The sequence below is a fragment of the Sinohyriopsis cumingii genome, chromosome 1 (assembly GCF_028554795.1).
Source record: "Sinohyriopsis cumingii isolate HCF-2022 chromosome 1, ASM2855479v2, whole genome shotgun sequence".
In the NCBI taxonomy this organism is placed as follows: domain Eukaryota; kingdom Metazoa; phylum Mollusca; class Bivalvia; order Unionida; family Unionidae; genus Sinohyriopsis; species Sinohyriopsis cumingii.
The window spans coordinates 145,372,600-145,444,688 of record NC_142961.1 but is presented as its reverse complement, the minus strand read 5'-3'; the positions used below and the strand labels follow the sequence as shown (position 1 = coordinate 145,444,688).

The following is a 72,089-nucleotide window of genomic DNA, read 5'->3' as shown; positions in this document are numbered from 1 at the left end:
TGGATTTTTTCTTAAAGATCGGGGATTAGGGAGATAGGTCCTAAAATCGGGATTCTCTCGATTTTTTCAGTAGGTTTGGCAGGTCTGAGCCATGGTTTTGATGTCTAAACATTGCCGCAGGCTAGAGTTAATCTCTTACGCAAGGTTACCCTGACCAGAGAGAAGACTCGGTATCTTGGATCGGCACATGCGTTAGATTGAGCGACTTCCCACCTATGTGTTACAGCGTAGTCCTAAGATCAGATGAATCCGCGAGGGAACGGGGCGTGTTCTATATCCGTCCTCACGTGGACAGCGAGAGGACATTGTCCGCTAAGTTTGATTGGATCGGGTAAAAGCGACACCCAATCGGAATTGTGATAACAATTTCGATCCGAATTATGACTTCTAACTAGCAAGCGAAAATTTAGTCTTGCCTTGGAAGATTTCTGAGCAATATAAGGTTACTCCGAGGAAGCCACTCGTATTTTGGAGGTCAAACTTAGAGGAGATTCTAAGGAAAGAAAAAGCTTCATAAGGGTCAGTAAGTTATTTGCTCGGTTTTTGAAGAATATTACGGATTTGTAATTGTAATTATGTGTAGTTAATATACTTAATTAATATGATCGTTTAGTACGTAGAATTACATTTGTAGTGTTTAATTTACACGCGTATTTGAGAAATGAGCTTGAGTATTATGTAGATTGTTAGCTTGTGGTCAGAATAAATTTTGTAACTCGCTACTAGGTTACTTCGTAGTAAACTAGTGCATTTATTCATGTGATATGTTAGAATTTACACCTGCCTGAGTTGTGAATTTGGAAAATGGTTTAAGTGTGTAAAATTAATTAATATTATAGATGCATAGATATTTGAATATTTGTGTACATTGCATGAATTGTAATGTAAAGAAATGTGTCTGATTGTTGTGATATTGTTTAGTATAATGGGAATAGGAATATGTACTGATGTGACGCAATTTATTGATGTATGTATGAGAAGTAACTGATATGGTGCTATTATTACGACGTTGTTGTACCATACAAGAACGTATTTTTGTTGTTGAGTTTAATTATAGTGGCGTGCGCACGATTGTGCATGTGCGACTTTTTTCTGACTGCACCGCAGCCTGCTAGTTGTTCCTGGAGAAGGGAATGGTGCCACCTCCCCCAGGCTTTGATGGGTTCAAGGAACCCTGATAGTTTGGCATCAATCTATGGGTCCATAAAGGTCACTTACAGTTGAATGGTTGGCTGTCATTAGTGGGAAGGAGAGCTCGGGAACGGTCCTGGTTGCTTCGCATCGCTGGTTTCTTGTTACATTTGTATGGTGTTTTTTCTTCTTTTTTTTTTTCTTCTTCAGAATGTTCTAAAAAGGGGGTGGGGTGGGGTGGTCTATGCTGTTTATTAAGGTTGTTAGTAGAAAGCATGTATGAAGAGAGATTTTCAAGGTTATTATAGTATTACTAGTCGAGGTGTTTAGAGTGTGCTTCATACGTTATGTTATTTATAAGTTTTTAGATATTGCCTCTTTAAGTTTATTATTTATTAATGTTTTTAGAGATTGAATGTTAGCCGATTACACGGTTCGTTAAGGACATCTAGGACATCCGATTTTGCGGTTTCCTTAGTTTTTGATAGGTGCTTCGTAAGTGAATTATTTATTAATATTTTTATAAAATTGAATGATATGTTATGGGTTTTTATGTGGCGGGCTTCTAAATTTATTTAGCTAGTTACTGGGTCTTTTGGTTTTGTGGGGATAGTAATTATATTTTGTTCCTAAGTCCTGCTGAATCTATGAATTTATTTATATTTTTATATGCTGATTGTTTATTTTTATTAGAGTCCATAAGTAACTCTGGGTATGTGTGTGGTGATCCAATCTCTTTTTGGTTTTTGATAAATATTTTCCTAGCGGGTTGATATTTTGGGCATATATTGAATACGTGGTGTAGATCATCGGTGGTGTGGCAGTTAAAGCAGTTAATGGTTGCTGGTTTGGGTTCTATAAACCTTCCAAAACTGCTTGCTAGTTTAGTTTTTCCAGTTATTATCCTGCAAGAACGTACGAGTATTTCGATGTTAATGAATGCGTGACCGAATAAATTTAATAGCCGTTATGAGAGGGCCAAGGAAAATATTGTACCGTCCTTGTGTTTTCACAGGAAGCTTTTTGGGGGACAGAACTTTCGGTTCATTTGAGTCCCGAGTCTCTAAGAGGGGAGACGGAAGTGAGACTAGCAGAGCAGTCTGATTCGACAAGTCTAGTCGCTGGAGAGGGTCTAGGGAGGAGGAAAAGGAGTCGAGGAGGAGAAAGTGGAGAAGGAAGAGCATAAAGAAGTCGAGGATGTGAAGGAATTTGGAGAAAGTCGAGAGAAAGAGAAGGAATTGGATGAAAGGGAGAGAAGAATACACAGATGAGTAGAATACAAGGACAGGTGGTCACACTACTAATCAAATCATGCAATAAGCTATCACAGGGTCGAGCGGAAGGAGAGTACTTGGATAATTTGAAGCACTTGACTATTGAATTGTTATTAAATTGTTATTCGTGAATTTCACTTTTTTGTATATTCAATCATTTAACCGTCTGCATTGCTGACTGGGGACTCGGAGCTTTACATCCATCTTTCACTAATTTAACCTCCAACCAAAATCGAGGCTGGGTGGGACTTCTATAAATAGAATATAGGGAGCACATGATCTCAACCATAAAACACCTACCACAACCCGTCACACCACAGCAACATCAAAGTAAAAATCAAATTGCTATTTAGCTTGAAAAATTCATATCAATGCATCAGAGAGGCCCAAAAGATGCTATAAAATATTTCGAACACGTATTCTGAACGTCTTAATAAATTAACCTGGCTACGGATCATGTTGGAGCAAGCATGACGAAACCTTGGTGAAGAATACAATAGAACGTCAGAAAAGTTACTATATGATATTGTACAAGAGAAAAAAAAGAGTTACCGTTGCGAGTGAGTTTAACCGTTGACGAGCTTGAAGACTGAGAAACACCAAGTAAAGGTAATAACATATTCAATGAAGACGGCGAAAATACTGACGGCGACAAAGCAGCTAAGCTCCTTGTGATCACCGTCAAGGGTAAATCAGTTTGACGTATTTGATGTTTAATAAATAGAAAAACACAAGCGGTACCTACACCTATTTATGACAATACAATAATTTACAGTGACAAAGTGTATTCGGAAATGATACGCACATACAAATGCGAGCTAACCATCGTAGATCTTGCCAGCAGGATCCAGCTTTTACGCACGCATGACGGTATCAAAAAAAGCCCCAAGGAGCATGTCTGTACGCCAATACAGACCGTGGCAGTCATCGAGAATTCGACAGTGTTTAGACCAGACGTTGTTCGTGTGCGCGTCGTCGTCGGCGGAAATGCCTTTGCGGAATGGAAGGTCTCAATTGGTGGCAACTGATTTTCAGAACATTTGTCCCAGTTGCTCATGTGTTCATACCTGTAAATTCATTTGCTTGTAAGCAACTTGAATCTCAGGTACAGAGTCACCCTATCGATGAGTAATCATAACGTGACGATCGCTTCCCTCTGCTAGGTTGATGTAAAGTTTATCCAAGATGGAATTCAGAAACCTCAGCGAGTGAATGAACTGCAACTGACCTAGCGTGTACTTTTGCATGTTGATAGGATTAATTACGAAATATGAATGGCTCCAAAGCTAACTCCATGAACCAAATGCATGGGTGTTATTTAAGTATTTCCTTCTGAGCCAATCATTTTCGCCATTAATGTGCGAGTCGCATATTCGGGATGTTTTGAAAATGAGTGTAATGTGTTATCGATATGTGTTGCCTTCAGATGACAAATGTATAATTCTTCTATGAAAGAGGATTCCTAAAGTTAATCGAGTTAATGGTAGGAACTTACGTATGCATCTACCACTGTTCTCAAATTAATGAAGGAATGTATCGAAGGGTCGCAAACACCGTAACACAGTAAATGGAGCTCGTTGAACAAGAGCTTAAGTTTATCCCGGCAGGCAAAATTTGCGCAATTCCTAAGTTTCGGAGCCGGTATCTTTAAGTTTGGTGCAACGCAAAAAGGTCAATGATGGCTTGATGAATAAAAAAATATCTCAGAAGTAAAACAATCCAAAGATTGTGGTCGTGTCTAAAAGACGGAATAACAGAAGGAGATCGAGGGTCAAGCGTGAAAATACGTTTTTGGAAGTTATTTACCTGGTCTCTTTTATATTATGATAGACATGGTTCTATGTCAGAACGGGTAATGGGGGTAATATTAGGTAATTTGGTAACTCTGAATTATCTTTTTCCTTCGGATTATTGATTTATTTTCCACATTAATCTCGCGTCAAGCACCTGTGATTCAAGTCAATATAAATCCCATGGACCCAATCTTACAGGTTGAAAGACAAGTTCGAGCATATGGGGGAACTTGCGCCCACTGGAAGGACGCAAAATTACTAACCTATCAGCTCTGTCATTGCTTGCTGTACCAAATAATGCACCTTTAACACATTAACCCCTAGCGACGACTTAACGGGGCAGGAGGTAGTAGCCTACTGCCGAGCTCTGTAGCGTCATGGTCATGCATCATACACTAAATTGGGTGGTTTTATAGAAAGGTAGACAGATATTGCCCTACAATGATACCAAATAATCTGGATTATCTAGTTGCACTACAAAATACTGATAAAAAACCTCATTTTTTGGACCGGACTTTTTTTTAACCCAAAATTCGCCCGTGGTCGGAATCCGATTTTGTGTCCGGATTTTAGACTTTTTGGTCTCAACTTTTACCCTTCTGCTCATGCGCTCATTAAATAGCCAATGAAAAACGATGTTTCTAACACAACTAGGCAGTATGTTATTGAAAGATGACCGGGGATTCGGTGTTTTCGAGTCTATTCAGAAATAGTTTTCAAAATGTGTTTCCTACTCGATCTTCAGGCGAAAATGACAAAAGGCTCTAAGGGTTAATGTGTTAATTAAAGTTCACAGTGAAAGCTAAAATCTGCTCCACCTGTCTGTGGCTATTGTTTACCCTGGATTGAGAAACAGTTGTTCACAAGATGTACTGAAGACAAACATAAAAAAGAGATAGCTTTATTGTTGATGATTCAATAATAATGTTGACTGCTACTTATCTTTTTAAAGAGCCAACATCTTTTTCAAAATTGAGCAAGATGATATTTCTTCTTTAAGAATACACCTACTGCCAAATAATTAAATTGGATCTTATTTTGGTAATTTAGTACTTTAAGTAAATTGTTATTATTATAAAATTTCTGCAGCCACATCACAATATGTAATATTGAAATATATGTTATAGCATGCTTTCACTGCATCATAAGACCTGTGTATATACAGAAGAATAAGCTTTGTTTGTTTACACATCTCAACAGGGGAAGTAACTTTTGAGCACTCACGACAAAAAAGACAATGGAAGGAGAGTTTTTAATCTTCATCATCATACTGCCAATCATTAACAATTTAACCTGCATATAATAATAATAATAATAATAATAATAATACATTTAAATATGTGTACAATAAATATTGATTCCAATACAAATAAATACCCACATATATTTGTGTTCATGATATTTAAACATTCCTTCATACAACATGCACACTATTTAATCGGACAGGTCTGTGTGCATCTGTTTCACATTCACACTTGTATTCGTATTTTAATACAACTATTCAACAGCATTACAGATCTTTTTGTTTTTCTTATTAGACTTGAAATACTCTTCCATAAAAATACAGATTTCCTAATTTGTTCTCAAAAAGTATTCTGATGCACTACTTAACCGACAGCTTATACCCAAATAGAATAAACTGATCTTCGAAGTCTGAAATTTATAAAGCTTATCAATCTAAGATAGAAATAAATTTTTTATTGGCCAACTTTATCCATCAAAATATAAAATAACTTGCATAGTCACCTGTTGAAGTACAGTGTCTGTACTATGAAAGAATTTAAAATTAACTATTTCTTAGCTGAAACACATTATTTCTAATTAAGGATATGTTTTTAATCCATGGTATAAACAGGTGTGACATAAATATTACTTTCACTGTCATAATTTAATTAGTAAATAAATAAGTGTTGAAGCATTAGCAAGAAAATGTATATGAAAAAATAACATTTCCTGTGTTAACACCTAAATGTCACAACATACAAAACACAAATACAACAAAAAATGAAGCAGATTTCTTTTTTTATACAGGACTTGCATTGAGTGATAACCATACATAATACAGTTTTGCTTCTATAATTTTTAAAAAGAGAGCCAACTTCCTCATCTCTTTCCAAAAGTAGGCCAATTCTAAATTAAACTGGGCAAATTTAGCCCTCTTCCTTTAGAAAATTTCAAGTGATAATAGCATCCTTGAAAGATGCAAGTAAAAGGTTATTGTGTGATTTATTGTATCTAATGTTTTTATTTACTGTATCAAAGCATTGTTTATTAAGCTTGTATACATGATCTACAATTTAAAAAATATTTATCAACTGCAAATGTGTTCCATTTTGACATACAAGAAGAAAGACATATTCAGCACGTCACTACTGCAAAAGGATAATGAAAAACTACCTGTATCATGTGTTATTAGATCCGTGCAATTTTGTTCCATTTTATTTACTTATTCATTTTCTGAAAAATACATTAAAAAAATTCTGAATGTAAGAAGTGATATATTTGAATAAGTTTTAATTTTTGTATTCTCTCAGAAATTTTTTGAGCTTTGGGGAAAATATAAGTACATTTCATGGCTAACACCAACTTTATTTAACGTAGGGAGTTTTTAAGGCAACCCCTAAATTCAAGAATTTTTTAAATTTTGTATTAACCATGCATGTGTGCACACATGTAAATATAACTTGACATTAGTTTGTATTTTGGGTATAACACCATTTTTCAGCACACGACAGGTTATACATGATGGCATGTATAACCGGTTGAGGAAGAACCTAGTAAAACCCCTGACCTATTAGAAGCTATCAGCAAACTTTCTCACGTGCACATATTGACAAAACCATAAACCTGAACCCAAGCGGACAGATGTGAGATGGCAGTGATCAGTAAAGGTGAACACTTTAGACCACCTGGCCACCAATGGACCTTAATTGTTATGTTACATGAGGGAATGAAGAACCTTATTTGGGTGATTTTGAATGTAACTGAATCTCCTTTGAATGTAATGATGTTAAGATGATTCAACACAACCAAGAAAGATATTTACAAAAGTGTAAGAGTCTGATATAAAGGTCTATTACATAAGAAAATGCCAAATGACTAGAGTAATGCCATTATATTGACTGGACCTTCTACATGCCATTACCGACAATCGTGGCATATATGCGGAATCAATACAAATATTTCAGATTCTTTACATCACTGAATATTTACTAGTCTCTTATTTGGAATGTTTTAAAAAAATATCACTTTAAGAATACAAGTTTTGGTATAAAGAGCAATGATTATGAAGATCAAAATCGGCAACAAGAGTTAAAATGTAAGAGTAATATGTTTATATGTGTATTAAAATATATATCAACAGCTAAGCATTTTTGCAGCACCCTCTGTTGTCATACAATTGATTTGTGGGGTTTAATGCCATCTCTCAGCACATGACAGGATATAAATGGTGGCCATTATCTTTGGTGGAGTGGGAACTCGGGAAGACCCAGGAGAGAACCACCAACTCGTGGTAAACTACTGGTAAGCTTTCATATATACTGCATTAATCAACCCAAGACTGGAACTCACGGTGACAGAGATGAGATGTGTGAGAGATCTGTAAAGGTAAGCCCCTTACACCACCTGTTCACCCACCCAGGGACCCAGCTATTACACCACCTGGTCATCCAGGGACCCCGCTATTACACCACCTGGTTGACCCCGCTATTACACCACCTGGTCATCCAGGGACCCTGCTATTACACCAGCTAGTAGCCCTGCTGTTACACCACTTGGTCACCCAGGGACCCTGCTATTACACCACCTGGTTGATCCCGCTATTACACCACCTGGTCATCCAGGGACCCTGCTATTACACCACCTGGTTGACCCCGCTATTACACCACTTGGTCATCCAGGGACCCCGCTATTACACCACCTGGTCACCCAGGGAGCCTGCTATTACACCACCTGGTCGACCCCGCTATTACACCACCTGGTCATACTGGGACCCTGCTATTACACCACTTGGTCACCCAGGGACCCCGCTATTACACCACCTGGTTGACCCCACTATTACACCACCTGGTCACCCAGGGACCCTGCTATTACACCACCTGGTCGACCCCGCTATTACACCACTTGGTCACCAAGGGACCCCGCTATTATACATGTATATGGAAGGCTTTATCTTCGAATTTTTGTGCAACTAATTTTACATTGTTTTAACTTGACCTTTTGTATGCACTACACTGCCACTTCTGTGCTGAGGTGCTATAACCTGACCTTTTATAGGTACTAAAAAGCCACTTTTGCACAGAGGTGCCATAAAATATCACAATATACATACATACTTTTCTATTTAGCACAAAAATCTGAGCACTTTAATTACAAGATCATGTTTACATGTAAATAAACAATTTCTATGTCATAATTGTTTCTGTGCATGAAAGATATGTATGCTGTTCTTGAAATAAATTGAAATGCATTCATTACAGTATAATGCAGGCAAATAATTCTGACAAAAGACTATTACATTTTTGTTGAAAAACAAACAGCATCAGGTATAATCTTCATATTGCCATTTAATGTCAATGAATAGCAAATAACTGAACATGATGTCAAGTTGTGAGGCCAAAAATTATAATTACATTTACAGGCAACACATTTACCTATTTACACACAAGAGCTTGCAAATGAAAATGATGTAACAGTTTGCTGAAAGAACTTCCAGTGCATACTAGAATTTTTAATGCAAGTCTTGAATATTAATGTTCTAAGACTATACGTTCTCAATAAATAGCCCAAGACCATTCATTTTCATAAACACTAAACCCTGATGATATAAATTTTAAGCCAAAATAGGAATAAAAATTAACTGAAAAGAATTCAAAATAAGAATTCTTGTATTTACAGAAGCGAAGATAAAAATTAATACAAGTCTCTTGAAGGGACTGACACTCTACTGGGAGAAAACAATTTTCAGGTATTCAAGATAACACCATTTCTTCCATTTAACTGCAGTGTAGAAACCATTTATGATACTGTCCAGTAATAACAAGATTTTTAAATTAGCTGCTGTTGTGGATGTATTTGATCTCAACATTGGCACCATTCTCATTTAAGACTAAGTAGACATCATTAGATGTCTTCTGGTGAAAACCCTATGTCACTATTAGCATCCATTCAGTGGGTTTGGTTTTGTTGGTTTCAATACCATTTTACAGCACAGGATTGGCTATACATGGTGGCCAGTATATTTGGCGGAGGAAGAACCCACGAAGAGCCACAGGCCCGCAGGAAGCTGTTAGCAAAGCTTTCTCACATATCCTAATTGGTCCCTTTAGGGAGAAGCAACAAGAAGATTAAAAGACAGCCATACTAAATGTATGACTGGCACCATTTTCATTCAGGACCATCAGACATAACTCTATTGGTGAAAACACCATGTTGACATAACCATCGATTTTGGAGGAGTAGAAATAACAATATTTTGCGCTATTGTCATTTAGGGTCAACCAGACACCATAAGAAATGTTCTAATGAAACCTCATGTCCAAATGACTTTTCATTTAAGAACAACTAGACACAATAAGAACTGTTCTAACGAAAACCTCATGTCCAAATGGCTTTCCATTTAGGTTCCACTAGACACCATAAGAGATGTTCTAACAGAAACCTCATGTCCAAATGACTTTTCATTTAGGAACAAATAGACACCCTAAGAACTGTTCTAACAGAAACCTCATGTCCAAATGACTTTTCATTTAGGAACAACTAGACACCCTAAGAACTGTTCTAACAGAAATCTATGTCCAAATGACTTTTCGTCTAGGAACAACTAGACACCATAAGAACTGTTCTAACGAAACCTCATGTCCAAATGACTTTTCATTTAAGAGGAGTAACAATAAGATTCTTAAGCACTTTAATGGAGGAGATGAAATAACAAACTTGTGCTAATGGATGAACTCTGGATGGCTTCGGATGATAGTCCATCCATTGCATAAGTTTATCTGGTATTCTATCAGTAGGAGAAAGAACTTAAAATAGAAAATGCACAGAGAAATAATACACGGGTGATCTATATGAATTGCACCACATACAACTGTACACAATATTGACACTATACATTTATTACATAATCTACTAATTCCCAGTCAGGCTATGCTGTATTTGTTAATAGATCTTCTCACAACATAGGTTATTTTCTGCCCAAGCTTTGACTACTTGCATTATGTTGAACTTCACATCATGGATAGATCCAAAACAACATCACAAGCATTAATTATAACCTTTCTAATCTTGCATCAAAGGAGTCTTTTTCTGGCCAATGACAGCAGCAAAACAAACGGGATTTACTCTGTTAGTATTGAGGTGAAGGTGGGTGGAGTTAACATTTTGCATTAACCAATTATGGCAAATTTCTCATTTACCATCCTAGACTTTGTTTTCATAGATCAGACACCGGAGTTAAAAGCTTCCTCAAATCTCATAGAACTGACAAGCCATCAAATGGAGTGGAAAGAAATAAAGCTTAAAATTTATACTAAAACTACAAAAATTAACTTGCAAGTCATTTTATCAAATGATGAACTTAAATTTTTAAATGATTACTGTAATTTATTAAAACACATAAAATTACGAATGCATGAAACATCAAATGATTCAAACAATAATGAAATTAATTATGCAAGCATGATCCAAAAGTGCTGAATGGTAAAAAAAATGCAATATATATTTAATATCAAACAGCCAAGAAAAAACAAGTGGATAATACATGATCCAACAATATGCATGGTCTATGTACCACTGGAGACCTGGCTTTGAAACCAGAGAACCTTGGAGCATGTTACTTTGCTTTGACCAAATCAATTAATTTATGGTTGTCTGTTCCACACAAGTATTCATGCTACACTGTTAAGCTGATGGTGTTGATAGTGTACTGAGGTTATTTGCTGACCCCATCAAGCTTGGAATGATATCCACAATTACCATGACTGACAATATGATGCACTTGCTTCCTCTCGGATTTTTTTCTGAAAGTACACAAAGTAAACACTAAATGCTTGTAATAATTTTCATTTTCTGTAAAGTCATTTTCGTAAAGTCTAAAAACTAAGTTAAACAAAATAGATTTGTAAATCTATATGGATAAATAAAGTTTTGTTAATGTGGACTTTAAAATCGACATATTGGTATCAATATATTCCATTGATATTTGAACAGATTTATTGATGCTGCAATCAAAACTTAAGGGCTAAGGACAAAGGGGTCATCAGTATCTTTTGTGTGCCAGTGGATTTTTATTTAAAAGCAGCACATAATGAGCATCTACTCTACATGCAAAGCAAATTTAATTTTTTTCTAAGTTTAAAACATGAGGACAAAGTGGTCACGATACTGCTCACATGGCTACCATATGCCTAATAACAGAATGCTAAAGTAGTTAGATCACGTGGCTAACATCTGCCTAATAACAAAATGCTAAGTAGTTAGATCACATGGCTGACATCTGCCTAATAACAAAATGCTAAAGTAGTTAGATCACATGGCCAATATCAGCCTAATAACAAAATGCTAAGTAGTTAGATCACATGGCTGACATCTGCCTAATAACAAAATGCTAAGTAGTTAGATCACATGGCTGACATCTGCCTAATAACAAAATGCTAAGTAGTTAGATCACAAGGCTGACATCTGCCTAATAACAAAATGCTAAGTAGTTAGATCACATGGCTAACATATGCCTAATAACAAAATGCTAAGTAGTTAGATCACATGGCTGACATCTGCCTAATAACAAAATGCTAAAGTAGTTAGATCACATGGCTAACATATGCCTAATATAAAAATGCTAAGTAGTTAGATCACATGGCTGACATCTGCCTAATAACAAAATGCTAAGTAGTTAGATCACATGGCTGACATCTGCCTAATAACAAAATGCTAAGTAGTTAGATCACATGGCTGACATCTGCCTAACAACAAAATGCTAAGTAGTTAGATCACATGGCTGACATCTGCCTAATAACAAAATGCTAAGTAGTTAGATCACATGGCTAACATATGCCTAATAACAAAATGCTAAAGTAGTTAGATCACGTGGCTAACATCCGTGTAATAACAAAATGCTAAGTAGAGTAGTTAGATCACGTGGCTAACATCTGCCTAATAACAAAATGCTAAGTAGCTAGATCACGTGGCTAACATCTGCCTAATAACAAAATGCTAAAGTAGTTAGATCACGTGGCTAACATCTGCCTAATAACAAAATGCTAAAGTAGTTAGATCATGTGGCTAACATATGCCTAATAACAAAATGCTAAGTAGTTAGATCACATGGCTAACATATGCCTAATAACAAAATGCTAAGTAGAGTAGTTAAATCACGTGGCTAACATCTGCCTAATACAAAATGCTAAAGTAGTTAAATCATGTGGCTAACATATGCCTAATAACAAAATGCTAAGTAGTTAGATCACATGGCTAACATATGCCTAATAACAAAATGCTAAGTAGTTAGATCACGTGGCTAACATCTGCCTAATAACAAAATGCTAAAGTAGTTAGATCACGTGGCTAACATATGCCTAATAATAAAATGCTAAGTAGAGTAGTTAAATCACGTGGCTAACATCTGCCTAATACAAAATGCTAAAGTAGTTAGATCACATGGCTAACATCTGCCTAATAACAAAATGCTAAGTAGTTAGATCACATGGCTAATATATGCCTAATAACAAAATGCTAAAGTAGTTAGATCACGTGGCTAACATCCGCGTAATAACAAAATGCTAAGTAGAGTAGTTAGATCACGTGACTAACATCTGCCTAATAACAAAATGCTAAGTAGCTAGATCACGTGGCTAACATCTGCCTAATAACAAAATGCTAAAGTAGTTAGATCATATGGCTAACATCTGCCTAATAACAAAATGCTAAAGTAGTTAGATCACGTGGCTAACATATGCCTAATAACAAAATGCTAAGTAGAGTAGTTAGATCACATGGCTAACATCTGCCTAATAACAAAATGCTAAGTAGTTAGATCACATGGCTAACATCTGCCTAATAACAAAATGCTAAAGTAGTTAGATCACATGGCTAACATCTGCCTAATAACAAAATGCTAAGTAGTTAGATCACATGGCTAACATGTGCCTAACAGCAAAATGCTAAAGTAGTTAGATCACGTGGCTAACATGTGCCTAATAGCAAAATGCTAAAGTAGTTAGATCACGTGGCTAACATATGCCTAATAACAAAATGCTAAGTAGTTAGATCATGTGGCTAACATGTGCCTAATAGCAAAATGCTAAAGTAGTTAGATCACGTGGCTAACATATGCCTAATAACAAAATGCTAAGTAGTTAGATCATGTGGCTAACATGTGCCTAATAGCAAAATGCTAAAGTAGTTAGATCACGTGGCTAACATCTGCCTAATAACAAAATGCTAAAGTAGTTGGATCATGTGGCTAACAGATGCCTAATAACAAAATGCTAAGTAGTTAGATCATGTGGCTAACATCTGCCTAATAACAAAATGCTAAAGTAATTAGATCAAACGCTAAAGTAGTTAGATCACATGGCTAACATCTGCCTAATAACACAATGCTAAAGTAGTTAGATCATGTGGCTAACATATGCCTAATATCAAAATGCTAAGTAGAGTAGTTAGATCACGTGGCTAACATCTGCCTAATAACAAAATGCTAAAGTAGTTAGATCACATGGCTAACATCTGCCTAATAACAAAATGCTAAGTAGTTAGGTCACATGGCTAACATCTGCCTAATAACAAAATGCTAAAGTAGTTAGATCACATGGCTAACATATGCCTAATAACAAAATGCTAAAGTAGTTAAATCACATGGCTAACATATGCCTAATAACAAAATGCTAAAGTAGTTAGATCACATGGCTAACATCTGCCTAATAACAAAATGCTAAGTAGTTAGGTCACATGGCTAACATCTGCCTAATAACAAAATGCTAAGTAGTTAGGTCACATGGCTAACATCTACCTAATAACAAAATGCTAAAGTAGTTAGCCAAAATCTAGTTTAGTAGATGTTGTGTGCAGAAACTTCTTCAGATTCTGTACATTACATGTTATCAAAAACTGTATCCACGTTTCTTTAATTTTTGTATTCATCAAATTTTTTTATCATAGATCAGCATCATTTAAATAACACTGAAAGATTTTTATACTGGAATGTTCAAACAAATGTGTGTGTGATTTGGATTTTTAATTTAGCTTTAACAATTTTTCAGTCAGACGGCTACGATGTCTGCAGTATGGCAGTTTATAGTGATGTCTAGCACTGGGCATCATACCACAGACATGTAGCATGATGTTCCACCCAGTCACATTATCCTGACACCAGGCTGATCCAGTCCTAACATTCATCTCTTAATGCTGAGCGCCAAGCAAGGCAGCTGTTAGTACCGTTTCTGTAAGTCTTTGGTATGACTCGGCCAGGGATTGAACCCATGACCTCCTGCATCCGAGGCGGACGCTCTAACCACTCGGCCACTGGAGCGGTCTTTAAGAAATGTAGTTAAATTATCTTGAGCACTATTTTAAGGTTTTTCTGGTGTATTTTTTAGGCAATAGACATACTTAATTGTGGATAAAATAATTTCTATTAATTAAAAGTCTTTCATGCAAGAATGCTTTCTTTAAACAATTTGGTCAAATTCAGTAGAGCAGTTTTTGAGAAGTTGTTATAAAGCTGGTCTATTGTTGGTAATGGCAGCCATATATGATGCTGGATTGGCATCATTGGTATAAAATTAAAAGTCCATTCATCATGGATTGATATCATTTGTATAAAATTAAAAGTCCATTCAGGGTGGATTGGCATCATTGGTATAAAATTAAAAGTCCATTCATGATGGATTGATATCATTTGTATAAAATTAAAAGTCCATTCAGGATGGATTGGCATCATTGGTATAAAATTAAAAGTCCATTCATGATGGATTGGCATCAATGGTATGAAATTAAAATTCCATTCATTATGGAATGGCATCATTTGTATAAAATTAAAAGTCCATTCATGATGGATTGGCATTGTTGGCATAAAATTAAAATTCCATTCATAATGGATTGGCATCACTGGTATAAAATTAAAAGTCCATTCATGGTGGATAGATATCATTTGTATAAAATTAAAAGTCCATTCATGATGGATTGGCATCATTGGTACAAAATTAAAAAGACCATACATGATGGATTGGCATCATTGGCATAAAATTAAAATTCCATTCATAATGGATTGGCATCATTGGTATAAAATTAAAAGTCCATTCATGGTGGATAGATATCATTTGTATAAAATTAAAAGTCCATTCATGATGGATTGGCATCATTGGTACAAAATTAAAAAGACCATACGTGATGGATTGGCATCATTGGCATAAAATTAAAATTCCATTCATAATGGATTGGCATCATTGGTATAAAATTAAAAGTCCATTCATGGTGGATAGATATCATTTGTATAAAATTAAAAGTCCATTCATGATGGATTGGCATCATTGGTACAAAATTAAAAAGACCATACATGATGGATTGGCATCATTGGTATAAAATTAAAAAAAGCCTATTGCATGATGGATTGGGATCCATCCCTGCACTACAGTGTCCTTACAGCCCATCTATTCTGCCCTTCTCTAGTCCTACCCTATCTACATCCAGATCTCTAAAAACCATCCTTAAGCTGTGTCATTTTGTATTTGACTATTTTCTTTCTCTTCATTTAATGTGGGATGAATGCAGAATAAGCATGATGCACTTATTTAATGTGAGACAAACGCCGAACAAACTGATGCACTTTATTTAATGATGCTGTTTTGGGATTCACACCATTTCCCAGTGCAGGATTATACATGGCAGCCAGTATAACTGGTGGAGGACGAACACAGGAAAATTCAGGAAAGAACTTGCTCACTTGCATATGACCTACACAGCAATTACACATTAACTGACTGAAGAGTTTTGCAATTTCTGAGAGCTTAAGGTAATAAAAATCAATTAAAATGGATTAAAACCGCGACACTTTTTTCTTCAAATTTCATTGTGAACACACATTATAATATGCTGATACACACTTAATGTTTCAAAATATAGTTTATACTTTATAATCTGATTCTGAAGCTATCAACATTTTCACATACCCCACCCAAAACTGATTTACTCCATGGGAGTAACAGATTTTGAGCAACCTTGTAGTAACAGGTGCTCTATTCATGCAAATGTGGTTCAATCAAGGATAATCACACTGAACAGTCACTTAAATGGTTCAATCAAGGATAATCACACTGAACAGTCACTTAAATGGTTCAATCAAGGATAATCACACTAAACAGACACTTAAATGGTTCAATCAAGGATAATCACACTGAAGAGTCACTTAAATGGTTCAGTCAAGGATAATCACATTAAACAGACACTTAAATGGTTCAATCAAGAATAATCACACTGAAAAGTCACTTAAATGGTTCAATCAAGGATAATTACACTAAACAGACACTTAAATGGTTCAATCAAGGATAATCACACTAAACAGACACTTAAATGGTTCAATCAAGGATAATCACTAAACAGACACTTAAATGGTTCAATCAAGGATAATGAAACTGAACAGTCACTTAAGTTGTTAAATCAAGGATAATCACACTGAACAGTCACTTAAATGGTTCAATCAAGGATAATCACATTAAACAGTCACTTAAATGGTTCAATCAAGGATAATCACACTGAATAGTCACTTGAATGGTTCAATCAAGGATAATCACACTGAACAAACACTTAAATGGTTCAATCAAGAATAATCACACTGAAAAGTCACTTAAATGGTTCAATCAAGGATAATTACACTAAACAGACACTTAAATGGTTCAATCAAGGGTAATCACACTAAACAGACACTTAAATGGTTCAATCAAGGATAATCACTAAACAGACACTTAAATGGTTCAATCAAGGATAATCATTCCATTTGGGTGCCCATTCAGAAGGTGCAAGAGTGCAACACACAGAGACTTTTTATAGTAGCCTTTTCCACACCTTATTTTTTTTTCCCAATTATTATCGATTTGAATGTATCAACTTTCACTGATGATGTCAATTCTGTGTGATTTTCTTATTGAACTGTTTTCGTTCTAGCATATGTGTAATCCTTTGCGATTTTACTGTCTGGAAAACGTGTACGAAATAAATCGACAAGAACACTAGTAACTGAAAGAGGAAGGTTAATTTCCAAAAGAAATTTAATAAATCGAATTTCGATCAAATTACATCAAGGTTCTCTCTGGTATTTATATTCGTCGTAAGTTCAGGCTGAGCTGTGTATGATGAAGCAGCAAGCTGATGTTTATTAGCTTTTTCGTGCTCTTTATTTCATAGGCACCCAATAGTGAAATCATGTTACACAATTTGCAAAGCGCAGAGTTTTCTCCTTTACTAGATGGTTTCACAGATCTAAACAAGATGGCACAATTGTCCTTCTAGTTGTTTTCTTGTCTTTCCTGGAGAAAATTCTGAATATTCTGCTTTCCTATTCAACATGATTAGAAGTTCAATATTACGAAAATGAGATACAGTGACAGTGGTAACTGTCTGCAAAATCCAATATGGCAGATAAAGACAGGCATTGTAGCCTCGATTTTGAATGAACCAATCATATTGTAGAACTGTATTCCTATATACATGCAATACATTTCTATCAGAATGGAACTGAGTGCCTGTTCTAAACTGAAAATTGCAAGGAATTTTTAAAATATTTTTTAAAAATAAAAAACGTATTTTTTGCCCAAAAAACGTACACCCGTATTCAGGTCCAAAATACGGGACAAATATGGAAAAAACAGGACACTTGGCAGCTGTACATGATGTTGTATATTCATTTCTATGTATAAAATGTTGTATATTCATTCCTATGTACAGGATGTTGTATATTCATTCCTATGTACAAGATGTTGTATATTCATTCCTATGTACAGTATTTTGTATATTGATTCCTATGTAGAAGATGCTGTATATTCATTCCTATGTACAGGATGTTGTATATTCATTCCTATGTACAGGATGTTGTATGTTCATTCCTATGTACAAGATGTTGTATATTCATTCCTATGTACAGTATGTTGTATATTCATTCCTATGTACAGGATGCTGTATATTCATTCCTATGTACAGGATGTTGTATAGTCATTCCTATGTACAGGATGTTGTATATTCATTCCTATGTACAAGATGTTGTATATTCATTCCTATGTACAAGATGTTGTATATTCATTCCTATGTACAGTATGTTGTATATTCATTCCTATGTAGAAGATGTTGTATATTCATTCATATGTTGTATATTCATTCCTATGTACAGGATGCTGTATATTCATTCATATGCTGTATATTCATTCATATGTTGTATATTCATTCATATGTTGTATGTTCATTCCTATGTACAGGATGCTGTATATTCATTCATATGTTGTATATTCATTCCTATGTACAGGATGTTGTTTATTCATTCCTATGTACAGGATGCTGTATATTCATTCCTGTATATGTCTCAAGTCTTGTGTATGTCTTAATGACTGATATCACATGACATCATGGATATGTCATGCTTATTGTGTCTTGTGTATGTCTTAATGACTGATATCACATGACATCATGGATATGTCATGCTTATCGTGTCTTGTAGATGTCTCAAGTCTTGTGTATGTCTCAAATTGGAAGAAACATTTTTATATTGTCAGCAAATTGAAAAAAAGAAGAATCTGATTTTGTATGACCAAGAAAATAATAATCTCTGATGAATGTTAAGAATACTTACTCATCTTTCTTCATTCTTTACTAATATGAAACATGCACAAAACACTGAAAGATAACTGTGGACAATGTAGGCACCACTGAACTGATACTGTTAGGGTAAAGCTTTTACTCACCTTGTTTACAGATGTGTATTATCTCCTCGCCACTCAAGTTTTACTTACTGAAATTGCAAACTTGTCCCAAACAAAAACATCTAGAATAAATGAATCTCTCTCTCTCTCTAAATGTTGACAGTGTTTTGATTTCAATCTTATACCTGACTGTCATTTGGACTTCGGAACCGAGACTCCGATGATTACGGCAATAATCGCTAGAATAATCACAATTACTACGATAATGCAGCACTTTTTCCGTCGCGCTTTAGACTGAAACAAATCAGAAAATAATGCAAATTAATTTTAAAGATATTGGAAAAAACTAAATTATACGAATAATCTAAAGTTTCTAAATAATCAAGTTTGCAAAACCAAAGAATATGTAGGTATGTATGTATGTAGAAGGTTTAACAGCAAGTAAGCATAATACCAGTTGATCAAAAGTTCTAAAAATATAAAGGAAAAGAACTGTAAAATGTTTAAAAGATAAATTTCAAAGATACTAAAATTCTGTAAAAGGTATATAAAATAAAAAATATGGGCAACAAATATAAAATCATTCAAATACAGGGTTAAAGCTTCTTATATAGACTGCATTCCTTCAAAATGCCAAAGATGTTCTCTGTAAAACTGAATGCTTTTTAACAGAAGCTATCTAGATGAAAGAAAACTGACCAACATCAGGCCATGATAAACCAGACCATTAAACTTGTACATGCTGATTATTTACAGTCAAGTCTTTAGAAGTTTATTTTGAAAGTATGATACTATAACGTGTCATTTTGCCATGCAGACACACACATCTTGGCTGAAGAACTAAGTTAAACAGATTTTTCTTAGCATAAGAAATCAAAATGGAAAAAACTTCAATCAAGCATAAAAGATTCAAACAGAGGTCAGCAAAGTTATTTAGTGTTCAATTTATTTGTATGTTTTTGATGAAATTAAATTCTAAGCAAGAACAGACTATTTAAATCCAATGCACACAATTTTTATATGTAACTCATCCTGAATGTAATCAGGTAAATTCTAAGCATTTCTGTAATATTATGAAAAACTTTCACTCTGAATGTGGCTAAAAAAGGCTATGTGAGCTATGTGACAATAGAAAGGTTTTATACATATTTTAGGTTGCTAACACCCACCTGATAGTCCCTTGCTTGAGCCAGCTGCTGTGTTCCCTCCTGGACGTGGACTTCAGCGTTTTCCACATTAGCCTCTATACTGTCTGCAATTATAACAAGACTTCCATGAGAGGACCAACACTCAATTTTAATATCATTTTCTAAGTTATATAATATTTTCTTACTCTGGACTATTCCAGGAAAATGATAAAGAGATGTGTTGGGGTGCACGTCTCATAATGTTGATAGCCCCCACTTCCCAGTTTTGAAGTACTTTAATGTATAATTTGCCCTCATATAAAGTAAACCTCAGTTATAAGACAGTGCTTTGCATATTTCCTATCAATAGTGTAAATTGGTTTGCACTAAAATCACATCCTTAGCAACCACTTTTTTCATGACAAGATATCAATCTATGAAATGATTAACATTTTTAATATTAATTGGGTTTCAGTTCAGATATCCATTTAAACCATTTTTCTTAATTAATTCAGACGAATATTCATTTGTGCATTAAAATTAAAATATTATGAAATATAAATAATTTACAATACCTTCTATTGTATTCTTCAGCTTGTTATATACCTTCTTAATTTATTTGAATCATGTACACTTCTTACGATAAATACTGAGTAATTAGAATATTACTTAATATTTTTAAACTTTAGCAATATTTTGAATGCATGTGGATACTGTCCTATTATAGTTCTTTCTATAGTTTGGTCCTGCAGTTGTCCATCTGTCAACATTTGCTATTTTTTATATCTTCTAAAAACTGCTACACCAATTTTGACCCAAAATGTCATGTACTATCCAGCTATGAAGCTCTTTCAGATTTCTTCAAAGATGCCCAATAGCCATCCAATATGGCCACCATTACTAAAAACAAACTTTCAAAGTCTTCTCATGAGTCAATAAACAAAATCTGACCAAACTTAGCAGAAATCATCCTGACATGAGGCTCTTTTACATTTGTTCAAATGATCCCAATCAGTCATTCAATAGACCGTATTCATGTGACATCATCAGTTTTGGCATGTGCCATATTGGAATACAACGCCATGTGTATGGCAACACTACTAGTATGTTTCTTTCATGTTGTAATTTTGGTTCAGCAACATTGGTAAACTTCTGTGCCATGTTTGGGTGTGGGAATCATGCTGACCGTGAGAAAGACTTGTCATACTTCAGACTTCCCAAAGCATGGCAGAAATATGACGAACTTACACTACAGTTGTCGAAGTAAAGGATGTTTGGACGTAAAGATCAGCAATTTTCTATGCACACATGTATGTTCAGACCATTTTGTGAGTGGTAAATTGACATGAACTTTGGAAACATTTTGTTATTCGTATAGTAATATATCAAGACAGCGGTTCCATTCCCACTCGCTTCGATTTGCTTTGTTCTCTTAGTCAAGTCGATAGGAAATTGAAACTATCATGACTAGATTTTGGCTACTAATAATCATATCTCATCTTAGTCTTAGCCTGTTGAATATCTGTTTAAAAAATATATCACTCTTTGTTAAAATAAGTATACATATCTGTCTGTAGGTATACTGCCTTGCATGTAATTAATTTATATGTACATTTCTACATTTGTATATCTGTCTGGAGGTATACAGCCTTGCATGTAATTAATTTGTATGTACATTTCTACATTTGTATATCTGTCTGTAGGTATATAGCCTTGCATGTAATTAATTTGTATGTACATTTCTACATTTGTATATCTGTCTGTAGGTATACAGCCTTGCATGTAATTAATTTATATGTACATTTCTACATTTGTATATCTGTCTGTAGGTATACAGCCTTGCATGTAATTAATTTATATGTACATTTCTACATTTGTATATCTGTCTGTAGGTATACAGCCTTGCATGTAATTAATTTATATGTACATTTCTACATTTGTATATCTGTCTGTAGGTATACAGCCTTGCATGTAATTAATTTATATGTACATTTCTACATTTGTATATCTGTCTGTAGGTATACAGCCTTGCATGTAATTAATTTATATGTACATTTCTACATTTGTATATCTGTCTGTAGGTATACAGCCTTGCATGTAATTAATTTATATGTACATTTCTACATTTGTATATCTGTCTGTAGGTATACAGCCTTGCATGTAATTAATTTATATGTACATTTCTACATTTGTATATCTGTCTGTAGGTATACAGCCTTGCATGTAATTAATTTATATGTACATTTCTACATTTGTATATCTGTCTGTAGGTATACAGCCTTGCATGTAATTAATTTATATGTACATTTCTACATTTGTATATCTGTCTGTAGGTATACAACCTTGCATGTAATTAATTTATATGTACATTTCTACATTTGTATATCTGTCTGTAGGTATACAGCCTTGCATGTAATTAATTTATATGTACAATTCTACATTTTGTATATCTGTCTGTAGGTATACAACCTTGCATGTAATTAATTTATATGTACATTTCTACATTTGTATATCTGTCTGCAGGTATACAGCCTTGCATGTATTTAAATTATATGTACATTTTGTGTATTGTCTGTAGGTATACAGCACTGCATGCAATTAATTTGTATGTACATTTCTACATTTTGTATACTGTCTATAGTTTGTAAATGACAAGCCACTGTTTCTTAAATATGTAAATGCAAACAGTCACTAAGTCAAATCTGTCAATGTCTGCCATCTTGATACATTTTAATGATGTTAACCTTTTGTTTTATATAATAAATGGGATATGATTGTAGACTGAAGTCCATGAGATTGCAATATGTTTTATATTTAGGTGATATATGTATTTGTTGATACACAAGCTGAAACCCTTGCATCACTCCAGGACATATTGGTTGATGACCAAACATGTGAGACAGAAGAACCTGTGGATCACAAGGGAGATAAAAAGTGATATAAAGGGAGACCAATATAAAGGGTCATAATCTGGAGGCAATTCAACAAGAGTGACTGTGGAAAACATGGAGCTGAAGTCAGAAATAGCCAGCCGTAAGGTGACTGCAGAGAGTTTGGAGGAAGATGATGACAAAGTCAACTATCCGACTGACTGGTTTGCCCATGTACCACATCTTAATGCAAGTCTTTTCACTTATTTCTTCATACTTGACAGAGACTCATTTTTCATCCCTGACAAAGTTTCAACAAGTGATGCAAACATTAATGAAACTATGTCTCAATGTTCACAATGAATTTCTTGGGATAATATTCCAATGTGCACAGCCAACAGTGTCGAGAACATTTTTCACTTAATGTGCTGACTCGTTTACAGCCTCTTATCAGATGGCCTGACACAGCAGATCAAGAAGACTATGCCCACGGAATTCAGACGTTACCTGAATGGTAAAGCTGTCGACTGTTTTGAAGTCTTCGTTGAAACCCCTTCAAATGCAGAAGCTAAAACTCTGACCTGGTCCTCATACAAACATCATCATACAGTTAAATTTTTTATTGATGCAACTCCACAAGGGGCCATCTCTTTCCTTTCCCAAGCATGGTGCAGCAGAGTGAGCAAAAAGACTGTCACAGAAAACAGTGGTTTTCTAAATAAACTGCTACCTGGAGATGTTGTTATGGCAGACCGAGGTTTCTGATGTAAAAGACAGCATAGGAGTTATGATGGCCTCTGTCAAAATGCCAGCTTTTACTAAAGGAAAAAAGCAAATGCCAGCTTTAGAGCTAGAGGAATCGAGAAAATTAGCTCACCTTTGCATTCATGCTGAATGAATCATAGGACTAATGCTACAAAAGTATACTTTTTTGTCTGGAATTGTGCCTATTGACCATTTGCAGACCACTGATGACAAAAGGTTGACTACTATTGATAAAGATGCCTAGTGTGTGCTGCATTAACAAACTTGTCACCAAATATAGTATCATTTGATTAAAAGTGATTATGCTATTGTCTAGGAATGTAGTAATAAGGGATGTTGATGTATATAGAAATAGGAAGACAGGTTGATTAATGTGGAATACATGAGAGAGAGGGAGCATGAAATTTCTATGGCTGGTAAATGTAATGATTAAGCGTGTATGTGATTAGGATTTTTAACATAGCTTTTAACAATTTTTCAATCATATCGCTAAGATATCTGCAGTGTGGCAGTTTATAGTGATGTCTAGCACTTGGGCATCATAGCATCATGTCCCACCCAGTCACATTATCCTGATACCAAGACGACCAGTCCTAACACTAACCTCTTAATACTGAGCGCCAAGCAAGGCAGCTGTTAGTATCAATTTTGTAAGTCTTTAGTATGACTTGGCCTGGGTTTGAACCCAGGACCTCCCACTTCCGAGGCAGATGCTTGAACCACATGGCCACCGAAGCGGTATAATAACTAAGTGTATGTGTGTGATAAATTGTAACTGGAGAGTGAGAAAAGATGTGTTATAAATAAAACAAAAACGTATTTGAGAAATTGTGTTCAGCTATGGGCAATTTCTGATTCACCTGCAATATCCTATCAATAAATGCAGTTCAAGTTATATATTGATATTTACCATCTTCCCTGAAAAAGTGCAGTGAGAGAGAGTGAGTATTAAAGAAATCAAAGCTGTTTATTGTGTTGTTTTTTTTCTATAGAAATTTTCAACTTAAATAATAAATCAATAAATACACAGTAAGTTATGTATTAATATTTACTTTCTTCCTTGATACAATTGTATCATAAATTGGCATCAACTCTCAACATCTCTTTCTTTCTCTCTCTCTCTCTCATACATGCACTAATCATAATACAATACTGAGAGATCAAAACACAGGACTTGTGTGTATTATGGCTCTTGAATAGATACAACACAATCATCTCTCTCTCTCTCTCTCTGTCTGTCACTCACTCACTCTGTCTGTCTGTCTGTCTCTCTTAAATGCTATAATCATAATATAATAATGCCAGACCACAACACACAAGACTTGTTTGCTTTAAGGCTCTTGCACAGATACAACACTTCCAAGTCACTTGACTTTGATACCCCAGCTCTTCTTACAAATTTTATGCATTCAGGGCAATATCATCCGATACAATGCCTACACAGCCAAAATGAAATGAATGAAATTGGCAAAGTTGGTCATCACATCATCATATGCCCATATTCCTCCTCCTGGCGGAAGCACCATACAGACTGATGGCTGGTATGCTGCACTGCAGTGGCTAACATGTAGGCTGTGACATCTGGCCTATTGTACTGCTTGGTCCTGGTGTTGTTGCTTTACTATTCTGCAGTGGCTAACATGTAGGCTGTGACGGCTGGCCTATTGCACTGCTTGGTCCAGGTGTTGCCCCTCTGCTATTCCGTAGCGGCAAGCGTGTATAACTTCTGGCCAACAATTCTGGCAGAACTCCAACTCCGAACACATGGATTGCTTTTGGAAGCATATCTTCCCAAAATGCATGGCATTTCTCAATCCACTCAAAATCAATTGTCTTGTCCAGACTATAAAGTCTGCATAATTTGTATCACATACAAACACTTGGCATTGAACCTGGTAATAATACTCATGCCTTCTGTCAAGAGTTAGCCCACCGTTGCAATCTCTCACAAGAAATGATTTTTCAAGGTTAGCTTTACTCAGGTCCATGTCTCTCATTGTATATGGACACTTGATCTCTAAAGATCCAACTCCACAGCAGTTGCATGATGTGATGCCATGATGTGATGGATGAGTTATATGAATTACAGAACCAGAAGAACACACCATGAAGTTTGAAAGATTTTTCTTCATAGCTGGTATGTATTGATTCTTGACTTTTGGCTCATATGTCAATCCCCAACTGGTTTGAATCGATTTGAATTTTCTCAGGTCAAGATAACATGTGGTTTTAATCAGGTGAGGTGCTGGCTGTGTTGAGTTTGTATGACAAACTGCCTTGAATTTTGAAGCAGTTATTCTGCCTGTTTTGTGTTTCTGCCAGATTGTACTCATAAACTGTCCTTGTGTTGATTGCTCAAATGCTTCTATCTGGGATCTGGTAACCTCAATTTTTAATAAATTGTGTTGTTTCCTAATTTCATATAAAGGAAGCTGATGGAACTCTTCATCAAATATATGTCAGCAGTTTGTGTTGTGCCTCTTTTGGTATTAGGTTATCACTAAAGGGCTGAAATAATGGCTGGCTTCACCTGCCCCTTGTTTATCTCAAGTTGATCAATTCTGACTCACTGATGGGTGGTACTTCCTTACGTTGTCTTACTCGGTAAGGAGTTGTTCGTGTTCCTGTTGCTATTGCCTCATCCAAATTTTTCTTCTTCATGTGTGCTGATGAGAAATCGGTCTCAGCAACAGGTCTGTAATTGATCTGGTTCAGAGGTGCAGGCAGTAACCAGTAGGCTGGAGCTTGTGTTACAGTTTTGGAGTCGCGCAGTTTCACTGTTGCTTCTACCGCAAACATAAGTGATGCCAAATGAGAACACACTTCATCCAAACCTGCCATACAGTCACAGTGTGCAGTGCAGATGGTCCTAGCCTTCTCTGCAATAATCCATGGTTGAGTGGGCTTTTCTCTCAGTTTCTGTGAATGGAGTACCTAAAAAAAATAAGAGGACAAAATTGCAACAAGTTGACTTTTTTCCCCATTCAATGTGAATTCAAAATTAAATGGGATCTGATATTTGCTTGCATGGAATACATAAAGAATATATTTCATCCAGTGGGTGAGAAAAAAATGTGTTCTTTCAAGAGGCAAGTGAGAATACTAGTTTTTTTTATTCCACAAGGTTAATAACTAAAATCCAAAAATTCTGGAACGTATTTCAAATATGTATGTAAATGCTTGCATATGAACCAATGTTTCTGAAGCTCATTATGAAAACTGTTATCTAGACTGCTTATATAACTAAACAAGAGAGAGAGAGAGAGACAGAGAGAGAGGATGATTATGTGTATATTACCTTTCCCCGAACGTGGTATTAATTTTTCACGCACACAGCAACTTCTCTAACCCATCCAGAAGTAAAGAGATTGTATGTGTCAAGGCTTCTTCAGGTTTTCATTTCCTCTAAGGTATAGCTGCTCTTAGCATAAATCAGGTAATTATTATATCTGGGTACTGAATGCATGGGAATAAGACCGCCGTAGTACTCCACTCTGACTTTGGTATATGATAGGGATCTAAATCATCTATCAGCCAGCATTTAGTTAAATATCTTTGCTCCGATGTACTATCTAATGTGTCGATATATCTGATTTTTTATTTTCACTGGCTTCGACACTGTTATATACTCCACGTCTGATCAGCAATCACTGTGTCGACCTCCGCTTGTAATCCAAATATGAAGCGCGCTAATGCGTATACATGAAATTCTGATGTCACTGAATACAGTCTATATGACCACTGTACTATAAACAGAAAAACCTTTAAGTGAATCCTTCTCATTAGCTAATGAACAAAAGGTGATTTTTTTCAGGTCCCTTTGCTTCAAGAATGCACTGCATGTATAGCATACCATTAACTTTCTTCCAGGTTAAAGGAAAATGACTAGATTCAGTGTGATGAGTCAAATCATGTAAAAACCAACTGTGCACTGTGGTGAAGATGAAGCAACGTAAAACATATGATGCTCCAGAGTTATCTGACTTGACAATCAGCCTGCGATTTGGGACAATCAACTCAGCAACATACAAAATCAGCATGATGGTACCAAACTGAGATTTGAAAGAATAAACTCAGCAACATACAAAATCTGTATGATGATAGCACAGTAATCCAATGAATCAAGCACTCTAAGGACACAAAGAAAGCCCAGGTGCCCAACACATAATGCTACCATTCCTGAAATGGATTTCTGGCCTTTCTTCTGAATAAAGCATGATAGCTGACAATATGCACAGCTATGACCAGCTAAGGAACATGTTTATTCTGACAAAGAAATAAATGATGTCTCTGTGAGTTGCATGTATGAAGTATCTGCAGTACAAGCAAGTGAACCTTGCAGCAGTGGATATTTTGATCTTGATTTGTTCAGGGAAAATATGCACTCTACTGCCAAAGATGCTGTAAACCAAATAAAAAAAACCACCATTTGTTGACTATTGGTACCAAACTTACCCATCCCCACCTGACATATACTGGGTATCTGAGAAACCTGATTAAGTAAATTCTTTTGAATATCTTAGTACAGTTTTGTAATTATGCCTGCTTGGGAAAAATATGGGTTTCACTTTGTAACATGCATTAGCTCAACCATGATCAGTCTCCTAATGCTGTATCTAATCTAATCTATCTACTCAGGAACAAATTATGTACTGCCGACTTTTTGATGTTTCAAAATTACCAAAACATCTGAAGAGCCATCAGGCCAAGACAATAGTTCAATATTTTGAGGAACATCATATTGCTCTTCCAGCATGGCTGTCTGTTCCTAACTTTTTCCTCTGATCTAAAACTATTCAGTTTGTTAAAATCCTGACATTTTTAAGGAAAGATTAAATACTCTTGTTAAGTGACATGGTTGGTTTATCTGTTGGAGAAATGTTTGCACATGTCCATCAGCAGGAGGAAAAGGAAACAATTAAATCGGGAAAAAAGGCCATCATAAACAGATTTTCATGTGGACTTTGCCAGTTCACAATGGTTGTAATTATTATGTAAAATACACTCAGAATCAGAACACTTTACTTTTGTTGTCATCAGCTACTATGAAAGATAATAATGTTAAGGTTTTAGCTATGAATATTTTCAGTCTGTTGAGTTTATTATTCAAGGTTACATTTACAGTGTGGCCCCACTAACACATGATGGTTGGAGTCCATAGAACCTGTTATAACCAACCAGGTCAGTTAGCTGAATAAAATGATTTGTGTACCCCAAGAATGGGCAGGGGTAATACAAGTGCACAAAAAAATGTTTTGCTTGCACAGTTACCATCTTAAATCAATGGATACGAAATGAGAAATGTACATGTAGTGAAAACAGAGGTTACATATATATTTTACTTTATTCTGAGAACCACGCACTGGTACATATACGAATATACTGTTTATATATATATGCATGTAGATGCACAGCATGAATAAAAATATCAACCCATATACATGTACTCACACACCGATCTTGTCAACATGCTGTGCATCCACAGTACATGTAACTCCATCGAAAATATGCACACCAATTTAAAATACTCAGTAAGTTTGAAACAGATCATTATGTGTCTGACTTGAAGAAAAAAAAAGAGCAAAATTATGTCATAAAAGATGTAGCACATTTTACTGTCCAGTACGTTCTAAGGTCAATAAATGGTGTCTATACAAATTTCATGCAGATAAATCTTCTCATCTGTGAATTAAAATACTTTATTGTTTCTTGAGAAAAAAAACCCTGATTTTTAGCTGCTTTCTGTTACTGTCACATTTGCTCTTGGCAAAATCAATCATATTCCTCAAATGAAGAATTTGAGCATAGTCAATTTCTTGCATCTCCATCCATCTTAAAGCATACTCTAAACTTCTGACATCTTCTGCTGCTGCTGATGGTAGATGATCCTCAGGTGTGGCATCTTTGCTGTCATCTTTACCATTATCTGCATCATCACTGGTTTTATTTAGCATAATATTATGAATAATTTCTGCATCAGAGACACAGTCTACAACTGGGCAGTCATTATCAAAAGTGAACCATTAATTAACACAGTCGCATGACTGCATATGCATCCAAAATGACCTCTCAGACTCGGACATATCCTTTTCCCAAAAATCCATCAAATAAACTATCATCATCATCACTAATATTGCTGCTCAGATGGTTGACTCATTCACACCTAAACCTCTAGCTAATTGTGATTGTTTAACACTAGACTCAATCCTGTCCAGGGCTTCAATCTTCTCTTTAATGGTAAAGCTTTATGTTTCTGTCTCCCATTATCCATTGTAAATGTCCACTAATTAACACTCTTTAATGGTAAAGCTTTATGTTTCTGTCTCCCATTATCCATTGTAAATGTCCACTAATTAACACTCTTTAATTGTAAAGCTTTATGTTTCTGTCTCCCATTATCCATTGTAAATGTCCACTAATTAACACTCTTTAATGGTAAAGCTTTATGTTTCTGTCTCCCATTATCCACTGTAAATGTCCACTAATTAACACTCTTTAATGGTAAAGCTTTATGTTTCTGTCTCCCATTATCCATTGTAAATGTCCACTAATTAACACTCTTTAATGGTAAAGCTTTATGTTTCTGTCTCCCATTATCCATTGTAAATGTCCACTAATTAACACTCTTTAATGGTAAAGCTTTATGTTTCTGTCTCCCATTATCCACTGTAAATGTCCACTAATTAACACTCTTTAATGGTAAAGCTTTATGTTTCTGTCTCCCATTATCCACTGTAAATGTCCACTAATTAACACTCTTTAATGGTAAAGCTTTATGTTTCTGTCTCCCATTATCCATTGTAAATGTCCACTAATTAACACTCTTTAATGGTAAAGCTTTATGTTTCTGTCTCCCATTATCCATTGTAAATGTCCACTAATTAACACTCTTTAATGGTAAAGCTTTATGTTTCTGTCTCCCATTATCCACTGTAAATGTCCACTAATTAACACTCTTTAACGCTAAAGCTTTATGTTTCTGTCTCCCATTATCCATTGTAAATGTCCACTAATTAACACTCTTTAATGGTAAAGCTTTATGTTTCTGTCTCCCATTATCCATTGTAAATGTCCACTAATTAACACTCTTTAATGGTAAAGCTTTATGTTTCTGTCTCCCATTATCCATTGTAAATGTCCACTAATTAACACTCTTTAATGGTAAAGCTTTATGTTTCTGTCTCCCATTATCCATTGTAAATGTCCACTAATTAACACTCTTTAATGGTAAAGCTTTATGTTTCTGTCTCCCATTATCCATTGTAAATGTCCACTAATTAACACTTTTACACATAGTGGTTTGAATGAATACAGCAATAATAACTGTCAATAAACAATGGGGTCATTTTTATAGGGAATGGATGACACTATGCACTGGTCAACTGATTGTGTCTAACAACACTGCCAAGCCATGTGTACATGTTGGCAGCTTTCATTTTTTGATGTTTTATAACTCGTCTAATAATATGAACAAGTTTTAGCTCTGCAACTGACTAACAATTAGCAATATATTTAATTTAACTGATTTATAAATTCAGGTGAGAATCTTTTATCATCCACCCCATTGTTTGTTGCTTGGATGTGTAAGCCATTTAAAGAACAAACACTGTCGGATACTGTTTGAACAATGATTGTGTACAGAATGCATAGAAGACAAACATAAAGAAGGCGTATTTATCAGCCCATGGAACAGTGAGAATAAGATTAACACATATGAGCTGATGTTTTCCAAAAAATAAATTAAGATCAATGTTCTCAAAATGCCCAGACACTATTTCAGATACTCATACTTCTGATTTTTATCTGGCACAAACTGTTAAGAAACTGGTGAAAGTGTACCATGCCACAATCATTTTATGTTTGAATTTATATGCAATCTCTTCCCTAAAATGATAATAAACGTTAAACATGTTATTTTTTTAACATTTAAAAAGTAAAAATATTATTTTCATGTATGAGAAAATATACACATATGAAATTTCAGGAGCTACTCCAAGATCATTGTATATTCTAATTCACATGCGATCTCTTCCCCAAAATGATAATTTATTTTTTTACATATTATTTTTCATATTTTTAAGATGAGAAAAAAATACCATGTACATGAAATTTCAGGAGCCATGCCACCATTGTGTTATATGAGAATTAACAGAGCATGTTACACTGGCATCACACTGTACATGTGCGACAGTAACAATGGTCCATACATGTATCATGTGAGCTCAACAGTGGTCCATACATATTGGACTGAAAGCATACTTTCTTATGACACTGCCAATAGCATGTTAGTACTAAAACTTATACAGTTATGTTGATATAATGGCAGGCTTAATTTGAAATTGCTGTAATGAAAACAGATTGTTTTATGCATTATGTAAATATAAGAAATTCTATGTCATTATAGCCATTTGTGTGCGGTAAACTAATAAAATAATGGTCCTTATTTTGTGATATATTATTTATCAGATCTTGTGGGAAGTCATTATCTGTCTGACAGGCTATAATCACTCCCTTGCTGGTATTTTCTTGCAGTTATGGACTAATAACTGTAATGTTTTAACTATTCTTCAACTATAAGCATCATTTTATACAAACTTTACACAAATTAAAACCTTTTTTGGTCAAAAATGAAATATTTCATACATGCACATACTTGGAGAAGCCCCTCTATTTACATTTTTTTCTCACATGTACAGCTCTCTTCCAGATAGAAATATATAAATGGTTCTATGCACTCAGGACAGTATCCAAAAGAAATGATGATCTTGTACTAAAATGACAAATATACTATTTACTTGATAAATTAATCTAATTAAGAATATCTCAATAATTAAGTCTTGTAGGTTTTTATGTGTTACTCTAATGCTGCTTGTGTGACACACAGTTTTGCATTGTGAGTTTCACAATTAAAACTATTGTCTGACACAGTTTTGCATTGCGAGTTTTACAATTAAAACTATTGTTTGACACACAGTTTTGCATTGCAGGTTTTACAATTAAACTATGTTTGACACAGTTTTGTACTGCAGGTTTTACAATGAAAACTATTTGACACAGTTTTGCATTGTGGGTTTTACAATTAAAACTATTGTTTGACACACAGTTTTGCATTACGCATTTTACAATTAAAACTTATATTGTTTTTTTAATTGTTTTGACGTTTATATTTTGATAGACAATCTTTTCTAGTTCATCTGAGGTGTTTTTCTCTCATTGTTTTTTAAATAAAGGTAATAAAGATAGTTTGGGTTTTGGAGCAAGGGAGATAACTAAGACACACCCAATGGAATGGTGGTACTAAAGATGTCTCATCCAGAAATATCCTTAACTTTACCAAAATACTGTTTGAAATTTGAACTATATGAATTGCTTTAAAGCCTTGTTTAATTTTCCACATGTTCTAAATTTTCACAAGCTGGTAAAGAAATATATCATCCGTTGTCTGTTTTTTGTCCTGTGAAAATTAGAAGACCATATGTATGTCAAGTACTTGTTAGTGATGCATTATAAAATTGAGAGAAACATTTTGAAACAAAATAAGAAGTATTAGTAAAAACAATAGTTAAATACAAAAATGTTAAAAGAAAACAATTTAGAAAAGAAACAGTAACATTAAAGTTTTTAAATGAACCACTAGAACACACACCTGAAAAACCGGAACAAAATTGTATTGCAAAATATTTCTCTATTAGGCATGCATTTTGTAATGCCATGCTTACCAACAGTTGTCAGTTATCAATTATGTATAGCCAGTAACTGATGTTAAATTTCAAGTGATTCCATGAACAGTGTATTATCAATATCTGAAAGTAGAATCCGTCTGACTTTGTGGAAAATTTTTCTATGCATAATCAACCAAATCTTTAGTCCTCAATCAAGCTTAAAGGCAGACTAGTAACTGAATGGCCGAAATGCATGCTGCATGCCTGTGTGATGTGGGTTTGGTCCCCACCAGCTCAGTGTTTCAAAATTCACTACCTTCAGACTTGTGTGTAAATTGACTAAAACCGAATACAAAAAGAATACAATAAATGAATCAAATATATTTCAGCAGTAGATATTTAATGAACAGTGTCATGTATCATTTATACTGGACATAAAATGAGGAGAAATTATTGATTTATTTCTTATAAATGGGGTTGAACTGCTCATCTGCAACATGAAAACCCATTTAATGTTATAGCTGTGTTAGTGAAACAAATATGAACTTAAACTTGCACTGCAATTTGTCACATGTTGAATATCCATCTATGATCTTGCTCCAATAGCTGTGAATCATTTTGAAAAATAAATTGATATTTGTGATTTTTTTTATATTTATGTTATGGTGATCGTGGGTGTAATCTAAATTTTTGTTTTGTGGTAGGTGTCTCAAGATTGAAGTTTTGGTGTTAGTACCATCATCCCTAAAGATGGGCAGCCCTTCCACCCACCCCTTCCCCAGTGTTTATTTCTGGAATAGCCTCAAACCAGAAATGTGTCAGCATGACATGGATGCTACATGTCAATGGAAAAGTTCTGATTCAAGCAGGGGCCTTAACTCTACATAAAAATTAAGCCAGAAAACATAAAGCAATGTTTTGAGTCAAACAGTGCCATAACTCCATAAAATCTGCCACAAAATGGTGAAAGTCAAATTGCAACAAAATCTCATCAATGATATTCTTGTTAAATCTAACCTACTTCTGATGTAGCAACTATGAATTGCACAGACTTGGTGATGATGTATTCATATTAAATATATAAAATATATTTAAAAAAACATTTTTAGAAGTATATAAAGTCAATACATGAATACAAAAATACTAGCAACACTTACCTAACATTTCACCTTGTTCATGAACCAACATGCCAAGGTCTTTAAAAATCTGGTTAACATCAGTTATGTCTTTCTTAAAAAGAAAAGATTTTTTAAAATCATGATTAATTTAAATGAATAAAAATAATATAAGTATTAACTTTTTCTTCTGATGGGAGAGCTCAAAAGTTAAACAAGAGTCCTTCAAAAGAACTGTTACTCTACTGGCCCAACAAAATTTGTAGGAGTCTATGAGAAATACATTTCTCTTTTTCTTACATGCATGTGAAACAGTTTGGCCATGTGACAGAACCATGTCGGATATGCCTATCATGCATGAGTGAACCAAATGACATTAAAGATGAATTTATTATGATTATGACATGGTAAACATCTGCTTCTTTTCTAGGAGTTTAAATATTAAAAGGAAATTTTAACCAAGCTAATAAACAGTAATCTATATTTTCACAACAATAACCTTATTCTAAACAGTAACCAGTATTCACAACAATAACCTTATTGCAAACAGGAATCAACAAATACCTTACTGTAAACAGGAATCAGCACTCACAACAAATACCTTATTGTAAACAGGAATCAGTATTCAAAACAAATACCTTACTGTAAACAGTAATCAGTATTCACAACAAATGCCTTATTGCAAACAGGAATCAGGACTCACAACAAATACCTTACTGTAAACAGGAATCAGTACTCACAACAAATACCTTATTGCAAACAGGAATCAGTACTCACAACAAATACCTTACTGTAAACAGTAATCAGTATTCACAACAAATACCTTATTGCAAACAGGAATCAGTATTCAAAACAAATACCTTACTGTAAACAGTAAACAGCACTCACAACAAATACCTTATTGTAAACAGGAATCAGTACTCACAACAAATACCTTACTGTAAACAGTAATCAGTATTCAAAACAAATACCTTATTGCAAACAACAAATACCTTACTGTAAACAGGAATCAGTACTCACAACAAATACCTTACTGTAAACAGTAATCAGTATTCACAACAAATACCTTATTGCAAACAGGAATCAGGACTCACAACAAATACCTTACTGTAAACAGTAATCAGTACTCACAACAAATACCTTACTGTAAACAGTAATCAGCACTCACAACAAATACCTTACTGTAAACAGTAATCAGCACTCACAACAAATACCTTACTGTAAACAGTAATCAGCACTCACAACAAATACCTTACTGTAAACACTAATCAATATTCACAACAAATACCTTATTGCAAATAGGAATCAGCACTCACAACAAATACCTTACTGTAAACAGTAATCAGCACTCACAACAAATACCTTATTGTAAACAGTAACCAGTATTCACAACAATTACCTTATTGTAAACAGGAATCAGCACTCACAACAAATACCTTACTGTAAACAGTAATCAGCACTCACAACAAATACCTTACTGTAAACAGTAATCAATATTCACAACAAATACCTTATTGCAAACAGGAATCAGTATTCAAAACAAACACTTTATTGTAAACAAAACATTTTAGCTTATTTTAAAGATGTAAAATCCTTCAGGAAATACTATGTATTTTTAAAACCATATCTGTATAGATAAAATGTCATCTTTGTTGTCAACGTTAATTAACAAATGAGAAAAGAGAGAAATATAATCCACCATACTGTAGGTGTGGGACCAGAAAAACTCACCCTTAAGTTCAGGATTTGTGGGAAGAAACTATGCAAATCCTCATTTCAGCCCACAAATTTTGACACTCAAGTGGAATTGCCCCAACCCACCCCAGTGCATATCACTAATTCTATTTTTCATCACTCCTTACATTGTCAATACTAACCACTGACATGGTTCATACGGCCCTAAAGAAGTTTTTATAAAATTACTGCAATGATTAAAAAAATGGTGTGAATTACATGCGATGTAATAAAGGTAAACCCTGCTATAACATGATTGTCAGAGTCCAACAAAAACCAGGGAAAAAAAGGTCAATCTAAGAATACCATAAGATACAGTCCAATAACAATTCAGTATGCACATGTGCATGTGAAAATGTCACTAAGCAGTACCATATCAAAACCTTTACAATTTTCCTTGTTACATTACATTCAAATCTGAATACTTAATCCTTTGCTAACAAATTCACACAGCCTTATAAAATACTATACAATATAGCTTTGGAAATATTCATTTATATCCGATATGTCTAACGAAATTGATTTCAATCCAACAATAAAATGCCCAAATCTGACAAAGGCAATTTCTAATAAGAAACTCATCTTCCAACTTGCGCAATAATTGTCACAAATTAAGGCTCAAACATGCATTGTACTAAGGGATTTTTTTTGTAAATTTGACCTACATATCAGGAAACAAGTCTCAGACATATTCGGAAGTATGCATTTGATTGCATGAGATAAAACAGGATCTCTAACAAACAGCCAAGTCATTCTCTAAAAGACAGGTAAGAATACATGAAGCCCAATATTAATAACCATGAACCATGACTTCTGCACTACTACACAACAAAAACAGGGATCAGTATGTTGGATTATAACATCAACTTAAAAAGTTTGGTTCCAATTTCAGTATCCACCTAGAGTACATGCAACAACGTACATCATTAACAAGCACATGTATCAGTGCAATATGAAACTGATGTCTGTATTTCTGATTACATTTTAAGGAAATTAAATGGACAGATTTAGGTTTTAAGCATGATGGTAAACATACATGAAATGCATATTGTGAATATATACATATATTTATGGATTTAACTATAAGAAGTAAGATGAATGGGGTGGGGTGAAGAGTACCAAAAATGCTCCTTTGAATGTCCGACAACAATGAATTTTCCTGACCTGAGCAATATGGATCCACACAGTATCTCATTTCACTAATTTATTGTTTGCCAAAAAACTGATTCATTTTCAAACAACAGTCAATTCATCGTGTGGCAACTGGTTAAAAACATGGCCAAGACATGCTGAGTGATATTTTGCTAATAAAGCAGTGCCTGGTAGTTGCAACAATGTTTGCTGTGGGATTAATTTTGATGACTCGCAACTACTTATCTGGTATATAAATTAATTTATCAGTTCAGGTAATAAAATTATTTCAACCATGGAATTATTTATTGCATAGGTGTGTATATCAGTTGATTAAGCAAACATTGGTGGCCTATAGAATGCTTGGGACTGAACAACAATTGTACACAATTCATTAAAGACAAACACAAAGAAGGATTATTAGCTTGATTGTTTATGGTTCAATACAAATTGATTAACAATTATCCAATATTTTTGTAAGCCAACATCTTCCAAAACCAATAACCTAACAAGAATGTGCAGTGACTGACTACTGAAATATCTGCAAAGAATATTCACAAATATAAACTTTCAACATCTTGATTCATTTAAATGAAAGAAAACCTTTTTCCCCTTGAGAATGCAAACAACTCATAAGATTATCAAATCAAAATTTTCATTTACTTTGGCAATAAAACATTGCAGTAATTCAAAACAGTCAAGAGAAATTAGTGATGAGGTTGCAGAAGTTTGGGAGCCAAATGATGACCATGTTATATTGAAAAATTCATGTAATTATGAAACATGCTACAGCAGGGTATCCTGTAGTTTGAATCAGTTAACTTTCAGGATTGTATCTAGTTAATCTCTATGTAAAATGAATGTAAGGAAAGAGTTATTTTCAACATGGTATCATATTTTAAGGTTGTTGAGTTGAGCAGTTTATGTAGAAAATATCATTATCATTTAAGACAACAGGGAGACCATAAGTACCTCAAGCTTGCGAATTGCATCTTCCCTCTCCCTTATAGCTTCCAGGTCCACATCTTCCTCCATCTGCAGTATCTCCTTTGTCTGGGAGTAACTGACAAAATGAGCAATGTGAGATACTGAATAATCATGTCTGTAATTTTATTTTTGTAACAGAGAGCAAACAATTTATTAGGCATAATACATCCCAATTTAAATTATCTTTGGACAATCATAATAACACAATATACATTAGATTCTGTTGGGAACTAAACTGTGATTTACTAGTTATCCATAAGCACACCACCATCCATTCTTTAGCATTATGCCTGACCCTCACAACACCATTTCTTAGGGACTGATCAAACCTCAATCTTCATGTACAGATTCATAATCTCAACCTCCAACAGGTAAAAGGATGCATGTTACGCTAGAAAAATGATGCATATACATAACCAAGCTCAGACTGGCATATAAATTGACTCAGGACACATAAACTTAAATCTTAGTAATCAAACATATTTCTTTAAAAGAAATGTCCAAAAATGTGCAGACCTGCCTAACCTGACGAGACCGTCTTGGTAAGGCAGTTGATTTTTTTCCTTAAGTTTGGGCAGTTTTCTGTAGGGTGTATCAAAACATCATAAATTGCTACTGTAAAGCTGGAAAATGTATTTAAAAGTTTGGCATTTGAAACATGCAGCGACGGTCAACATTATGTTCAACTGAAAAGTTTGTAAAGTACACACAGACCTTATTTACCACTAGTACAGTTGCACAAACTTCAGTTCCAAACCCTATTTAGCTCAATGGCTTGTTGCTATCTCTCTACTTGACGTAATTCTTGAAATATTTCTCCATTTGACATGATGATGGAAAATATATCTCCTGCCACAAGACATTCTCAAATTGACATGAGATGTCCAAAAACTGTGCACATTCCTTCTTTTATTTGCAAAAATCTGAATATTCATTTCTTTTCTTCTGTGCCGATTATTAACATTTTTTTAAGCAGCTTAATTTCCATTTTGGTGGTGCTCGACAGTTTCATATTTCACATAGGGTTAGAATTATAAAGAAAAAGAATTTCCCCGGCTTTCCTCACTGATTATATTGGCTATTTAAAAAAGACCTTTTATATCTTACGTATATTTCAAAGAACCTTTAATTCCCTTTATTTTGGTGTATGACTGATGGGTGTAATATGGGTTATAGAGTATACAGCTTGGCCTTACTTCAGATGTGCACCTTTCAAAAAAGTGCTAGCTCCACTTGGTCATTTTCACTTCCTGAACTTCAGAGGTAAATTGTATAAATAAGAACTAATAACTTCTTTTACATTTTATATATTTGGTAATTCATTCACTGCACTTTCAGAAGTTGGTATTGTCTAGTCTGGCAACATTCATTTTCCCTATTTTAATAGCTGCTAAGGATAGTGTACTTTAGACTAATTCAGGCTGACTTTTTTAGCACAAGGGAGCAGTCATTTTAGTTAGCAGTGTGCTTAGATCATGTACAATTTCCAAAAGTACAATATCCAAAGAAATGTCAGCCACATTACATTAAAGAGGCATAGAGGTATGCCAACATTCTCTCCACTTTGCATGTTTTTAACGTAAACAACTTAACCTTACATACGTCACTCTCTTAAAAGTACATAATAACTGGTGAACACCCCCTTAAAGAGAATATAGGTATTATTCTTGTATTATCTAATTTTGATTATATGGCTGAAAAGTTTAAGTTGCAAGCATCAAAACATTCCTTTTGAATAATTCTCCTGTATTTCTCCCCCTACATAATGATATTAAAATAAGAAAAATAATTGCATACATTTTTAATTTGTTTTAAGGTGGCGCTCTGTTTCATATTTTGCATAGGGTTAGAATTTTAAAGAAAAAGAATTCCCTCAGCTTTCCTCACTGGTTATACTGGCTCGTTATAAAAGACCTTACATATCTTAGGTATAGTTCAAAGAACCTTTAATTCCCTTTATTTTGGTGTATGAATGATGGGTGTAATATGGGTTATAGGGTATGCAGCTTGGCCTTACTCCAGATGTGCACCTTTCAAAAAAGTGCTAGCTCCACTTGGTGTTTTCACTTCCTGAACTTCTGAGGTAAACTGTATAAATAAGAGCTGATAACCGTTTTTTTTAAAATACATTTTATATATTTGGTAATTCATTCACTGCACTTTCAGAAGCTGGTATTGTCTAGTCTGGCAACATTCATTTTCCCTATTTTAATAGCTGCTACTGACTGTGTACCTTAGACTAATTCAGGCTGATTTTTTAGCACAAGGAAGCAGTCATTTTAGTTAGCAGTGTGCTTGGATCATATACAATTTCCAAAAGTACAATATCCAATGAAATGTCAGCCACTTTACATTAAAGTAGCACAGAGGTATGCCAACATTCTCTCCACTGTGCATGTTTTAAATGCAAACAACTTCACCTTACAGACATCACTCTCTCAAAAGTACATAATAACTGGTGAGCACCCTCTTTGTCGTCAACATGCATCACTTGCTGGATGTCATCTTTAAAAAAAATCTAGTTTGATCACACAGATGCTTTGCATGAAAAAATATGTGCAGTTTAAAGCATCTGAGATACTGCTGTAATTTTAGTCTGGTTCCGTGACTAACCCCACTAATTCTAATAAGAAACCTGGATCCAAATCAAACAGGGATGATGCAGTTATCCAGATTAATCAGCAACAACAATTTTTCCATAGTTTTTGCTTTTATTCAGTCCATATTTTAAGGGTCATTTTCCTAAGACTTTAGGGCAAAATCATAAGGGTTGGCAGGTCTTAATTGTATGCAGGTAATGTTTAAACTTGATCAGGTGGTGCATCTAAATTTCATTATGTTACTATAGGAAGACCTACCCTGGTGCAGAGAACTGCTCGTTTTTCATTTCCAAAGGCTGATCACCCTAAAAAATGATAGATTAAAATTTTTATTTTGCTGTACAGCTAATTAATTTGAAAATAATTAATCGCTTATAAATCCACCTGCAAACTGCACAGACATAGATGTGACATTGCATAATACAGTCGGTCTGGGTCTATGCGGTTTGTTAGGAGTAATTAGTACACTAAACTGCAAAGACCCTGATCTGCTTGTGTATTATGCAATGACAGATCAAGGTCTATGTTGCTTGCAATTGGACTTAAATTATAAGCAAGGCTATACAGTATTACACATTTTCATTGATGTCGAGCACTTCTAAAAAGAGATGCAAAATTCTTTACAACCACAATATTCTGTGAAATTCCTAATTTTTCACTGTGTACCAATCTTTTTTAATAGATTAAAATAAACTGTTTTTCTGTGGAGCACATCTAGAAATTTAAGTGCAAACAAATACCTTTCTTTTTACACATCCATGAAAACTGATATCCGTGAAAGAAATTCACAGTATTTCTCTTCAATATTTGCACCATGGAAAAAAAATTGCAAACAAGTTTCTGTGCTGAAGTATAAAAAGTTATAAAGTTTTCAAGTCTTTATTTTCAAGATATTTTAAATTTATTGTTATTACATATTCTATTATAAAATGCATCTTGTGGCACATTGTGATAGACAAGAGAGTTCTGGGGCTAAGGTATCTGGGTCATTAGGATGCAGACATTTCTCACTGTACTGTTGACTGAAAACAAATGTTCCAAAGTTACTTTATCATTTTTTTGTGCATCTTCAACCATATCTGACGGCACAATGTCACCATCTGACAATAATGAATTGCCTTTTTACTTGGAAGATTCTGTCAAAGTTGGTCAAATTCTGTTGAGTGGTTTTGATACGTCATTTAAAGCATTTGCTATTTTTAGTAATGGAAGCCATGTTTGATGGCAGATCAGCTTCATTTGTTTATTAAACTTGAAAACCACCTATGCCATGATGCTTTCTGTCAAATTGGGTCTAAATCTATTTAGAGGATTTTGAGAGGTCATTTAATGTAATTTATTTTCAATGATGGTGGCCAAATCTGATGGCAAATTAGCATCATTTGTACAAAGTTGAAATCCCATGGTGCCAGAATGTTTATGTCAAATTTTGTCGAGGAGTCATTGAAAAGTAATTTGAAGTTTTTTAAAATTTTCTTTTGTAACAGTTGCTATTTTTGTATAAAACTTAAAGCCCTTTAAGCATGGATGCTTTCTTTCAAATTTGGTAAAGTGTTAAAGTTTTTAATTACTTCTGCTTACATTTGATTGCAGATCACCATCATTTGCCTATCAAACATGAAAACCACATATGCCACAACATTTTCTATCAAATTAGGTCAAACTGTGTACCGAGACTTTTTGAGAAGGTGCAGCTCTACCTTGTTATAATGCAGTAGTTGGGGTCCATAACTGCAGACCATGTTATATTGAGAACCATAGTACGTATGGAACTGCAATATACTGAGGAATGCATAATATATCAAACTATGGTACAGAAAGCACTTTCAAAATATTTTAAATAATGGAGATGAATATACCAGACTAAGTTTGACCTTGTTTTTTTCAAACCATATTTCTATACATTGGTATGATTTTAGTTGTTTGGTCCACAAAGTATCTGGTTATATCCAGCATATCATTATAACAAGGCACATAATAATGGGTGAGAGCATTACAGGGATGTATGCAATGCACTAATGCACCCTCCTTCACATCATTAGGAAGTGACTAATGGAAGCATGAGCCATGGAGGATCAGTGGCATGTCACACCTATGATAGAAAAGGTGAGGGTTCAATTCTACCACTGGATCGGACTCAGTAAGCCACCATGGTGTATCCCTGAGTAAAGCACTTCACTCAAATTGCCTTGGCACTAAATAACCTATTTGTGTTGCTGTATTTTAACACCAAGCCAAACCATATTAGATGGTAGATCTGCAAGCTTTAAAGAAATTTTGAAAGACATTCATGCAATAAGGGTTTCTGTCCAATTTGGTCAAATTCTGTTGTTTAAGAAGAATTTGTTTGAATAAAGGTTTTTCTATTTTTAGTAACAGTGGCCATATCTGACAGTGGATCACTATTTTACCTGTCAAAAACTAGTCTTTGCAATTAAAAATAGAAAGTAAATAAAATGATAACAATTCAATTGTCTTATATATTTCGTCTTTCTAAAAAAAATTAACACATTAAATGTCCATTAAAAACATCTGAATAGATAATAAATACACTTATTTGTCTGCATTACTCACAAAAGTGCTGGAATGTGCTCTAGCTCTGGCCACACTGGCTCTCTCCTTCTCTGCAGCTGTGCGTTGTACTGTCTGGAAATTCTTCAAAGCATTGCTAAACTCTTCTGTTAATCTCTCCTTCTGCATCTTCCACTGTCTCTGTGCATCAAAAATTGTACAAGAAGATAATAAGAATGTTTTATGTCAACTTATTTCAACATTTTTGTTCAAAAAACAAAAGAAAACTTTTTTAGTTTAGTGAAATAAAAGAAATATAACAAATTTAATAATCTTTAGAAAAATAAGCACTTGTATTGAAAAACGTCACTATTTAATGAAATATGGTTAAACTTTTCAAAGATTGAGACCCTAATATTTTCCCTTTGAAGGCATGAATATAGCAGGGTATCCATTCTATTGGGTTCATGTGTCTGGAAGATTTAGACCTTCTGTTTTCTCTTTGAAGGCACAATTATATAAGGGTATACATTCTATTGGGTTCTTGTGTCTGGAAATTTAGCCCTTCTGCTTTCTCCTACTGGGTATAATTATACAGGGTATCCATTCTATTGGGTTCATGTGACTGTAATATTAAGCCCTTGTTTTTTTTCTACAGGACATGATTATACAGGGTGTCCATTCTATTGGGTTCATGTGACTAACATTTAGCCCTTCTACTTTCTCCTGCAGGGCATGATTAAAGCAGGGTATCCATTCTACTGGGTTCATGTGACGGTTTTCTTCTGCAGGGCATGATGATAGCAGGGTATCCAATCTATTGGATTCATGTAACTGTATGATTTAGCCCTTCTGTTTTCTCCTGCAGGGCATGATGACAGCAGTGTATCCATTCTGTTGGGTTCATATGAATGATGCAATGTTGCTTTAACATAAATATCTGAATAATCACTGACGAAGAAACACATGGAACAAGTTTTTCCATCCAAAACTTGAGCACATTTAGTAGTTGGTTTTACAAATTATAACAACAATGCTGTGAGTGGCACATAATATGCCCACTTCATATTTAATAATCCTTTATGAAGCCACAGGAAGGGCATGGCTATCTCTGGAGATTAATGACCAGTGAGTCTCAAGGACCACGACCTTTGGTCAAGATCTACAATTCTGAGCTAACGTTAATTAGCAGAAACCAGAATTGTTTCATTTGACTTAACATGACCATAATCTCTGACATTCAGAACCCAGACACATGAGATTTCTTTACTGTATTAAACACAAAAGATCTACAACATTTGGACAGATATTTAATCCAGAATAAAAGTTTTTCTACAAAAGGTATCTTTTTAGCCACAATGATTTGGATCTTGGACTATTTGACCCTAAAATCAACAGGACTCTTCTATACATTAATTGCAAGCCCTTTACAACTTTTGGCCAAGAACCGAAGATATTGTGCCAAAAACCCATAACATTCTTTTTTCAGTAAGTGACCTTGATCTTTGATCTTTTGACTGATCTTTGACCTCCAAATCAATAGGCTTCTTTCTCACCCAACATGGTGTAAGTGATCCACAAACTTTGATGAAGGAACATGTTTGCGAACTGAAATATTTGTGTAGAAACCATTTTTCTTTTTTAACCCTTTCAACACCAACTACCAGTGAAGCAATCCAGGAACAATAACTCTGCTGAACACTGCAGAATGTTATTCCTGTCTCATGAACATGTCACATTTTGATAATATGTTCTCTGATTTGTCAGTGTTTGGGGTACCCCATTAGTAAATAATTATTTTGTAGTATGATTCATTTGCATTCGGACTTTAAGGTTGTTAAGAAGAAGTGGGGTGGGGAACCTGATCTATAAACCTAATTTTTTTTAAAGTGAACATCAAACATGGTAGACTTTTCTGATCATGAGCTGGAATTGTCGAGGGATAAAACAATAGACAATATGCAAATTCTGATCATGTAAAGTATACATGAAGAAGAGAGGGAATGTGTATAACAAGAATCGCTGGACATTTTTGGAACGAGTACTTCAAAAGCTTTGAGCTCACTAATGTTTATGACACCTAATTCTGTCAACAGACTAAAATCTAAACTAGATTGTAATATTCACACATTTTCCGAATGCGTAGGCCCAACACGAGTATTTGATTAATCATGAACATGTCCTAAATATTTTCCATTTTATAGTTACTATGTATTTTTGGAAATAAGATATGTTACAAGAATGAATACACATGTACTTGAAGTGACAGACTGACCCAAATCAACACAAAGGTGTTTAAACTGACACTGTCACATTATCTGACAAAAAAGCTTCATATATTGATGGAACTATTGACACAGATGAACTTATTGGTTTAAAAGTGAGAAATTCTGGCTTGTCTGGATCCATTTTAGAAATTATGTCATGTGACAGGTTTGTCCAGGTGAGAAACTACCTTCATTTCAGTGACGATACAGGTAAATGAAGTGCATGCCTTGGAGTTTTGTTAAAGTAATGTTTTTTATTCATAATTATTTCCATTAAAAAGAACTTAAACTTTGTTTATTTCAGTTGTTTTTTTAACAACTGTAGAAATATTATTACCCACATGTGACTCTCCCTGCATTGCAGTTATACAAGCCATGAGTTTTAAGAACAAAACAAAGGATAAAGAAGCAGAGCATATGTTACTCTTTAAGGGCTTTATTTAATGTTTTAAAGAGAAATATAACTGTAAACATACATTTGGGGCCACAGGCAGTGAAGTGGTGTAAAGCACTTGCCTTTACAGATCACTGACTGGCTACAATGTATAGCCTATCGTGTGCTGAAAATGGTATTAAAACCATAACAACCAACACCCTTTTGATTTACCCGTACAACAACCAATGTGAGATTAAACTTGTTTATGAGCATACATTCATAACCTGGATTTTGTCTTCTTTACAATGGTACCAACCTTGTATGGTAGCTCATCTAGGAGAAGGAAAACTCCGATTCCAAACCTCTGCTGCCTTGGGAAAGGCTAAGGGAGTAAACCCCGACAAAATCCGGAGACAGAGTCCCTAAGGTGGTCTGAAATTGACTTCAATGTCATTCCGGCATCTCTGGTGACACCACTGATGCCAAGCTGTATCGGCATTTGTCGTTCCCTCGGGTCCACCAGCTGTGTGGCGACAGGGGGTCTGCTGCATGGGCAACAGCTGATTCTCCATAGCTCCACTGGAGAGGACACTCCAGCGTCGTTGTATGATGTCAGCACAACATGGGAAGTAGCAGTTTACTTCTAAGTCAAAGCTCGATTGGTACAGAGCTTGGCACCAGGGGTTACTTCTGACGGTGGGAGAGAGGCTCTGGATCGTGCAATATCCAGTATCCCCAACAATGAAGGCCCTAACTTACTAGGATACTTCAGTGCTGGAGTGGGAGCTGACCATGAGGCCTGGTCCACCTATCTTGGCTTTTACAGAAGGGTCAAGATTAATGAGAATGGTCAGTGACTGCTGGAGATGTGCTGCTTCCACAGCCTATGTGTGACGAACACTAACTTCAAATGCAAGGAGATCCAGGTGTCAAGGAGACACCCACGTTCACGCCACTGGCACCAGCTAGACCTCATCATCACCAGGCGTGCAAAAATGGCCAGTGTCCTCCTCACCTGCAGCTACCACAGTGCTGACTGTGACACGGACCATTCCTTGGTCAGCAAGGTGTGAATAATACCCAAGAAGCTGCACCACCACACCAAAAAAAAGGGTCGCCCATGCATCAACACCTGCTGTGCAAGCAACCCAGAGAAAACACAGCAGTTCATCAGCAAACTGCAGGAAGCTCTCACCAAAGCAACACCTGATGACACCATTGACTCCAAGTGGTCCCACCTCTGTGACTCTGTGTACAATTCAGCCATCACTGCTTATGGGAAAAAGGAGCACAAAAATGCAGACTGTTATGAGGCCAACTGGAGATAGAGCCAGTGACTGAGGCAATGAGGAAAGCCCTCCAGGCATACAAGGTTGCACCTAGCCCCAGAACACTACAAGCCCTCAGGACTGCCAAGAACAATGCCCAGAAGACCACCCGTCGCTGTGCCAACACCTACTGGCTGAACCTTTGCACCAGTATACAGACAGCTCCTGACACCGGGGATGCAAGATGATAGTATGAGGGTATCAAGAAGGCGACAGGCCCCCCTTCCTCTAAAACTGTCCCCCTAAAGTTCAATATGGGTGAAGTCATCACAGACAGGGGAAACAACTGCAGTGATGGGTTAAGCACAATCTCGAGCTGTATGCAACCCAAAACATCGTCACTGACACCATCCTAGACCTTCCTGTCATAGAAGAACTAGACACACCACTCACCCTGGAAGAGCTCGGAAAAGCCATCGATTGCCTTGCCTGTGGGAAGGTTCCTGGAAGCGATGGCATTCTGCCTGAAGTCCTCAATGGTGGGAAATCATCACTGACCCAGCCCCTACACACACTCCTCTGCCTCTGCTGGGAACAGGGACACATCCCACAGGACATACATGATGCCAACATCATCACTTTGTACAAGAACAAAGGAGATCGTAGCAAATGCAACAACTATCAGGGCATCTCCCTCCTCAGCATCGTCAGAAAGGCTTTCCGTGTTGCCTTGGTGCGCTTGCATATCCTAGCCTTCCGTGCCTACCCAGAGTCCCAGTGTGGCTTTCGAGCTGGCAAGTCAACTGTAGACAGAATCTTCTCACTATGCCAGCTGCAGGAGAAGTGTTGCGAGCAGCAGATGACCCTCTACATTGCCTTCATAGACCTGACAAAGGCGTTTGACCTGGTCAGTCGGAGTGGACTCTTCAGACTGGTGCAGAAGATTGGTTGCTCCCATGACTGCCTGCTGTCGTCACATTGTTCCACGAGAACATGCACAGCATTGTGCTTCAATGGCGCTACACTGGAGGCCTTCCCAGTTATCAGAGGAGTCAAACAAGGCTGTGTCCTTGCGCCGACACGAGGGAGTGTACATCCATACCAGTGCTGATGGCAAGCTGTTCAACATTGGCCATCTCCGTGCTAAGACTAAAGTCACAGAACAGAGGTACTCATCTGTGAATTGCTCTTCGCCAATGATGCAGCCTTGACATCACACACGGAAGATGGACTGCAGCAGCTGGTATGCCACCTCTCCTACGCCTGTAAGGAATTTGGACTGACCATCAGTTTGAAGAAAATGAACATCATGGCGCAGGATGTAGACTCCCCTCCCTCTGTCACCATCGATGGGTACAACTTGGAAGTTGTTGAGAACTTCACATACATCGGGTCCACCATGTCCAGCTCACTCTCAATTGATTCTGAGGTGAATGGCAGGATTGCCAAGGCAGCAGCAGTGACGGCCAGACTTAACCAGAGGGTTTGGAACATCCCCAACCTAACTGAGAAGACCAAACTGCGTGTATACCAAGCCTGCGTACTCAACTCACTCCTCTACAGCAGCAAAACATGGACCACCTATGCGGGACACGAAATGAAACTCAACAGTTTCCACCTGAGATGCCTGCGGCGCATTCTGCACATCCAATGGCAGGACAAAGTACCCAACAAAGAGGTTCTGGAATGCGCCTACAGGAACAGCATGTTCTCCATTCTGAGCACCAAGAAACAGACTGAAAGACATTATACTATGAATCAAGAAACAGACTGAAAGACATTATACTATGAATCAAGAAACAGACTGAAAGACATTATACTATGAATCAAGAAACAGACTGAAAGACATCATACTATGAATCAGGAAACAGACTGAAAGACATCATGCTATGAATCAAGAAACAGACTGAAAGACATTATACTATGAATCAAGAAACAGACTGAAAGACATTATACTATGAATCAAGAAACAGACTGAAAGACATCATACTATGAATCAAGAAACAGACTGAAAGACATCATGCTATGAATCAAGAAACAGACTGAAAGACATTATACTATGAATCAAGAAACAGACTGAAAGACATCATACTATGAATCAGGAAACAGACTGAAAGACATTATACTATGAATCAGGAAACAGACTGAAAGACATTATACTATGAATCAAGAAATAGAATGAAAGACATCATACTATGAATCAAGAAACAGACTGAAAGACATTATACTATGCTTCAGCTTATGGCAGGCATATAACAAATATGCAACATGTCTCCAACATGTCAAGTGCCAAAATTTAAAATGTTTGGCACAAAGTATTTTTCCACTTTGATGTTTTCAGCAAAACTGTTTCCAACATCACCTACAGTATATTTCAGGAAAATACTTTTTCTGTCGTTAGAAAGCCTGTCAGTAAAAATAAAATCTTGAGCATATATTTTATTTAATTGCAAAGTTTAGCACCTAATTGCTAATGAAATCTACCCTTGTAAGACCTATCACATATATACATTTTGTACTAGAAAAGTACACTAACTATGAAGACAATTAAGTTTGAACATTATGTGAGAGTAACAACACAGTCTGTTAACTATGCCATCCCCCCATTGCTGAATGAACTAAGATACTTACAGAGGGAAACAATATTGGAGTATCACTTGAAAAAGATACATGTATATAATACAAATACTAATAAGACAGTTTGCTTAAAATAACTAGTACTTTGATTGTAATGTACACATGTACAGTAAAATCTACATAAATTCTAGACATGACAGGTAAACAATGATCCATAACTCACATGTTCAGATGTGTTTGCTGGAGTGGGAAGATGGGCTAGTTCCTTCAGACTTGAATTGGTGTCTTTGGCCAGCTGGTTTGTGTAGTGTGTTGTCTGATGCCTATGAAAAGAATGAAAGGAATTTTAAAAGATTGCTTATCATAAAATTTATGAAACAAGGTAAATACCACATACTAGGCTAATAGGTGCCTCTAGTACATCGCATTACTCCATTAGCTGAATAAATTTTATGTCTAGTAAATACCAGTTTGAGATTATGTCTATAACAATACTGCACAAATACTGTAGTACTTAATTAGTCGAATAAATTTTATGTCTAGTAAACACCAGTTTGAGATTATGTCTATAACAATACTGCGCAAATACTGTAGTACTCAATTAGTCGAATAAATTTTATGTCTAGTAAACACCAGATTAAAATTATGTATTTAACAACACTGCACAAATACTACTGTATTACTCAATTAGTTTAATAGATTTTAGGTCAAGTAAACAGGAGTCTGAGATTCTGGCTGTAACAATACAGTACAATATGGCGCAATATTATATCACTCAATTAAATGAATAAATTTCATGTCTACTAAACATCAGTCTGAGATTATGTCTACAAAAATACTGGAATAGTCAATCAGTTCGATAAATTTAATATGTATTAAACATTAGTAAGAGATTCTATTGGTAACAATACTGCACAAACTTCAAATTTCAGTTTAGCTCATGTTGTCAAGTAATGAAGTGTTATTCCATGCAGTGGCATGTATAACATTATATCACGATAAAACAAAAACAAAATCTTTATATTAGAAGTTAGACAACTAGAGTAAAAAATTTCTTATTCATTAATATCCCACCACTGAAAATGTTCCACAAAATATTAAAAGAATTTTTAATGTGTTAGATCAAACAAATTCCAGATAATGGTGATGGAAAAAAATAATGGACCAAAAATTCACAAGGTTAACCTGATTTTTTAAAAGCTATTTCCCCGGTACAAAGTCAGGCATAAAGGATTATAATACATCACAGGACTACTCCCACAGCCCAATGTAAATATTACAAATATGAGATAACAATAAAAGAACAAAGAAATGTTTAACCTTGTCTACGTTGAATTAGTACAGACCCAATTATTTCAATATGAAAATTCATGATTATCTATAATTGATTTTTGTAACAAAAGAATTGTGTATATTGCCTGGTACTAGGCACAATTTAAAGCTGAATAAAAACTAATGAACTGTGTGCATCACATTTACTACATGATATCTCTCTCTTTCTCATTTCTTAAATACAAAAATGCATTGTGTTTCATGACACTTAAATGAGCTGCTAGAAGGAAATAATATGGATTGCCAAATCAGGTCTAAACTGGCTATAATACTAGCAAAATTGAATTTGGTGGATATTTAAAAAAAATTAAAATCAAACAAGCCCTCACAAGGGGGCTGACTTGTTTCAAAATACCTTTTTTTCTGACAAAAACCAACACTGTAGTCCCCACACACACTTGTGCCATATGACTAGAGATGGAAAGGGACAAGGGAGTTATCTCCATTTTTATGAAACTGTGGCATAGCAACATACATTTTATCTGTGATTGTCACCCATATCCCCATGTTTCAAGAAATGACTGTATGTGATATATGTTCTTGAAATTTCTGCACAAGTTCTAACAGTGGAACAAAAGCAAGCAATTCAGTTTCAAAATTACAGTAAACAAGACTATTAGACACACAGACTAACTGAAAGACTGCTTGAAAATAAAAAACAACTTCTGAAGTCTTCCTGAGCAGAGAATAATTCTAAAAGCGGGATGTATTGGTGGCTAACTCCTCATACAAGACAGAATTTCAAAAAATGATGTACAATGTATTATCAACATCTATTATAGATCATTGTATATTGGCATCAGCTTTTGTTAAAATTACCAATGGTGATCAAAATTCTAGGAAGGCGATTCAGTTCAATGAAGAAAAGCATGATGATTGAAAACTGAGATGCATATACCAACAGCCAATGTTTTCCTTTAAGTCACTGATGTCCTTTAATGTATTGTATTTTTGCTGCATAGATGGACTATATATTTCCTAAACAAGAGACCCTGGAAGACACTGGTGTCCACTAATGTAATGTATTTTTGCTGCATAAATGGACTATATTTCTTAAACAAAAGTCCCTGGAAGACACAGATGCTCTAATGATTAAAAGAATTTCCAGAATTCCAGATAAGACCATTTCTGCTCTTAAACTACTTACAAACCATCTTATAAACTGCTGAAACCATCTCTGATTTTCCTGTGACAAGATTTTCAAGTTAGCCATTGTGGCAGCCATACTGGACACTATTAGAAGACAACCATATCTGAAGTTGTACCGGCATCATTCTCATTCAAGATAAACTAGATACCACAGTCTTCTGGTGTTGATATAACTTTTCAATCAGAAGCCATTCAGAACAATTAATGATAATATTTTCAACATGGCCACTTTGGCAGCCTTAATGAATGTCTAAGCAGAACCATTTGGATTTTGGACCAAACATGCATCAAAAGAAGTTTTCAGGTGAAAACTCCATGTTGACATGATAATATGTTCAGAAAGATTAGAAATAAAGCTTTCAAGAAGGCTGCTGTGGCAGCCATTATGGACATCAGATCAAGACCAACTAGACATCATAAGTCTTTCAGTGAAGACTCCATGCTGATATGACCATCCATTTAAGAGTAGTGATAAAAAAAAATTCAAAATGGTTGTGACTGAAGTCATATTGGATGTCTAAGCAGCACTAATTTTATTTAGGACCAACTAGACCTTGGGATGTGTGTGTGTGTGTGTGTGTGTGTGTGTGTGTGTGTGTGTGTGTGTGTGTGTGTGTGTGTGTGTGTGTGTAGTTTCACAGCAATCCTTGAAGTAGTTTAGTAGTAGTGATAACAAATGTGTGCAAAGAGATTGAGAGATGATGGATGTCCATCCCACCAACTCTCCTGGTCCATGGCTAAGTTATGGAAGAATATCCACTGGGCAATAGATGAAACTTTCAACTAGTTTTAAAAGAAAAATGGGCATTAACAAGGAAAATGAAATTAACGAGTGACGACTAAAGCTGCATGGGAGAAATTCATGCTATATCTTTTCTGGTACACTAGATAATTGTAAAATTCATTATTTTTCAGGGCAAATTTTGGTGATTGATTGGAATAATATAATGCTCCCCTAGGAATAAATATTTGCACAAGACCTACTGTAAACAGTGTTTCTTAAATTCTGAAGCACTGACGAAAATGAATAAAAGGAATCATTTTATGTGCAAACTGTTCTTACAATCTGTTTCTAAGTTCCTCTGAATCCTGGGCTGTTCCGATCTGACCGACCATTTTCTGGATTTGGGCAACTGCAACAAAAATATTACAGTATTTAGACTGTAAATGTGTATCTGAGGCAATATAACTACCCCTGCCAGCAAACCCATTTCAATATCTAACTTTACAGTTCACTGGGAATTATAAAACAACACTGTTGACATCAGTAGGAATAAACATATGATAATGATTACACAATTTTTCCTAAACCAGCCTGTGATTACAGGATAGCTGTTAACAGATGCCATTGTGTATTACACTCCCAACTTCTCCAGAATGTACAGAATTCTAAATGTGGAGAGCTTAGGGACTTCCCTTTCATGTACCTATGTGCTCACAAAAACATCTAATGTTGTGCCAACTATTCCAAAATGCCACTTAGCTCTGCATGCAGAGAGCGAAATTGTGCTTTTTAAATGATTTACAGAAAATAAACTAAACGTGTTTGACATTTTTTGTGAAGTTACTATTACTGTGTCAGCTTTGTGTGGAAGCTGTAATGGGAATATGGTATTAACTATTGATTCATTGATATCTTAGCAAACTGTCCATAAAAATTACGTTTATTCCTATCCAAATTATCTACTGCTATGATTGGCAGACTTCAATGGTTACATACAGTAGTCACTTTCACTTCTGCTAAGACAAGTACTACTGCTGAATACTGTATATACTATGTAAGATGACCTTACCAATTTTAAGCAAGAACCTTGAGCTCAGCTGTACAAGGTTGTTTTGAATTCTATATCTACCATGTAAGATGATCTTACCAATTTTAAGCAAGAACCTTGAGCTCAGCTGTACAAGGCTGTGTTGAATTCTATATCTACCATGTAAGATAATCTTACCAATTTTAAGTAAGACCTTGAGCTCAGCTAAAAAAAAGCTGTGTTGAATTCTGTATATATCATGTAAGACAACATTAAAATATTTAAGCAAGACCTTGAGAATGGCTGTAAAAGGCAGTGTTGAATAATTTATATACTATGTAAGATGACCTTACCAAATTTAAGCAAGACCTTGAGCTCAGCTGTACAAGGCTGTGTTGAATTCTGTATATACTATGTAGGTTGACAAACAAATTTTATGCAAGACCATGAGATCAGCTGTACAAGGTTATGTTGAATTCTGTATATACCATGTAGGTTGACAAACAAATTTTATGCAAGTCCTTGAGATCAGCTGTACAAAACTGTGTTGAATTCTGTATATCCCATGTAGGTTGACCAAACAAATTTTAAGCAAGACTTTGAGCTCAGCTGTACAAGGCTGTGTTGAATTCTGTATATACCATGTAAGATAATCTTACCAATTTTAAGCAAGACATTGAGCACAGCTGTACAAGGCTGTGTTGAATAATGTATATACCATGTAAAACAACATCATCAATTTTTAGCAAGACCTTGAGCTTAATTGTACATGGCTGTGTTTGTAAAGAAAAAAATCTTACATGATTACAGAGATTTATTATGAACAATTAGAATAGCATATATATATATTCATAATAATTAAGTATATGACAGCATTACTGAATGCCTAATTAATAAAAACTTTACAACTGAGTTATCTTGTTTATGATCTTGAATCTGCTGATTTATCAAATGTGTATGTCTTAAATTTTATACAAAGAGCATTATGTCCATTTTTATTCAATCAACTCATTTTATGTCCATTTTTATTCAATCAACTCATCTTAGTATTAGGAGAGAGACAAAATTGCTGGCTTGCTGTACTGTAAACCACGATGTTTATTAAAAGCTTCCTAAATTTTGTTAAACTTCATAAAACATTGGGACTTCTATTACCAACCAAGAAAGTTCAGAACTTCAAAAAATAAAACACATTGGTGGAACTTTTGGATAACCTAAAAAGTCCTTATAACATTTCACTTAAATAAAACAAAAAGATGTACATAAATACTGGTACTTCTTGTTTCAACAATAATATATGTTAGTCTAATGAAAAAACAAAGCAACCTGTTCCACCAATCACTCTGAATTGGTGAATTATATATTTATATTCAAACCTTTCTTCAAAAAGAACAATGCTTACATTATGTAAAGTGGTAAATTGATAAATTCAGGTGGCAAATCAGCACATTCAGCTGGTAAACTTGTAAATTCAGGTTGCAAATTGGTACATTCTGGTGGTAAATTGATACATTCCAGTGGTAAGTTGGTATGTATATCCAGGTGAGGTGACTTCATCAAAAGGAGCTATTAATCTTTGCAAAAGAATCAATTAAATATTGAACAAAGTCATTCTTTCTTTGGGGTTGAAGGATCAAAATTCTGCTAATCTGAATTTATCCTCCAATAAATCCAAAAACAGATTTTCAAGTAATTATTATAATCAAGGAAATAATCATCATGCATTGATCACATTGCTGCAATGGAAGCATAATTTTTTGCCCCCTTGTCTACTTTCTTCACACAGGACTATACTCACCATTTTGTGTAATTTTTTGAATGTTGTTGCCAATTGTCTGCGACAGTTTCCCAAGATCATTTCCACCTGTGGATATGGATGAAAAATACTCAAGAAGTTAAACATGTTGCTCTTGATATTTTTAAGATCGTTTTTAAACAGCGCTCTTAAGTTAATCATTTTTCCAATGTATTAAGTCAAAGAAAGAGATTTCTAATCATGAAACATGTGCTGTTAAAGAAAATATTAGTCTTTTCATACAATTTACAAATTATAATCACTACAACACTTTTTAGCCAATCCAGATCAAGCTCTGACTAAAGTGGATATCATTATACATCTGACAGTAATTTGTAAAATAATATAATTATGATCAGTTCTATACATTGTGAATTTACTACACGCTATAAATTCTCACGGATTCTGTTTTGCTACAAAGCATCAATATAAAGACAATACAAGAATCCCTGTGGAAACAATAGAACACCTTCCACAATTCACGAATTTTGGTTCTGATGAAATGTAATTTTTCACAACCTGCAACAAAACAATTGACACTCTTGAAAGTATATGAATTCACAGTGAATTTAAATTATTTCATAAGACATTTTAAATCATCCTAAATCATTGTGATTTTTTTTTTCACTAAGAAAGACTAATGTTTGAAATAAAATAAATCTAGTCAATAGTTAGATTCAAGAATCAATAATATTTTTTTTACATTTTCAAAGGTACTCTTGTAATAACAGCTGCTGCATTTTATTTGAAACGGTGAACACGTACCTCCTTGACCTGTGGAGTTGTTTTGATAGGAAACCCCTTCAAAAGAACCACGTCCATAACTTGCCATGACTAATAAATCAAGCACAGCTCGAGATTTTTAAAGGCTGTATAAAATCTGAAAAAGAAGTATTTTGCCTCACAGTTCAGACCATATATGAATGTATCCCCATACCTTATAAGTTTTCAGTAAAAAGATATCAACAAATCAGATGGGAACTAGGTAAAAGAAAAAGGTTTTGCTAAGGCACAGAATAACCATAACACTTTGGTTAACACAATTCTCAATGTTATTTGAATTACTTACAAGTGTGATGGTATGCTGCAAATTTCATAGATAAATATATGATACATCAATGTAAAATCATATCAAATTAAAACCTGAATGAAAAATGTTTTTTTGTTTTTATATAACATAAATATTTATTACTTCATCACTCCTTTTCCAAAAATAATTAGTTGGCTCTGTAGAATAACTAATTACTTCCCTTGATCACAAATAATCATTCCCCTGATGGCAAGATAGATAACTGTGCCTGGTTTGGTACTTCCTCATCTATTCTAAGGACACAAACAAAATCTTATTTGTAGATAATAATTATGTCCCCATAAAATGGGGTCATCGATGAACTTTAAGAACAAAGTATCACTTTTTATGGATCAAATATGGTGGTCTGGTTTTGATAATATATATTGAGAAATTCTGTAAAAGTTGCTATGGATGCCAACTAGTGTCAAACATTAGTAAATCTGAAGCTATGGTGTGAAACCCACTTCCAACTGGGAATGGCAACATTTAGCTACCAAGTTATTGCAACCACTTCCTTTATGTGGTCATATATTTGTAGCTGTGGATTGCTAAGCCGAGGCTTCTTTAAAGGGAGACAATCATTGTTATCTAATATGTCTGCTACTCATCATTTTCTGTTCAAAATTGATAGGTGATAATTAAGCAGTTATCTAACTGAAAATGGCATTGTTCACTGAAAAAAAAAATCCTTTGAAGTTGCAGGCAAATGGAAGTTGAGAGATAAATATTGCAGTATCCTGAAGTGGATAAGAACTGCACAAACTGAACATCCTGAAGTCAGATATCCAACTGTACTTGCCAATGCACAGAGGTACACCTCACTGAATGAACGGGGCTCAGCCCTGCTAAACTCCTCTAATGCTGCATGATTCGTAAATATACAGCTTTACAAATGATGACACAGAGAAGTATATGGTGATGTGTGTGAAAGTGATTTAAAGGCAGGAGATAGTGTTTTGGTTCTTTTGGACAGAGAAAATAATCTATTGTATTCTAATCATAATCTGTATCAGGGAAAAACAAAATTTTGTAGTTACTAATTTTCTATTGTTCTTGTGTTTACACATTTTTCACATTTGTTTTTATTTGTTAATTCTGAAAAAAGGAAGACGTGTAGTATCTGTCTATATTTCAATATAATTAATTATTGGTGTTATTTCAACTTTATACTAACTTAGATAAATATCAATCCTTTCTGGTTATGAAATAATGTGTTTCCCATCTGTAGAAAATATCCAGCTACATAACAGTTAACCATTGATGATTATTTGTATTGGTTTCATCTGGTAATCAATTCAATTTGTAAAAAGCCAGACATTATAGGGACATGAAGGCTGCAAGTTTTTTTCAACCTGAAAAGTTACACCCATTACAAAGAAACCAAAGTGTGCGCCACCGATTGAAAAAGACCTGCAGTTCAAATAAGATCAAAAACAAAGAACTCCAGAACTGAAGTGTGTTTATTTGGAAGGAGAGATATCATGCAATTTATTCTGGCCATATGACTTCAAAAGAGCACAGCACAAACTATACATTGTAATTAATTTTTTACAGTATAATTGTAATTACAAATAGGTATAAACACTTAATCAACTACAACTTAAACAAAGAATTTAATTTCATGTCTCCAGTACTTTACCAGATAATGGCGGTCAAAGCAAACCTTTGCTATTGTTGTTGTTTTAGGGTTTAATGCCATTTTCAGCACAAGATAGGCTATACATGATGGCCAGTATAAATGGTGGAGGAAGAACCCGAGAAAACCCCAGAAAGAACCACAGACCTACAAGAACAGAGGTGGGATGGACCACTCGGCCACTCTGGGCCCCAAAGTAATCCTTTACCATGCACATGAGAGCACATGTAAAAGTGTCTTCACACTATAATATTCATGCATTCAAATAACATTCATCACTGTTAGGTAACTTCTATCTTCGTTACAATAATTCACTGCATAGTTTTAAAATATGTCTACGTACGCAATGGTTGGTTAATATTTGCTTTGCTGCTTTACTTTACATTTATTAGTTAGTACCATTTCGGTAAATCTTTGGTATGATTCTGTTGGGGTTCGAACCCACGATCTCCGGCTTCTTTTTCTGTGCTAGTGATATGCATAATATTAAATATTATTGAAATTATTATGCTTTAAACAAAGACTAAATATAATTCATCTATCAACAGACATACCCCTGCCAATTTCATTATATTTTTATTTTCTTTGTTCTTATACAATATACACAAATTTTAGCAGGATACAGACATATGATCTTGACATATGACACTGTATTGAACTAGATCATAGTACAGTGTACAGAATAATGATAAATTCTACATAAATTGAACAAAAACAGTAACAGACACATATCAATATAGATAAAACATTACTGCACTGGTGCAGTTTACATGATTTTTTTCAGTATTAGCAGGGATGGTCCTGGCTTTTAAAAAGCTGTCGCCAAAAAAATCGCCAACCTCAATATTTTGTCGCCAATTTTCAAAAAGTGTCGCCAAAACAAGTAGTGTACATTTTTCCAAGTGTTAATTTAGTCTATTAATGTAACAGGCAATGAAAATTACAAAAGATGTGTTAGTTAATACTTTAATTACAACAAGCATTAACAAAATGTTACAAACTGTTACATGAAGATCTGTCGCGATTTTAGAGTTGCCCACTTGTTGAATGCAGTTTCAAAGTCTAATTTTTCACATCTGTACATGTTGATTCTCATTAAATTCTCGAGAGATGAGATGCAGAGCTTATTTCTGATGTCAGTTTTTATGAAGTTCATCTTACTGAATCCACGTTCACAGTCTACAGTGCTGACAGGTGACACCAGTAGTCTCTCAGCAGCCCCCCCCATAGCTAGCATCCCAAAGCTTGTAGTGAATTGCTTCCTAAATCCCAAGAATGATCACTGAATGCGGTATAAATTTTCTCGACAAGGAAAATAGGATCTCCATTCCCACGAATGAAACTTACACGAGTCAACACCTGGCAATATTGGACCGTATATATAAGCATAAATTCACACCCAATTTAGGGATTCTTTCACTCCTGTACTTTGAGAAATAAATAATTATTATTAATTATGCAAAACTTTTGTTGTTGTTTTTTGCTATTTCTTGTTGTGGAGTTTAAGTCTCTGCAGCCGTAACATGGAATTGATGGCAAAAGGAAAAGATCATTGAGTAAAATGCTGCACTGGCGACAGATATAATTGTGATTGAGATTTTTTCCATTTTCTTTGTATTTATACACAGTCGGTACTTCAAAGGTTATAAGTTTTCTATGAAGGTTTAGCAAAACTATTGTATTGGTATATGTATAAAAAAAAACAAAAAAACACAGAAGGATTAGCCATACAATTTAATTGTATCTGTTCTATTCGCGTCTTCAGAAGTCGGTCAGTTGTAGGTATAGTGCGGTAGCATGATTGATCACAGCATACAGTACTCAGCCCAGATGTCAGCATAAGCAGATTATGATGTAACAATGCACTGTAAAGATGGGGTTGTCAATACGAACAAAGGATCGTTTGTGTAACAGATTGATTCCAATGCATTGCTTAGTCAAGTTTGTGGCTTCCTTTCGTTCTCGCTTTTAATTTATCCAGTCCAAATCCATCTATCAACAGATTAAATAACCAAAAAGTATGTCGCCAAAATAATCGCCAGATGGGATATTTTTGTCGCCAATAAGGAAAAAAAATTGCAATTTGCGACATTGGCGAAGCCCAGGACGATCCCTGGTATTAGTAATTCTATTGTTTCCCAGTAAATAAAGCAAACTTTCAATGTGACACAAAGGTGAATGAGTTGCTTTTTAAATATTTCACTATTTAATTAGCACAAAAAGATTAGTAACCTCATATAACAGTTTATTAAATTTGTGAAGTATGTGTGTATGTGTGTGTATGTATACACACACACACATATCGTCTTACACACTAATTTGATGCTACCCCTATTCTGAGAAGGTATCATAAACTCAGTTCTGGGAGAAAGCATCTCTCAATGATGCCATAACCACAACATTTGTTTACACTGACCAAGATCGAGTCATACTGATGGAAACATTTGTTGAAAATCCAATTACTATAACCTGTTAAATGAAACAAAGATAAATACCATAAAAAATACTGCATTTTACTAATATTATTTTTTCTAATCAGAAAGCCCTCATAAAAATCCTAATCAGCTATTCTGACAGGGCAAATAAACTTCCCACCATAATAAGCATCCTGTCTACTACTCAACATGTGTTAGCCATGTTTCTCACAGCTGATAAACTTTATCAATAACACTGTTCAGAACGGTGTCCAGCCTTATAATGTTGGACACGAACTTGGATCTGTTCTGAGTGATATTCTTTTGTTATTACAAACATTTTTATCATGATATGAAAAGATTTTCCCCACTCTGACTATTTTAGCTTTGTGACAAAATCTGTTCTAAAATGAAGATTATGATAAAATATAAGAAAAATTTGGAATGCTAAATAGTTCCTTTTAATGTTATTTTTCCATAAACTTGAGTTTTCTATGTGCTGTTGATGTTGCTCTGCAATAGATTATTTTCTTTGGAGCAATAGTGTCACAGGAAAAAAATAGACTTCTATGATGTGCATTAAACTTTGATAAATCAACCCCACCTCCAAATCTGTGTTGATATTGATGCAAAATATGTGGGTATAATGTCACCTGTTCATTAAAATGTGGAATTTTGCTGTATGCAAATCTTTCTGGAACAAGCCTGCGTATACTTTAGACACATATCGGTAATTGGTAACAGCTGAATCTATCGCAAAATTCAAAATGGCCACAGGAGAAAGGTTTGTACTATTCCATGTGGATTTACAAGTCACCAAACATAGCATTTGCTTTGGAAACAAAATGTACATGTCACCAAAAGAACCCTTCAACTGACAGTGGCTCCACAGCTGTGCTAAATACCTCAAAGTGTATAAAATGTACACTTGTGTGCATACAAAATTGTCTGCAGAGTTTTGCATGTTTTAGCGAATATGTGATATCATCCCATAAACCGCCAATCAATATCATCACGGGTGAGGGGATGATTTATCGGCCTATGTGAAAATGGGTAATGTACTACAAGAGCTTAACGAAAAGGGGTTAGTGATGATTTTTTTTTGCTCCATTACATGATATGGGATCAGTTCGTAGCCTCAATCACAACAAATCAAGTTGAGGCTACGACATCGTAGCTACAAGAGCTTAACGAAAAGGGGTCGTCCAGATGAAGATCGTTAAGACGAGTATTAGGGTAAATATCATTGTCATTTCTTACCCATACTTTGCTAAAATAACTAATGTTTCCAAAGTAATTAAAGATATCAGTAATATAAGAAGAGTATTTCTGAAAACGTAAAAGTGCCTGAGTTCGTCAAATCAGGGTGGTCCATGATGCATGCTTACAACGCCATTATCTAACGTAAATCGGATTTTTGTTTCTTTTAATAAAGTTTTGAACTACTTAAAGTACCTGGGAAATAATGAGAAATATCATACTTTAAATAAATGTTAATGTCACTTTTAAATCGAAGACGAAACTGAGCAATATTTCTCATGGTGCGAAAAAGTCACAGTCCGAATCCGCTTGAACCCTGAAGCGCAACTGTCAAGCTGATCAATACAGAATAGATTGTACCCATTTCAAGTCTATTAAACTCAAATAATTTTATCTAAAATTTTACAAATATACTACTGCATTGACACTTACATTTTTACTATTTTGCAGTTGACAGTTTGTGAAACTGACTTGAAAACGCGGTATTTTGCTTCCGCAAACCACCTCTCCCTACGAAATAACTGCTGTCATATTCAACGTGACGTCAACCAAGGGGATTAACTCTCACAGTACAAGTGATTTGTCTGGTTCCCTGCTTCCTAAAAAGCCACTACATCCAGCCTTGTGAGCAAACTCAACAATCATAACAAGCAGAGAACCTGACTAGCAAGTTAATTTTCACGAGGGCATTAATCAATGTTTATATTTATTCATTTCGTTATCTGAATAGACGTAACACAATGAAAATACCTAAGTAAAACTAATCAGCCACAAAACCCCCAAAAATATATTTAAAAAATAAGCAACTTATTAAAAAAACCACCACCAAAAAAAAATTATCTGTAAGAAATTAGTAATGCAATAAAGGAAAATTTCGAAAGAAAACTGTTATGAAGGAATAAAATGTTTTCAGTACATTAAATACTTTTTTATTCGTAAGAAATTATTACAATGACGCTTTAACCTACGGCTGAGACTACGATTAAACACACACACACACACACACACACACACACAGATTCTAACCCCAGTCCAGATTTTGTTGAAAACTTAAACCCCAACCAATGATTTTTACAGTTCTGAAAATAAATAAACATTATATAGTCTATTAGGGGATTATAAACTCCACAGAGCAGTCAAATGTTGTCCGTATAAATGTGATTTCTAGATAAATACTGTTCTATTATTTATTGTAAAATTAGGATTCGATACTTAATTAATATACAAACTAAATTATTAAAATCAATATTTGTTCGGTTTACTACGTCCCAGATATTCAAAGTTTAAAGTGATGAGCTTATAACGTTGCTGATTTATTTGACACCTAAATACTTTGTAAATAGGGATATAAAATGTGAAGGAAAGACTGTTTTTCTCGAACAGTATTTCTTTACAGGTCAAATTTAGGTTACGTATATGTATGTACTTGGATTGTATCCACCAAAATATACTTTGTGGCCCTGGGTAGATCAACAAGTAGGTTTCCTCATGTTTAGGCTCGAATAAACAGTAACACAGAAAGAGTGAAAACAGCAAGCTTTTTAAAATTTTACAAATAATTTATTTTCTGGAAAATTCTGTAAAAATGAAAAAAGGAGAAGAACTTACGGTTTCAAGAATCAAATCCAAAAATAATCTAAGAACAATCCATGAATTAAATTGCAAAAGTCCTAGTAATAAATGTTCTAATAATTTCAAATTCGAATCCTGATGTAAAGTCCAAGATGTATGACGATGACGTATGCTGTAGTCAGTATTGTGCTTATCTACAGTTCCTTGTAGAAATGCAAATAATGGCACTCCGATATTGGAAATCCAAATTAAACTTGTAAACAATGTCTTTCCAAAATCTGTGTAAGCACTCTTCAAATATTTCCAGAGAATAAAGATTTAAGCCTTTTGAAATCCAAATGATCTGAAGAAAATTATAGCTTAAGATCTGGCTACAACAAATTAACTTGACATCAGTGTGAAAAGCCCCAAAACTGAGAAATCTCTCTCAAAACAAAGATTATATTGTATCATAAGACACAGTTTCGAAATTCCCCCAAGTTGTGAAATCAGAAGGGGGGGGGGGGGGCTCACATGATCATGTTTATATCACATACACAAAATATGGCCTTGATTAGACCAATGATATTTTATTCCCAGAATAAAAAATAAAAAAGTGTTTACTTCTTAACCCACGTAGCCCCATCTTGACCTTGAATGCAACCAATCATTTTAAAATAAAATAGAACTTTGTTTACTAATTCTGAACCCAGGTCAGGATTTAGATCAACACCTGTCGTTTATAAACTAACAGTCAAGGTCAAACAATTTTCTGAAAAAGTATCGTCTCTAGTGAATAAATTTACATTACAATAGCATGTAAGAAAAAGAAAAATTTAAAACTGACAAACAAACAATTAAATTCACACACACACACACACAAACACACACACACACACACACACACACACACACACACACACACACACACACACACACACACACACACATATATATATATATATATATATATATATATATATATATATATATATATATATATATATATATATATATATATATATATATATATATATATATATATATATATATATATATATATATATATAAAATCAGATATACATAACACCATCCCCTATAAAAAGGAAAGATTTATATGATAAAGCTTTCTTTTTACCATAGATTAACACATGAGTTTTAAGAAAAACATAAGAAGTATTCTTACGAATTACAAAAAGTGTATATGAAATAATACATTTCTATACACGGGAAAGTGCATCTGCTATTAAATTATCTTTTCCCTTGATGTTCCTGTAACAACATATTTGATCCTAGTAGTCTTTTATTTTTATTTTTCTTCTTGCCGATGAAAGTAAGGTGGTTGTGGTCACTAAATACAATAATCGAAGGAGGAGCTGAACTAATGTAAACCTCAGAATGTTGTAATGCCAATATCAAAGCCAAACATTCCTTCTCGATTGTTGAATAATTACTTTGGTGCTTATTTAATTTCTTGGAAAAATAGCACACTGGATGATCAATACCACGTTCATCTTCTTGAATCAAAACTGCTCCAACCCAAACATCACTTGCATCAACAGACAGTTTAAAAGCTTGGCTGAAATTTGGAGCTGTAAGAACTGACGCGCTTTTAAATATGGCTGTCAACTTGTCAAAGGCTTCCTGACATTCTTTTAGTCCAAAGGAATTTGTTTTTCTTACTTAATAAATTTGTCAGGGGTTCAGCAATGTTAGAAAAATTTAAACAAGATTTTCGATAGTATCTGGCCATACGCAAAAATCGCATCAGTTGCTTTTTATTAACAGCCATGCGAAATTCAGAGATAGCCTCGACCTTAGCTTCTATAGGTTTAACTTGTCCATGTCCCATGATGTGTCCCAGAAATGTAACACTAGCACGGCAGAACTCACTTTTAGATAAATTGTCAAACATGCATCTGCAAGTCTGTCAAAGAATTTCCGAATCGTTGCTAATATTCTTTTCAGGTGTCTTGTAGATGATGACATCATCGATATAAGCATCACAATTGTCTAGACCAGAGGTGATCATATTCATGAGGCGTTGAAATGTACTCGGCGACCCTTTCATCCCAAACGGCATTACTATATATTGGTAAAGTCCATCTGGTGTCACGAATGATGAAATTTCCTTTGCTCTTTCCGTTAGTGGAATCTGCCAGAATCCTTTCAGAAGGTCAAATTTGGTGACATCCTTGGCATTCCCAATCTTATCAATACAGTCATCGATTCTTGGTAATGGGAATGCATCTGTTTTTGTCACACTGTTCACCTTCCTATAATCAGTACACATACGGAAAGTTTTATCTGGGTTTGGAACAAGTATGCATGGTGAACTCCAGTCACTTTTACTGGGCTCTATAAAATCATTCTCCAGCAAATATTGAATTTCCCTTTTCAAGTATTCCTGTTTGAGAGGGTTCATCCTGTACGGGTGTTGTTTGACAGGTTTGGAATTAACAATTTCAACGTCATGGAAAATTTTGTTTGTCCTTGCAGGAACAACTGGAAAAAAGTGCTTATTTTCAAATAATAACTGTTTAAGTTCATTTCTTTCTTGCTCTTGCAAATGTGAAAGTTTCTGGTGCAGATCTTCATAATTTCTAAATTCCGAAGATTTGTCACTCCAATGTCAGTAGAATCTGATGATATTCCATCACTTAAATCTTCAATGAGTGGGACAGGTACAGCTAAATTAATTGCATGTTTAACTTGGCTATCTCTTTCAATATAACCTTTTAGCATGTTAATGTGACAGAGTTGTTTTTGTTTACGCCTCCCAGGAGTATTTATGATGTAATTTAAATTACATTTATTTTCCTGTCAACTGTGTAGGGACCATATTAATTGGCCTGAAGAGGATTTTGTGGCATTGGCAAGATAGCCAGGACTCTATCACTAGACTGAAAACGCCTTTCTTTCGAGTTGTTATCATATCTTAAACTTCATTTTGGATTGAGTAGAGTGCAAATTTGCTCTTGCGACCTCACAAGCCTTTAACAACTTGTATTTAAAATTAGAAACATAATCAAGAATTTTAATCTCAGAATCTTCATTAGAAAGAAGTTTCTCTTTCAATAACTTCAATGGTCCACGCACAGTGTGTCCAAAACCCAGTTCAAAAGGACTGAAACCTAAAGATTCTTGAACCGATTCCTTAACAGCAAACAGTAGTAAATGAATGCCTTCATCCCAATCTTTACCCGTATCAAAACAATATGATCGAATCATATTTTTTAAGGTCTGATGGAATCATTCTAATGCACCTTGGCTTTCAGGGTGATAGGCAGCAGATTTCAATTGTTGAATGCCTAATTCGTACATAACTTACTGGAAAATTCCAGACATGAAATTTGAGCCTTAATCAGACCGTACGGAATTAGGAAGGCCAAATTGAGTAAATAACTTTATCAAAGCTTTTACTTTTGTTTTAGATTTTCTATTTTTCAAGGGAATTACTTCCGGAAACCTTGTTGAAGCACACATAATGGTCAACATCTATTGGTTATCTGACTTGGTCTTAGGTAAGGGACCAACACAGTCTACCATAATTCTAGTAAATGGTTCGTCAAAGGCAGGAATAGGTTGCAGATGAGCCTTGGGAATTTTTTGATTGGGTTTTCCTACCATTTGACAAGTATGACAAGATCTACATTATTTGGCAACATCACTTTTGATTTTTGGCCAATGGAAATGAGTTAAGATCTTGTGATAAGTTTTATTGATCCCTAAATGACCAGCCATTAGAGTTTCATGGGCCAGACTAAGTATGTCCTGTCTGTAAGGTATCGGAACTACAATTTGATGGTTCACTGAGCATTCATCATCAGCAGGTACCTCGGGAGGTCTCCGTTTTCTCATAATAATTCCATTTTTAATGAAATAGCAGACAGGAAGTTCAGTAGCTTCAGTTTCACTAATGGCCCTTTGAAACAAACAGGAGATCTCAGGATCTTTTTCCTGTTCGATGACAAGTGATTGTCGTTTATCACCCTGATTAGAATAAAAAGAATGAGTTGTTAAAAGAGGATCACTGTGATCAATACCTTCTGATGATCCAAACAAGGAGTAAAAGTGACCTCATCAAAAGCCTGACCAATACACGTGTCAGCTAAAGGAATACTTTCCTTATCTACATCATTCTCAAGAGCTTTCTTTGCCATATCTCTGGTAACTGCACAAGCTGTAAATACTTCAGGCAATTCTTTTTCAACTGGATCGACTTTCTGATCCAAGCAAGGCTTGTCAGTTACAATGGATTAACCACAACCTTGTATCCAGCTAGGTCATTGCCTAGTAATAAATGAATGCCCTCAGCAGGTAAAGCAGAGACCATTCCGACTGTCACGAGTCCTGAAACTAAGTCTGATGACAAATTTACACAGTGGAGAGGAACATCAACAAAGCCACACTCTACTCCCTGAATAAGAACACTCATTAGAAGAAGACTTCTCAGAAAAAGGCAAAGTACCCGACAATAAAAGACGCTGAGAAGCCCCTGTGTCCTTTAAAATTTTGATAGGGATAAGATTGGCCGAATCTCCCAAGAGTGATATAGAACCCTTCGATATGAATGGTTCATAATTCTCCATAAACAAATCAGACTGGGGTTTGTTAGACCCAACAAACATGACAGTGACCTTAACCTCTTAGAAATAAGAGCATTTGGAATAGGTCTGTCTTGATTCTGATGCCTATTTTTCAATTTGTAGCAATCAGAAATAACGTGTCCTTTTTTTCTTGCAATAGGTACACGTAGGAAGAGACAAGGATCTTGAATCAAGCTTCTGTGAAGTCTGCGACAACCCTCCGCAGCTGAGATATTCTTCTGACTCGAGACACTGCGAGATAAACTAAATTTGACCATTCGATACGATCATGAACAATCCAAGTATTAGTATCCGAAAAAGTTAATCCTTGTGACGAATGAATCGTTATAGCATATCCTAACCTCCATGGAGTTTTGTCCATCTTTAGCGCGCTCTCAACAACGTTGACAGGAACTAAAACAATGTTATTTAACACAAGGTTTTGTTTGCTATCACAACATGGAATTTCCACGTCGATAGTTTGTAGTCGAGTATCTACTAGGGCGATAACACAATGGTACGCGTGGATTTGAACATTTTACTTTATGTAACAAAAAAAATTTCGTTGAAGTGTATCACGAACTATCTTTCTACTTGCAACTCTCAAATCATCTGGTCTCCATAAATTCCAAAAATTGTTCATAGGAGTTTCTGAAATTATCTCACGCATTATTTCACAGTGAATTTTATTTGTTTGTAGTCTGATTAATTTCTTAAGCTGTCTTAATTCAGGATCAAGCGCTCTATGATAATCAGTTATCTCCTCATAAATAATCTACGAACTTTTTTAACAATTCATGTGGAGACAATCCAACAAAAAGTGGCGGTTGACCATGATCGTCACACACGATAACAGCAGTATATTTTGTCAACAACCAATCAAGAACTATTTTAATGTCTCCAGCGACACTGTACATATTTCATCCCAGATAATAATCTTTGGAATATATTTTTCACCCATTCGTTCAGGAGTCCATGTATTTCCATTCCATCTGAAGAAGCTGTGATAAGTATGAGATTTAACTCCTGGTTTGTTCATTTCTCTGGCGAGTATATGTGTAGGCGTTAATACAATTATATCAAGTCGACGAAACGATTCGATGACACGTGTTGTTTTACCAGAAACTCCCGGTCCATTAAGATAAACAGCTTATGTCTGGCCACAGGATCATGGCAATTTTGATATTTGATTATTTTTGTAATAAATATCCTTAATTTCAACGTTAGCAGATTCAGAAAAACTAAGTATCTTTTCTTGTTTTATTCTCCACTCGCCCCATGGTGCATCAGCGCCGATATGTAGTTGTTCTAGCAATCCTCTATTTTTTAAAAATTGTTATAAAATGAATATGTGGCGACTGTAACAGCGGCATCAGGGAATCTGTTTATCATCGAAAATAAATTTATCGAAACGTACGTGAGCATTGAAGATCTTAAATGAGTAACCGCGTTGACTTACCATCAGTGTAACTCACAATTGTACCTAATTTAGTTCCGTCGATAAGTTAACATTACTTAGACTTATAAATGTCTTTTTCTCCGTTGTATCAGTAATTATAAAATCGAGGTCAGCATCGTCTATAATTAATCTTTTACAATGTCGTTTATTTTATTCTCAAAATCAGCTATATCAGGATTTTCATCATCAGAATATTTATTTTGTTGTATTAACCAAATTTGTTTCTGCGGACTATATGATATAGTTGCTTCACTTACAATCAACGATATCAATATTTTCTCATCAAGTATATATCGTATATAAAATGCTGGAGCCCAACCGCGTTCGCAAAAATGTTTTCCAAACCAAACAGCGACAATCGGATGAAGGGTTTTCGGTGCAAATTCGAATGACTCGATACAAGCGAATCCAGTCACGTCAAAATCTGGTAAGGGTCGGTTTATTGCAACTCTGGTCATCTCGTGTGTTGGATATCCAAATCTATTAAAGTAGTTAGAACATTCTCCAATTCCACGAAAACTTCCAGGATAACATGCAACAATATCAACCGAGATAACATCCTTATAATTGTATTTAATATTCCACAATTCACTGTGTCCGTATTCCACACAACTGCGTTGTATTTCTTCAAGAAATTACAACAGTGTTGGTTTCTATGAGTATTCCTTGTGAGCAAAATGAGCAGCAACTGGCGGAACGCTAAACAATTACTCAGTAATTGTTCAGCATCGTCATGGGTTTATTTCATATAGTTTCTTTCCCAGTTCATCAATATCTTTGATAGACGCTCCGTTATCTTTAACTGTTTCCGCCCACTCATTTTTTTACGTCTTAGATCCGTTAAATCATTTCCACGTATCCCGTTTGCTAAATGTTGTTTAAGTCGCCCGGCTACACAATTAAGCCTCGAAAATTTCATTGGTTTGAGATCATCAACGCTAGGTTTATTATTCAGCGGATATATTACATAAATAACTTCAGTCACAGGAAACGTTCGTTCATAATACGGTTTGTCAATACCAGTCAATATTCATGGTTAGGAATTTTTATCTAACGTAACAATATTTCTAACAGCGTTTCCAACGCCGTGGTGCAATCGAACAGGGCCACGTTTGTCATGGATAATCCTAGCATCGTCGTGCTCCGCAATAAAGTTTACTTGAGAACAATATCTTTCATTGTCGAGATAATTAATAATCATCGCCGCTAGTTGGTCATTCGTTGTACCATCGATAACACCTTTGGTGTCGCGCATGATTCTGAATGTTGACCACACATTAGCTGCACCATCGCCGCGAAATTCTTCCTTGGCGTCACGAGTACTTTTAATCAGAGTTTTCGTCGGATCAACCAGAGTTTGCCTCCGCAAGTCAGAAGTTCTTCTGTTAAGATAGAATCTAAATTTAATTAAGCCAAATATATACTTTAACTGAAGTATAATTATATATAATGATTACAACAAAGAATAACTGTAAATGATTAATGATCGGTTCTTCAGCTCCATGTAATCGGTCATGCGTAAATTAATTCTAGACTTGACCTACAAAGCATGCGAAGAGGAAGTCTATGACCAAATCCATGTTTGAAGTGTGATGTTGGGGTTAGAGGAGAAACACAGTTGTATGTACAATGTGGGGGTAACAATACAGAGAGCTGAAACGAAATTATGATGTAAACAAATAAAGCCGATGAATCTCCCATAAAAACGCTGAGGACTTTCTCGCCAGATTTTCAAAATAATTATTTAGACAAATATTATTATATAAAATGGAACAAAAATGAGTTTGTAAAGCATCACCAAGAATTATGCAGCATCTCGAAATGGTGTAATCTCATATTCAATACCTGGGGGAATAAACATTGTCTTTGTCATAAATTTATATATGATTGTTTTCATGGACTAATCGAAAAAAGTTTTGTGATCGATCATATTAATTCAGATCTGAAAGATAATTCCTTGGGTAATTTACTAGCTATTACACAAAGT

General features: G+C 34.9%; 1 protein-coding gene and 1 long non-coding RNA gene across 2 annotated transcripts in view; one reads left to right on the top strand and one right to left on the bottom strand.

The window, feature by feature from the left end:
* LOC149808088 (uncharacterized) overlaps positions 1-2,476 on the top strand; it is a 5,007-nt gene extending 2,531 nt beyond the window's left edge. The window contains exon 2 of the long non-coding RNA XR_016418718.1: positions 2,147-2,476. This is a non-coding gene — a long non-coding RNA (uncharacterized LOC149808088). The remainder of the gene's footprint in view (positions 1-2,146) is intronic.
* A 16,813-nt stretch (positions 2,477-19,289) lies between these two features.
* LOC149808087 (syntaxin-7-like) lies at positions 19,290-63,066 on the bottom strand. The gene is made up of 11 exons (XM_089973425.1): positions 62,936-63,066; positions 56,887-57,001; positions 56,125-56,190; positions 53,639-53,708; positions 50,318-50,417; positions 43,670-43,807; positions 41,354-41,400; positions 38,481-38,571; positions 34,686-34,758; positions 20,274-20,356; positions 19,290-19,398 (listed from the first exon to the last, which is right to left on the bottom strand). Exons 2-11 carry the CDS (start codon positions 56,951-56,953, stop codon positions 19,297-19,299), a joined length of 837 nt encoding a protein of 278 aa, XP_089829551.1. The 5' UTR covers positions 56,954-57,001; positions 62,936-63,066; the 3' UTR covers positions 19,290-19,296.
* Between the last annotated feature and the right edge of the window lie 9,023 nt (positions 63,067-72,089).

Excerpts from the sequence above, each read along its gene's own strand:
- LOC149808087 (XM_089973425.1), bottom strand. The coding sequence starts at position 56,953 with ATGGCAAGTTATGGACGTGGTTCTTTTGAAGGGGTTTCCTATCAAAAC. Across the intron at positions 38,572-41,353 it reads GAGCAGTTCTCTGCACCAGG|TTACTCCCAGACAAAGGAGA; the intron begins GTAGGTCTTCCT and ends TCATTTTGTCAG. Across the intron at positions 20,357-34,685 it reads TGAACAAGGTGAAATGTTAG|ACAGTATAGAGGCTAATGTG; the intron begins GTAAGTGTTGCT and ends TTATAATTGCAG.